A 72,089-nucleotide genomic window follows, 5' to 3' on the forward strand; every position below is an offset into this window, starting at 1 on the left:
TAAGCAGGTAGACCTGACGTCACTGTGCTCACCAATAATTTTTAGCAAGATGAAAAATATTCTGGAGTTTCTCCACTGTGAAGCAGGATGGGAAGCTGGCACAAAGGCATTTCATCTCAGACATGGTTGTTTTCTGTTCTTAGTTAATGGCTACCTGCGGCAGAACTGAACAAGCTTCTGGCATCTGCTCCAGTGGGATGCAGGGATGCGGGAACCGCATCACCTCCCTGTGCTTCAGTAGATTTTAGGGAAAGGTTGTGAACAACAGGATTTGGTCTTTGACTATTTTGTCCTCCAATTCAGCACTCAAGGAAAAGAAAACAATTATTTATCTTTCTTTCTTTTTTTTTTTTTTTTTTTTTTTCAATTCTACACATTTCCAAAGCTCTTTGTACAGTTTCTCAAAAATATCTTCACTGGTCTTCAGAGTATTTTGCCCTAATTATGTAACAACGTATTTCCTCTGTAATAAACTAAAGCAGAATAAAAAGCATTTTCATAAATTTCAGCACACTTTACATTTCATATATATTTTGATCACAAAATAAATGAAACTTAAGTGTGAGCTTAACTGCAAGTTTAAATGCATTAATCATACTTCCACATGGACTAAAGTGCTTTCTTGGACCAAGATTGTAAATAATACTTTATATTGTAAATAATACTAAAGCCATCAACAGGACTAAAGTACAAATATGAAGCAATGGGAAACCTTGGCATTTACTTGTGGTGAGTCCTACAGGAATTTTCCCTGCATAAAAATAATGCTAATTTTTGGCTCAAAGCACTTCAGTCTTTCAGTGTGTTGGTAAGCATCTCTTAAGATACCTTTTCCCTCAGGTCCAAACCACACAGGCTGAAATCAAAGGTTCTTTCTATCAAGTTAAGCAGGATTGAGGAATCTGTGTTTTACACATGGTCTGAAGATGGAAAAGCCTTGTACAGTCTCAGGACCAGCCCCAGCACTGGACTGGCACTGCCTTTCTAGTTACAGCTAGTGGCTTTTGTCCCATTCTATATGATCAGTAAACGAACTGAATATGTAGTTTGCAAGAATTTTGTTCAGTCACCACACCAGCACCAGCTGCATTGCTAGTAATAACATAGCCCGTTCTTCAGAATCAAGCAAAATAGAAAATGTAATTAATTTTATTTGAAAATTCTGTCTGAGCGCATTTGACACCCACTTCATTTCACTGCCACATCAGAAGATACACTCTGACCAACGTCACATGCCCTGAAGACACAGAAGAAAGAGAATAAATATTATTATTGGTGTTTGAATATTCAGGTTATGTAAATGTATTTATACTTGGTTTGGCTTCATCATAATAGAAAAAGCAAGCGAGACAAACTTGTATTTTTTTCTGCACACACTTTCCTTTTGGTTTTTTTTTTTTTTTTTTTTCAAATTTTGCATAGTGCATTTTGCAAGCTTTTCTTTTTAGCTATATGCCTCTAGCTATTATCTTGGAACAAAAATTCAGACATATCTAGCACAAAACCACATGAAATGGCTCATCACAATGGTGCCTCGAGGTTTCAGAATCATAGATGTTGGAAAGGACCTATTAATTTATCTTTTTTGCATATGCCCTTGCAGTCTAGTCTTTTCTATTTATTTGGAAAACCTCAGGTAAAATGGTAGCTTACAAATGAATTAATGAAAAACAGCTTCAGTTCTGTACAGACAATGAGTTGGTTTCTGGGGAAGGGAAACTCCTGTGTTTTCTTGTGCAGATACCTGATCTGATGCATTAGAATAACCATAAACCACCAGGTTGTGCTGTTGCCCTTAAGCAATATGCATCACTGCAGAGCTATGCTACTGTGCTCATCCGATGGCTATTATTCGTCTGGGAAGACCCTAAAATCCTAGAAAAACAGAAAGAAAACAAGTCCTTCAGACTCATTTTCCTTTTGATTAAACAGCTCAGCACTTTTCATAGGACTTTGGCTCACTTTGTAAACTACTGGCAGTGTTTGGTGGCCATGAAATTCGGATACAAAAATAAATAACCCATCTGCACAGGCTTAAGATGCAAATACTGCAAAGCTGACCCGAGAATTGATGTTACACTCTGCGCAATTTCCAACAAACCATCCATTAATGTTCATCACTGCACATCATTACTCTCACTTCCGCATTTCTGCCCCCCTGCATAGACCATTTCAGTTTTTCAAAACTGTATACTATTTAAAAAATCAGGAGTGTACTGAGAAGAGAGCTCAGAGGATGCCTTGAATAAGTGGAGACTGGTGAAGATGTTGGACATCATCTCTGTTTGCAGTTGGAACCTCAGTGCTGCTTGCGCTAGACTAACCCCTTGAATCTTATGAGTACCTCTGGAATGCTGGACTAACCCATAATTTTTACAGGATATCTTTTAGATTGCCCCTTTTTTTATAGTTTATACCTGAGTTATTTCTTTTTCTTGATATTTTCTAAATGGATATAATTTTTTCAGGTTCCCCATTACTCAATTTTTAAGCAAATCACCACTAACCTGAACAGATATTTTTTTCTGCAGGACTGCTGATCTCAGACAGTGGTGTGACTCAAAATTAATTTTCCACCATGTATGACAAAGATACATTAACTGCAGAGAAGTAATAACAACTTCCATAAAATAACAGATATTTTACATAGGAGGAATGTGTAAGAATGGCCATGCCGAGTCTGACCAAAGGTCAATCAACAGATGCCAGAAATGTTTGCAAAAGTAAAGTAGAAGAGCAGGCTAAACATACAATGATACATGTAAAACTTTCCAGCCAGCAAAAAACTGAGTCTCAATAGGAGGTGATGTTTTTGTATCTTATTGCCACCCAGAGGTTTTTCTTCCTTGAATTTGTCCAAGCACTTTTTGCCACCTTGTAAACATTTGGCATCTGGAACATATGGCAACAAGATCCATTGCATAAGTACATGAGCCAAGAAAAACTGTTCCTTTCAGTTCGCTTTTAAACCCACCACCTGCTAGTTGTACACAGGATAGTACAAAGACAACTTGGCTAAGATTCAAGACTGAATCCTGATACTTTCCCTCATAAAACTAGGTAATTAGATAAGACCAGGTTTAGGGGTTTGTGACACAAGAGGCAAGACCATCCCACAACACAAAACTAAACCAGGACCCCAAATCTTTAAACCTAGACAAAATAACTCAAAGTCACATTTGTAGGTGATTTAATTGAATGTTAACTTCCACGTCACAAAGCATTTGATTCCGTATTCTCTTCTTAATATTCCCAAATGTTTCAGGATACTTCCCCAGCTACCCTTCAACCTTTTGCTTGGTGCTTTTCCATGCTGTGTGCTTTCCTCTTCCATTGATGCAACACATATTGTCTTCTACCTTCCCTCAAAATACTCCAAGAAAAACAGCTTTAAGCTCTGCTCAAAAAGAAGAAGGGTAAAGGTTCCTCTTCCTTCACTCACCTCAGTGGGAATATACTGGATCAGGAATTGCTCTAACACGAGAAATGCAACTCAGGTTATTCAGCTCCCAGGGGGGACCTGGTACCACCCTGCCTTGTGGATCACACTTTAATTGCGGATGACACGCTGCACAGTTACTTTCTTTCCCAAAATAGTCCCCCAAAGAATCCAAACAGATTTTTAGCTACTGGAAATCTCAGTAGCACCCTTAGAGCCTGCTTCTGTACATCTATTTAGCTGAGATGCAAATCTGTCCCTTCAGAAAGTAATTGTATACTGAACATTTTCAGATTTCCTTCTGTCTAAATTATTGAGAAGCAACTACTACATCAAGTCCAGTGTTTTAGATGAGGTGGTAAACGTGAATATAAAATTCCAGAAGATTTACAAAGTTGTGAAGTAGGGAAAAATCGCTCCCTGTTTGGAAAGGTTAAAAATCTTGCCCCACGTGTCTGTTCAATGCCAGCAAAAAAAGTTAACAGACAATAAAAGCAAACCTAAGGAGTTCATTCAGTTGCAGTTTTAGAAGGCTTATGACACAAAGCCATCACCAAAGCCTAGTATGGAAATCTGAAAACTACAGGGTAAAAGGTAAATTCCTGCCATGGATTTAAAAACTATTCATGAGATAGAAAAAACAAAGGAGAAGAAAAAAGATCTAATTCTTGACATGCAGAGATGTTAATATAGAGTGCCCCAAGACTTGCTGCTGGGACTGATTTTTGTCACTTTAAATCGCCGGCATAATGCAAAAAGTATTAGCTTACTCAGCAAATATTCTGCACTTCTCTATTGTAATAAATACTTGTTCTTGCTTGCTTTAGATCAGGCTCCTGAGTCTGTATGCCTTAACTTGTAATAGCACCCACAAGACTATCGGGGCACTCAAAGAGGAAGCTTAATCTCGATGTGGTTACACTTCAGTAGAAATGTCCCAAGGGGAGAATCTGTGTTACTTGTGATTGCTCATAAATCAGAACAAAGACAATTTTTCTTTTAAACCATTCAGTGAGTCTGAAGCTCTGCAAGGCAGATAAAACATATTTTTCCCTTGTATATCGAAAAAATGTGGAACCATGCTGTTGCTGTGGAAATCATTGCTATTATGTCTGAATAAATGGCATGTAGCATCAAAAAGATTCTTTAAATCCCAGGTAAACTCTGTCTTAAATGTTTAAGTCATACCATGCATGTATGTAGATGTTCAGCATGGAAGTGAATGGTATACCACTCATTCTCCAGTAAATATGGCCAGCTGGAAAAAATGGTACAGTAAGATTAATGCAGATGAAGTTTCATGAATATACCAATACAGACACTAATGGATTCAGAGATGGGTGTTTAACTCTCAAAAAAAAAAAAAAAAAATCTAAACAACAACTCAGTAAAAATGTCTGTTTATTCTTCAAAAGCAGCCAGAAATGGTTAATGTGTTGCAAGCGACTGCTAGCAAAAAGATAAAGTCCAATTAAAAAGTTTGCTGTTATTTCACATCCTCTTGATTTTGAATTCAGTTTCAATCACATCACAGAAAACATGGAAAACATTCAGAAGAAGCAAACAGAAATGTCTTCTAGGCAACAAGAACTTTGAGAAGAGTAAAAGCAGTTTTACACACGGTTCTGCTCCTTTTTTGACCAGCAAAAGTCTTTCAACTGTGCAGTGTCTCAAAAGCTGAACAGCTGCCATGGTCACACTGATTAGAGAAATCTGACTCAATTATCCTGTGCAAATATATCAACATAAAAATACTAAGTACAATGAATACTCATGATTCAGAGCATAAATTGATTAACAGTCAGTTTGGCCAAAAAGTTGTCTTCATGGTGTATTTAATAGTTAGGCATAATGGCAGGAGGAGTTGGCAGAAAACAAAGCTGAACATTTAATTTCCATTGTCAGCTGATGAAGCAATGATCTCAGAAAATCAGCTGCCTTATGCCAACGCGTATTGATATATGTGACTATGTAATACTTTCATTTGCATTATGAATAATTCTGTCTAGTGTAGGCCACCTAAAATATCTCATTTTTTCTAAAAATGTGATTGGAAGTCTTCCCAGGTTACACAGTACATTTGTCCTTTTGAGAATATAGAACTGAAATCAATAATTGTATTTTATTTCAGGTTGTGTGTAGCACATGCAAAGCATTCGCATTCTATTCACAATACAAGATTAGCAGTCATGAAGTCTTGATGGTCCCTTTAGGGGAACTGATGGAAATCAACAGTTGATATCCACCTAGAAAGGAATTCAGAAAGTATCCCTGATCTTTATTGGTAATTGTAAGGATATCTACAGAATTTAACAAATTATGTTCACAATATTTTTTAAATATGTATTTTTCAGTGTCTCCTTTTCCTTTCTCTTGTTCCTAAATACATGGATTAAGGAAAAGATGAGGACACTAGTTTTTTTGTTATGTAGCATCTCAGTTTCCTTAGATTCCTCAGTGTTACTTAGCTGATAAGAACACAGTTTAATTAAGCTAGAAGGCCTACTAACCATAATAATCCCAAAAGCATCTGTTTGCTGAAGCAGGCTGATAGCTTCTGACCGCTTTTTTTCCTTCTGAACGAGTTGGTTAAGAAAAATAATTTTTTTTCACAGCAAAATTCCTTAAGTCTTCCTGCTCATCGTGTCCAGACCTCTACTGTTATAAGAAATCAGTATATATTATTTCACTCACTGCTTGATTAAGCATAATCTTGTTTCTTGCCCACTTTTCTCCTAATGGAAGAGCATTTGATGATCTCAATCACTTGTGATTAGAAACCTTACTCCCCTTTCCAGAATAAATGTATACAAAACAATTTTTATTATGAATGTTACCATTTCCTCTTATGTTTTCCACTCCTGGGTATTTCTTTATGGTTAAATTTATAAGAAGGAAACATCTGCATTAGCCGCATCATTTTTCTAAGCTAAGCCAACCTGTTTCAGTCCATCAGGCTTTTTGGGGGATAGGAAAGAAGTTACTTTCCCTTCATCATCCAAGTAAATCTTGCCCACCCTGTCCCTATTTGAAAGCATCATTCTTGACGTGGAGGGATCAGAAATACTGCAACGTTATTGGAAAGTGTATCAGTATCTTACACTTCACATCTTATTTCTATACAGCTATTACAATGGAAGTATCCTAGATTAACCAGAGCTGTCAAATTCTGCTGTTTGTCCCTGAGTGCATGACTTGGTTTGATTTGACATTACAAAACCAAATAAGCTTGCAGATAGTCTGAGATGAACACGAATGCAGGAACAGCAGAAAGTCCTCTGAGATGTAAATTCTGTTTTCTGACTACTCTGCCACATTTCCTTGGCTGCTCTGAACTGGTACAGGGCTCGCAATCTCGGGTCTAGAAGTCATCAACAACAGCAGTAAACTGTGTGCTGGTAACTGTTATTATAGTCTTATTTGAAAAAGAAACTGAATCCACAATGTTTTCAGCACTGCAGAATGATGTACTTATTTGAAAATAGAATCTGTACTTTATCTTCCCCAGCCTAAGTTCTAAAACTTCATCCTGTTTCTTTGAAGTCAGGCTGGTTGAGAGCAGGCCATCAAAAGCAACAGAGCCAAGACATAAAAAAGAAACATAAATACTTTTTTGAAGAGTAATTATTCTACACAGAAATAAAGGGCTCTGGACTGTCCGGAGTCATTCGTTCTGCCTTCCTCTCTTGGTTTACAGGAGTCCCAATGCCCGTTCTGCCCTCTGGGCTCATCAATCCCCTCTATTGTGTAGCTTTGTTTTGAGTGAGAAAAATGAGGGAAGACCATTTCTTGAATCAGAGAAATTCTGGCAACAGCAATAAAGAAGCAAAGGAAAAACAGGGCAGGTGGTGCCAAGTAGGGCTGGGATGACCTGGAGTGAGTATCAAGACCTAAATTGTCCATTATTTCTAAGTGAGGTGGTAATTCAGCACCACCCCTAGATCTACTAATGCAGCCTCTTTGCATGGCACTGAGACAGGAAGAACTGGGCACCCAGACTCTTTTTTTTCCACATTTCTGTCTGAGTTCCTTCTCACTGCAGCTTTGCAGCAGTATTCCCCTCTGCTAGGTACAAAGTAAACTGCTTTGTCTTGAAGCGGGAGGCCACTGTGTTCCTGTCCACAGCACACACCCACGCACACAAATGCGCACACACCTCGCAGTGGAAACTTCTTCAGATATTTTTTCTCTTCAGAAAGCTGCTTTGTGCAATTCCATATTGACTGAAAGGATTTTCAAGGGAAAACACATCCAAATTAAAATCAGTCACTTTAAAAACATAGAAGGAAAATTGCTGTGTAACAGTCATACTTCTACCAGAGAAAAACAGGTATAGAAAGGGAAGGAAAGCCTAAGGGTTTTACAACTGGGAAAGCCCGGGAACTTTATTTTTCAGAATTCTTAGACATGCAATGATTTATTGTTATTGCTCACTAAAACAAGTACGTTAGAGTAGAAGTGCAGAGATGTTTATGCAAAGATTGAAAACACAAGGAGCTCAGGGAGCCTGGAGCAGTCTGAGAGGCCAGTCTGACATCTCCAGGATCCAAGGACCTGAACACAAACGCTGACTGTCCAGAAGCAAATCTATAAAATGAGATTAATCCCAGGAGGAAGAACGCAAAGATTTAACTAACCACTACTGCAGGATCACACGTGTTAATCAGCTTAGTTACCTACAGCATCGGCCTCACCATTCTCTCAGCTAATGATTAACTTCATCTGTGCCACAGCCCCTCTCTTATTGCCACCGATGGCCTTGGGGTCAGCTGGGAGAGGAAAGGAGGGGAGAAGGGAAGAAGCTGAGCACAACGTGTGTTATGAGGAAGCCGAAGAAGAAATAGCCACTCCTCAGTGCTCAGTTTCAAGCAGCGAGCTGTCAGGCACGTTACATTAATAACTGTAATTTGTAACTGCGAAAGCTCCAGGATATCAGCAGTGCCTTGATGAGCTGTGACCAAGGATTAGCTGCAAACAGCTTCCTCACGCAGGAGGAGCTTCCCCAGCCCAGAAAGCACACAGCCTCCCCAGCAGAAGCGAACAGCTTTGGAAAGGCACCATCAAGCGATGGTAAACTTCAGGGTCTGAGTTTTGCTAATCTCATGGCACGACTGCAGTGCAAAGAAAACTACATTTGAAGTATAAACCTTATTGCCAACAGTTATGTGGCAGTGGAGTAGCAGGAAATCAGTTCAGAAGTGTTTGCTCAATTTCTTCTGTTTATAACATGCTTTGCACAAAAGACATCTGACAGCATTATCAGCTAGAGAGAAATAGCTGCAAACTGCAGTGTAAATTTAAGTGCATTTATTATGGCTGGATTTTTGATGATTGGAAAATTCCCAGGGGGATCTAGGAGGTGCAAGCAACTGACATTTAAAACATTTTAATTCCACCTTGATGTCCGGCTAACGCTTTAAGAGAAAAGAGTACATGCAGTTTCATTCCACACTGATGCATGATTTTATCTCATTCAGTTTACTCAACCTAATGCTAATTCTCACTCCAATATTACTGTGCAATTTTAAGGCTGACATTTATGTCTTTGACCATGACAGATTTAGATGATCTCTTTTCCTCCTCTGCAGCACTGCTAATTCCTATAGCAGTCCCCTTTGCACAGGGGTGACCCCGCATAAGCTGGGTGTGAACCATCTCCTTGCATTTGCCTTTACATGTGTCTGGACGTATTGTAGAGTTACTCAGTGTCCACCCAGTGTGACACGGAGGTGTCTATATGCCCTTTTTGTGGTTGTCTAAAACGAGATTATTTAGTAGTAAAATATAATAGCAAAGTATTGCAATATATTTAACTGCCTATTCATTCTCCTAGAGCACATTTTCCATTTTCAACAGCAAAGAGTATAGAAAGGACCAACAACATGCCACTTTTAGCCATCAGCAATTAGTTAATTCTCTTTTAGGTTTCCCACAGAGGAGGACCCCCAGTTTCCTGCTTAACATCATTGTTTGTCCATCCTCTGTGTGCAGCTCAAAGCATAGAGCTGGGTATATCTTCAGTCTCTTCCAGGCTCTGTTCACTTTCTCAGAACCATGCTTTGGGATTTTCATGGCTGGCTGCAGTTTGGAACACCCTGAAGCTGTTTTGGTGTGGTGCCAAGGGAAATCTCCGCAGGACCTGCAGCCGCCTAGGGGACAGTCCTGAGTTCAGGACCAAAGGACACCAACAGCACCCAGAACCCCCTGAACACGGAGCCGTAAGGTCCACCCGGTGCATCGTTTGCATGCTAAAATATCAGACCCACATCAAAATGTCAGACCCATGACCTTGGCAACAAATTAACAGCGAAAGGGGGGGGGGGGGGGGGCAAGCAGCAATATTTATTTACTCAAACCTCCTGTCTGATCAAATTACCACTTCCACCTCACCCACTTTTAACTCTCTTTTACCTGAAAAGGAAGCCGAAAAGACCAACCTCAAACGCTGATTTTTCCCGTCTTGCTGCTTCTTTCTTTCAATAAAAGAGCTTTCTCAGGCTAAGAACTGACTACCAAGTAGCCAAACTACTTATATCCACATTTCTGGTTTACCCACTGTCAGATAAGCATTAGGTTAAGGAGCCAGGAACATCACATGACTCCAAGGATAGGCTACTTTTTATATGTAAATAATGTACTGAAGTAACACTTTGGCAAACAACTGAAGGAAACGCACACATTTCTGCTCCGCTTTGTTTGCACATCTGCATTTCCCACTTCGCTGAGACCTTTGCCTATTATAGCATATTTTTGTAGTTGTTAATAGGACTGGAGTTTTTTTGGTTGTTTTGAAATCCTTTCCAAGATCCAAAACAAGTACATGTAGATTTAATTTTTTTTTCTTTAACTTTTTGCAGTTTTAATTCACAGGGTCGATTTGTCATTTGAATGGAATGTGCTAGAATCCGCATTGCTTTTATTAGAAATAAAGAAGCATTAAAATCTAGTGTAACATTGGGGTAGCCACCCAACACATTTATTCAGTTTTCATATCTGGTATTACTTGTCTGTATGGGTGTGGGATGTCATTTCAGTGCTCAGGACTCAGAAAGGGCTCTGCAGTCTGGTCAGCTAGCTGCTGTGGTGTTGAATTACTTTCTTTTCCACTTCCAATTTTCTGATGAAAAAGGAAACAGTTGGTTTTAGGTTTTTTAAAAATAGTATTTTCTGTGAGTATTTTAATTGAATAAAACCCCCAAATTTTACTCCAGAAATAAAATGTCTGAAAAATAATTCAAGTTGAAGAGACTCCACCATTCAGTTCTCAGCAAATCTGAAACATTGTCACTCATGTCACTGGATTGTACCCTCACTCCTGTATGTATTTACCATCTGCATTATAAACTCTAAAGTCTGAGCCATTTATGTCCTGAGTTTTGGCCATCTAAAACACCCCAAGGAAGTTAAGCTGGAGGTAACATTTGACTTGCTCCACATGATCACTCCCAGGTTAAATAGCACATTGCCATTATGCTCTTAAATCCATGAAAGTGAAACATTAAACAACTTAAAAGGTTCAAAGGTGACCATGTCCTAAGCTGTAGAGAGAGGCTGGAGCCGCTCTTCATTCCGTGGTAAAGTACAAACAGGTGTTTGCAACAGAAGTAGGCAGAGCCACACCAGCACCGTGTTTAGCTAATTAGGCTAATGATTAACTGGTAACACCAGAAATTGTGGCAGGTCACAGCCTTTGAAAGAGAGGGTGCTGGGACCTCGGTGGGGTTTTCCAGGTACCGTTAACTGTTTTTTTAGTTTTAGGTTTGTGCTGCTAGGTATTTATTGATGTCTGTTGTTCTGGGACTCTTCATGTAGCTTAGTTAAAGCAGACAGGCCTTTCCCCCTGTAGCAAGCTTGTGCCTTGCTGTACCAAGCAGAGCTGTGTCCTAAGCATAGTGTTTCTCTACTCACGCTCTGACTGTGCCCACACATGATGTTTTCTGCTCAAGAATGATCCTATTCATTACCAGCACATCCAATCTGGATTTTTTTCTTTAAAGGTATGTATATTTAAGATGTAAAAATACAGATGCATTTTTAGCTTTGAGTCATATTGTGCTGAAAAGAGCTAAGGGACACCAAAGGAGTGTCCCGTCAGCAGAGACCTGGGTGAAGCTGATGAGTGGAGGTGGCATGAGGTTGCTAAGCAAAGAGATGAGCGTGCTCTCAGAGGAAAGCTGGACCAGAAAAATGGTTTTTAGGTTGAGAAACTCAACCAGACTGGAGTTTCTGAGTTGGGGGTTCTGTTTATTTCTACAGTATTGAAGAAAACATGGCTTGGTTTATGCAATCTGTAAATAAATATTATTGCACCTAAGAAATACTTCACTAATGCGAACAGTGTATTATATTTGTATTACTTTATAGAAGCAGACTGCTGGGATGCTTATTCTGAGTGAAAAATGTTCACTGAAATGATATTTCACCTATGGGTATTAGGCTTATTCTATATACATTAAGATAGTTCTGGCTTTCAGTATTATAATTTGGAAATATAATCTAAACACACTTCACAAGACTTTACTGACACTTTTGATCCTTGACCTGTTTATATTGTAACTATTAATAAGCTTAATTCTGAGAACTGTGTTCATGTTTTGTTTTTACACGAGATATTTTGGCATGATAAAATGATGCCTATTACAAGTCAAGGTTGTTTTTGCTCAACCAAAACAGCCACATTAATTCTAAATTCAGTATAAACAAGAAACAGAATAAATGTTTTCCAAGTAGAAGAACAAACCTGGCAAGAAATAAAACATATTCATGCTTTTAAGTGCATAATGCAACTGTGCAGAAATACAGAATTTTGGTTTTAGAGAACGTCAGAACATATTACAGTCTAGGGTTTATGTATTTTTTCCATTTTATTTTGAGTTAATCCTTCATTTTAACCAGACTTAATTATAATTTGTGCATATATTGAAGCCTGAATTTTACTGGAGTCTGAATTGGCACTGATTCTGAATGCCTTTTCAGACAAGTGCAAATCAGAGCAGTCAATGACTGAATTTACCTGAGCTTAAACTACAGGCACAGAAACCCCCCACTACTAACTTAATCTGACTCACATAATAGCAAAACTCCATTGATGTCAACAATACTATCATAGTTTGTGTAAGGATCAGAAGATTTATCGGTTTTAATAACTTACTATTAGATGATTTTTCACATCAGTGATTCCCTGACTTCAAGTCAAGAAAGTCATCTCCTAAATTATACTTGGATAAACCAAATACGTTCAGTTTCATAACTTTCTCCCTATAAAATAGGTTTTCCAGACATCCTACCATCTTTTTTCTGAACATTTCCAATTTTCATTATAAATTTGGAAATTAGGCTGCAGAATTAAACAGATTGTTCCAATAATTGCCTTGTCAATGCTGCATGGACATATGCCACCACTTCCCTGCTTTTTCTTCTTCCTGTCCTGCTTATGCCTTCAGGTGTTGTATCCTTGCTCTCTCTTGCGGAATTGTACTAATATTTTATATTCAGCTTGTTATCTATGATCCTTGTTTCTGCAGTGCAGGATATGTCGATTTTCTAAGCATAGATACATGACACTGCAGATGTACAAAACATGTTTGTCTATATTTTAATGTATTTACATTTAGACATAGCAAATCTTCCCTAGTATTTCTTTAATCCACAATTCATTTTACATTATTATCAAATCAAGACAGGCTCTTGTCAGAAATGGCCAGAAGCTGTTTTTCAATGTGTATGGTAAAACACATAGTTTAGTAGTGTAAAGTCTAAAAATAGTGTTTTAATGTTGCCTAAGTCTACTGCTGATCATTAAAAATGGTACTAGTGTGAGTGAAGTCCTATACTTTAATGCCTACTGAAATATGACATGGTATAGATCGTCTGCTAGTGTAAATAGTCATGCTGAAATCGAAATGAATGAACTTGTGATCATTTGTACCAAGTAAGAACTGATATTTCCTAAGTTTACAAATATTTATCTGTATTTTAAATTGCCTCTTTCACACTGAAAGAAAAAACCATCCTTATCTGTCATCTAAAATATGTCTTTGCTTCATACATTTGGTAGAGAGTTGGGAACCAAAATACAGAGGGTGGAAAATGGCAGAAATTGCTGAATAGAAATAGCTATCTTCCGTATCATGAACTGTGTTATGGAATAAAAGTCAGCTTTTTACATTTTCTCTTTGCTATATATTTTTGAGTTGAACTCTGCTGTGTGAATGAGTGGGCACATGCAAGTATACAAATTTATTAATGATCTTCAGTGTTATCAATAATTTTAGAAACTAAAGACCTAAGAAAAGAATGTGGTCAGAGAATAAATACCTTTCAAAAGAAGTCTTACATCACCTATAGACAATATTTCTAGTAGAAGATGGAGTAACCTAAGACAAATCATAGTAAAAAACTTCCTCTGCTAACAAATCTTTGGGTTACTGATACAAATATGACCATTTCCGCTGACAGTAAAGTGTTGTTTGCCTCTAAGCAGAGCAAACCAGTTAAAGATATTGACATGAATACTAGATTTGAGAAAAGACTATAATCCTAATGGAGAGGGGTGAAAGTAGAAGATTACATGATCAAAAGATATGAAGAGTGTTGATTCATTATTAAGAACAATTTATCCTATGCTATTTCTGCATCTCCTGATGTAGGCTTTAAGACATATGGAACTTGCACAGGAAGAGGTTGGAAGAAGATACTAGTCATTTTAAAATAGATATATTTCATAACATCGTGGGGAATAGAAAAGATTACTTTCTGCATTTCAATAGCTGGCATTCAATCTGATTTTTAAAAACCCCAAACCATGCGACTTTATCTCTTCTATTATTCAACAGTTTAATATGCTGCATTTCTTGATATTTACATCAAATGTCTTTCATCCCTTATAATATATTCCCCTTACTTGTTAAAATTGTACTTCCATTGTATTGGGTTTGTGTGGCAAGGTTTTGGTAGCAGGGGAGCTACAGGGGTGGCTTCTGTGAGAAGCTGCCAGAAGCTTCCCCATGTCCGATGGGGCCAACGCCAGCCGGCTCCAAGATGGACCCACCCCTGGCCAAGGCCGAGCCCATCAGCGACAGTGGTAGCGCCTCTGGGATAAGGTATTTAAGAAGGGGGAAAAAAAGCTGTGCAACAGAAAACATCAGCCATAGAGAGGAGTGAGAACATGTGAGAGCAACAACTCTGCAGCCACCAAGGCCAGAGAAGAAGGGGGGCAGGAGGTGCTCCAGGCCCGGAGCAGAGATTCCCCTGCAGCCCGTGGTGCAGCCCATGGTGAGGCAGCTGTGCTCTGCACCCAGGGAGGCCCACGGGGGAGCAGAGACCCACCTGCAGCCCGGGGAGGATCCCACACCAGAGCAGGGGGATGTGCCCGAAGGAGGCTGTGACCCCGTGGGAAGCCCACACTGGAGCAGGCTCCTGGCAGGACCTGTGGCCCCATGGAGAGAGGAGCCCGTGCTGGAGCAGGTTTGCTGGCAGCACTTATAACCCTGTGGGGGACCCACGCTGGAGCAGCCTGTTCCTGAAGGGCTGCACCCCGTGGGAGGGACCCACACTGGAGAAGCTCGTGAAGAGCTGCAGCCTGTGGGAAGGACTCACATTGGAGAAGTTCATGGAGGACTGTCTGCTGTGGGAAGGAGCCCACACTGGAGCAGGGGAAGAGTGTGAGGAGGAAGGAGCAGCAGAGACAACAGGTGATGAACTGACCACAACCCCCATTCCCTGTTCCCCTGTGGGGAGGAGGGAGAGAAACGGGGAGTGAAGTTGAGCCTGGGAAGAAGGGAGGGGTGGAAGGAAGATGTTTTAAGATCCTATTTTATTTCTCATTATCCTACTCTGATTTGATTGGTAATAAATTAAACTAATTTCCCTAAGTCAAGTCTGTTTTGCCAGTGACAGTAATTGGTGAGTGATCTCTTCCTGTCCTTATCTCAACCTTTTCATTGTATTTTCTCTCCCCTGCCCAGCTGAGGAGCGGAGTGATGGAGCAGTTTTGGTGGGCACCTGGTGTCCAGTCAGGGTCAACACACCACATCCATATAACAAAGTGAATAATTATTATCCTTTCTATAAGCTTATGTCCTCAGACGCTTGAAAGCTGTTACTGTGTTCCTGCTTATTCCTTATTTGGCCAAATCATAACTGCTTAATTATCTTCATTTTTCTTCCCACTTCAGTTCTCACAAGAAAACATTTTTTTTATTCTCTCTTCTGATTTCCTTCCAAATTAACAACCTTCTGGGAGAGCATTTCTAATAGTTGCATGCAATGGCAACAAGAAGGTTGCAGAAAATTTTGCTTTCTGGCTGCCATCCATGTCCAAAATCTTTTGAAGTCCGTGGCTGAACTTCCACTGGACACAAAGGGCACTGGATCATACACTTGAATTTTATTTTTTTATAATTCTTGTAATATCCTCCAACTCTCTTATCCATTACTACTGTTCTAGTTCATACATTGCTTATTCTAATGGTTCATCTTCTGATTGGCTATGTTTTATGTTGGCTTTTTGTTTGCAGTAAAATATTTTTACTCCCTTGAGGAATCTATTTTGCAATGCTTCATCCGTGTTTCTTATCAGTCCCTTTTTATTTCACTCTCCTTATTGACATTTCAGATCTTCTAGAATGAGCATAATCTGTGCATTTCATTAAGATCTTATTTATGTCTTTTTTTCTAAATCATTAATGAAGATATAAAGTAAACCCAGACTAACAAACAGTATGTGTTACCCCACTGGACATTTCCAACCATCTTGCTACACAGCTGTTTATCGTAATTTTTTTCATTTGTCTTTTAGCCAATATTCAATCCACGCACAATTGTCTCCAGCCAAGCTGACTTGAATTAATTTTTCAATTAAGATTTCATGAGACAGTGTCAAATGCTTTACTAAAATCCAAATATCTGTCAACTCCTATACTGATTTTTTTCTTTTTATTTTTCTTTACACCCCCCCCCCCCCCCCCCCTTCTGTTTAAACCTCATTCCTTCACTTCACACAAAGACATCAACAACTGTTGCATGTGTGGCACGCTTTAAAATTGTGCTTGCCAACAGGTAGCCTTGAATTGCCTGTTTGTCTAAGGACCATTTAGCTCAGCATTTGCAGACCTTGGAAGAGACACATCTCTATCCTTGGCTCTCTGCAGAGTGACTGGTGCAAGCTGAAGGAGTTACAGGGTTGTTCTAACTAAATCCACTCTCAGACTCATAAGTCGCTCCATTATTTTAGTTTACACAGCTTGAAAATACCCTTTGTCCATTTCTCATCATCATACAAAAAGCAGCAGATAAATTTGTAATTGCATTCACTTATTTTTATGCCAGTGAGGGAAATTTCTTTCCACTACAGCCATCATCTGGTGTTCACGGTGTACCCCAGCCAGCAAATGGAGGCTTGTTAAATCTAGGGTGCTGCTCCCCAAAGGGTCTAAGGATTTGAGTTTTGAAAATCTCATTCCTGCATATCAACTGGTATTTCTATTGCTTTCAGAGGGACTAATCATGTGGTGGAGTGCTGCTTATTGTTAATTAAAAAAGTCTAACCTGGACATTTTAGAGCTACTCTGTGTTTCTCTCACTGAGGGGAGCTAAGGAAAAGATGGTAGCCCATTGTATTTACATATTATTTAACATTTAGTTAATTCCTTTCATTCACTGAGAACATTAATGAAAGTAATTGTTCTTGGCTATATTAATGCACTGTCTGGAATCCTCAGTCATTACAAAGGAAGTTTTATGTGATGAGAGAGACAGCAGCTTTCTTTGAACCAGAATGTATCATTCATTTCTAAGACAAAAGTAAATTTCCAGCCACTATGATGGCTTTTAAATGAATTAATGGTGACTAATTACAAGGTGTTTCTTCCTTGATTCTAGAAGAATGTTACCAGTAAAACATTTTATAATTATTCAAACTTCTGCCCATGTAAGGGAACTGATAAGCAAGTTTCTGAACAATTAAAATGCCTTCTCCTTCCATGAGAAAAATACAGGAGGACCATCAATGCCCACTTTTGCAGTAATCAGAGACTTCAATTAATTGCTGAAGGATTATGTGTGTCTTTTAAAAAGCCACCTCTGAATCTATGAAAGATTTAAAGAGGCCTTTGAATAATGAAGAAAACCACTGAAATTAAAGAAACCCAATGTTATTTATTTTATGACAAACATTTTAGGACTTGACAACAGTTGCAGTGTTCCCCTAATTTTTGCTATAAAAGGGAGGTAAAACAACAGTTTATTGTAGCAATACTTCATACTGCCCTACTTCTGTAAATTGTCTTTATGCTCTAGGGTAAGGATGGAACATTCATGTTTTTAAATTGGATACAAAAGCAGTTTCTGTGCTGTGGCTGCTGTAGCATAAATTGCTACACAGAGACTACCAGATATATCTAAGCATACTGATGCTCAGCAAATTGTGAACATTTTTTTGCCTTGCTTTACCTGCAATGCTTATCATTTGTGCTCCTTTTAAATGCTTTCTAATGTTTGGAAGGTATAACGTAGACCTTGAAAATGTTTCCTACTCGTAGGAGGTTGCATAATTCTCCTTGAAACAGACCCAAAACTCTCTGAGCTGTCCTAAAGTTTTAAAATGTTTTAGCATAACTAATTTATAATATAAATTGGCTGACCAGTGTGAACCTGGATCTTACGCTGCAATTTTTTATGAGGACATAATGTTCTACCCACAATAATGGAGAGAAAATAGTACTTATTAAACTTTCATTTGAGAGCAGCAGTGGGTCACGCACCATGTCACGGAGGTGCTGCGCTCTCCAGACCCCACAGGAGAGGGACAAAAGGGTGGCCTTGCCTTGTAAGGTCTTGGACAGGTAATAATAGGTTGATCTATTTGACATGCAGCTAGGTGATGTGATGGCCTCACAGGCACCCAGTGGGAGCAGCATCAGTGTCTGGAAAAAGGTCCTGGGACTGCTCGGAAAGCAGCTGAACATTTTGCAGGTGGTAGGAGGCTGTTCATATCTGTTCAATATTCCAGATGGCATCTGTAATAATTACATTTAGTGAGACGGCTAGGAAGGGAACTGTGCCATTAAGAAGCCCTTGCGAAAGCCATTTGAACCAACTGCTGTATTTCGCAGACAAGTACATAATGTGATACTGAGCAATTAGACATTGAATTAGCAATTAGATATTGAATCGAGTAGATCTCTGATGTAGATACCAACTGTCTCTAGAAAATCCCTCCTTGCTTGTACTTTCATTACACTTTCTTTGTTGTTCATTACAGAATAGACTTTTACATTCTCTGCAGGAAGGAAAATACATTTTAAGGCTATTAAGCGTTAATGATCAGATTGTAAGGTCCTATTACTTTTTTATTTATTTATTTCAAGATATTCAGTGCATGAGAGCAAAGTGAGCAGCACAACTTCTACAGCAGTATCTTTGAGAAGTTTGGATGAGATTAGCAGGAGGCTATTTGCAAGAATAGACATGTAGGTTTGCATTCACAAAGGGTAGGAAGGCCAGTTGTTAACTGCAAGATTAGCAATGCAATCATCTGATATTTTAAATAATATGAGAGATCTGAAACATGAAAACAAATTAAGTCTTGCTATGGATGAGAAAACATTACCTGAAAATATGTATGTATTTAGAGCTTAGCTAGAGCAACAGATGCTGTGTCTGAAAAAAGATATTTACAAAGATGTACAAAGCTGCCTCTGCATCTTATCTCCAAATTGTTATAAAACTCACAATAATTACAAATTAATTTTTAAGATAAGAAATGTGTACACACACAAATAAGCAATGTGAAACATTTTTTTCTTGTTTCTGAAATTAACAAATATATTGAGATTTAATTGGCAACGGTTTGTAAGAAGAATAATTTTGAAAGTAATATAACATGTTGTTGTTTTAGTGCCTGGGTACTCTTTTTTTTTTTTTATTTCAAACTGATGTTATGAAACCTTAAATTTGTTATAATAGGAAAAATGGCAGTTTTCTTTATTGCTGTTCTCTTGCCTTAGAAAAAACCTGACAAACATGTCTATCATCCTGTTCAGTTCAGAAGACACAGCAAAATCTGAATGCAGTGGAAACTCATTATATTTTTTGAGGTAGCAAACAAAGTTTCCATATCTCCAGACTAACACCTAGTTTAAACGTAAATATTAAATTTACAGCAAATGTTCAGATTACTGTCTGGATTTTAAGCAACTGCACTTCTTGAGTTCTTTGAAGTCAACTGCTATTTCAGCCCACTGGGTAGAATTGGGTATGTACATTATCTGTAGCATTATGTTCCATTTTCCTTGCTTTCCAAGCCATCTCCAGCTGTTCTTCCTAGGTATTAACCTTTGTTTTTGTCAACTCCAGTATTTGCCATTTTTCTAACTGGCCTATAAGACGGAAGTGAGGAGGCAGTCAAGGTTGATGCTAAATGCAATTAGCTGTCTTCTAAACAGGACCTGATTTTTTTTTAACCTATATTTTTAAAATCATATTTTGCTCTGCATAAAAAATGTGGTTGTCACTGATATTAATAGTGTTCAAAAAATTATTTCGAACAAGACTGAAAGTCTTCAAATATAAGTATAGAGTCATTATATACTGTTAATAAGTGAATTGTCTCTCTTTTAGAAAAGACAGAGGAAGAGCACTTTTTCTGACCTACAATGGATTGAACCTCAGGGCTGGGTCTGAAGAGGAGGTTGCTGTGGCAGATGCAGCTTTTATCATTCTTGCAAAGGGTAAGGGCATACAGGAGAGAAAGGATGAGGAGGTGGGATACCTACAAATCAGGCTTTAAACATACCATCCTTAAAAAAAAAAACCAACCCAAAACTATTTCTAAACTAAAGAAAGAAATAGGTCTCATCAAGTTATTCTTCCTCTATATTTAAATATCTTATGATATTCTTTATAAAATAACTTCCCTAAGCTTCCAAAGAAGGCTGACAATACTATATTTTCGTAAGTCTTAAAACTCCTTTCAGAGTCCATTTATTTCTAATGTTATCAAAAATATGTGAATGATGAACAGCACCATCAGTACATTAATCTTTCCCAACAGAGTAGAACTGCAAACATCAGTACCTCATGCCTTCTTTGTGTTAAGAAACTTTGGTCCAAAATATTATATAAATGGTGTCCTGCAGCAGGTTTTGTTTGTGTTTGTTGGGTGTTTTTTTTTATATTAGAATGATTTCCCCTCTATTGAATACATTGTAGAAAAACATGTTCACACAGAACAAACTGCATACTCCACTCATCTAGAAGACGGTAACAATAGGGTAGAAGATATTGTTAGTTTGACTCTTTATCTTTGTTCAGAATTTCACTAGCTAGGTGTCCTCATATCTGAAGATCAGGTATCAAATATATGCTGTTATCTAATCTTGGCTGCTTTGGGTGGATAAAATGGACACAATGCAGAGAAGAAAGGCTTCATTTACAAAAAAATCCTGGCTAGGCGATGCTATATCATCCACACTTATCACAAGAGGCATTTTTTCACAAAGCTTGTTGTGAAGAGAAAGAAGTTTTATACTTATAAATTTTATTCAGATGCAGGTTCCCTGAGAGATTAAGTGAATATAAAAAATGTAGGAATTTCTGTTCATAAAATGATGATTCTTATCTATTTGTCCCTAACATAACAGTAATTCCCAGAGATTCAGACAATATATTAAAGCTCATTCTTGAGCTATAAAAAGTTAGTTTCCAAGTTCTGGATGACATCTAGATTGTAAGGTGTCCCATGAAACTGGCAAAATCAGAATTCTCCCTTCTGGACTTCAACTGGAGGCAAAGTATTTTCTGATCTCTCTGCAGAATGGGAACCAAATACTGAAGTAGATTTGGTCTCCATAGTTCACAGGAAGATGAATTCTACATTTTCATGATAGTGGAAGGTACACAGGTGATGCTCAGACTGTACCTGGGTATTAATCAACTGAGTGCAGAGAGGTGGTGAATCTCTGTGAAGTTTGTCTCCTTCATTCATATGTTGTAGGCAGCTATAAACTTCCTATGCTGTTTTATTTGATGCTTTCTAAATAATATCTAAGAAGCAGTTATCCCATAAAGAGGTAATTTTATGTTTTACTTTAAGAGTGCATCATTTTATCTTTCTGTTTTGACATTGGTTTATATATTATGCCAAAAATAGAAAAATCTGTATTGAAAGAACAGCAACATTGCACACAAAAGCACTCATTTCAATCATTCCTTAGCTTGTAAGGTTACCCATGGGATTTTAAATTGCCTCACATGGTTTTTTGCTCTTTGACATTACCTTTCATTGCAATATAATATGCTATTTTTTCCACTGTATCCTGCCACCTTCAGTTGATATGATTCTTGCTACTCTAACAAACATAGTCATTAAATTTGCATCTAATATTTGCTTTTTAGTGTATGAATTGCCATTATTTATTGCATATTCTTCAAAACAAGGTTGTTATTCCTAAGTAGATGGGGAAAAAATATTTCTTATTACATGAGTTAATTCTAGGTGCTGCCCTTGAGGTGTCATGGTGTCATCTTTTGTCCAAATGAAAGCTCTGTTGACTTGTAGCATGCCTGCTTAAGCATCCGCAGCACAAGTTTGGGTTTGTCCCTCCAGCAAAAAAGGAACATCTTTGAGAGGTTTTTTTGTCAACATAAAATACATGCTCTTTCACACACACACACACACACACAGAGAGAACAGTTTCCTAACCTGGGGCACTTGGATCTCTCCTTAGCAGTACGTGCAGAGCTGCCCAAACACAGCCAGCTTGGGGTAGCTGGACATATGAGGAACTACAAATTAGATGTTTCTCTCTCAGTCTGCAAGCAATATAACCTGATGAGCAGTCACAGGATCTCTACTGGATAAGGCTCTGACATGGAAAGGAGGAGTCCAAACCCTGCTTTACAAGTTAAAGCACACAGGATATGGAAAAAAGTTTAATCCCTCCCTTTATCTTCCTTATAACCAGATCCCTGCTTCCCCATTTAATACTCAAGCTACCAGCCTGTAACTTGCAAGAGGGAGCAGGGGAAAAAACAAAAGTAAAGCATGACTTGACAGGAGGCAGGAAAGAGGGAAGGATGTGTGCTTTGCTGACAATTTAACATTAGGAAACCTAAGTGGAAAGCCGTTATCTTGTCTGTGAACCTGCCGTGGAGGGTGATGTGAATTGGCAGACAGATCACAGCTATTTGCTAAACAAATAAGAACACTAAAACTCAGGAGTAAGTTGCCTGGTTCTTGCAGTGGGGCATGTTGCAATGTCTAAGTATCTTTTACTTCTCTACTCCAGTTGTCTCTAATTTGCCCTTTCTGTAATTTTGTGAAGGTTTGTTTCATCTTGTATCTCTACAGATATTTTCCCTGTGGTTTTTTTGAAAATGTCTTTGAAGTTTTGATAATTATACCTCTGCAAAGCAGTGTTGCCGCCTCCCTTCTCCCTCTCTCCTTTCTGTCTTCACCTCCACCTCCCCTCCCTCCTTTCATCAGCTGCAGATTTCCACTTGTCTCCATTCACTCCTACTCTTCCCCACTTTTGTCACTCTTTGTTCCTGTTCATCATCTTTATTCTTGATCCCTCCCAGGTTTACTAGTCCTGTATCTCCCTTTGACTCCCATCAGGAATTTCCCATGCACTTAGGGTGACGAGGAGGACCAGGAAGAGCCCCTTGTTTTGTTTTGTGCCTCTTAATGCCTGCCAACAAGAAATTACTATTCCAGGAAAAATCCTGATCAAATGCTGCAGTAGAGTGATCGTTTTAAGTATTGTGTCCAGCTCTAGGGCCCCCAACATAACAAGGACATGGACCTGCTTGGGTAGGTCTGGAGGAGGCCACAAAGATGCTCAGGGGGCTGGAGCACCTCCCCTGTGAGGACAGGCTGAGACAGTTGGGGGGGTTCAGCTGGAGAAGAGAAGGCTCTGGGGAGACCTTAGAGCGGCCTCCCAAGACTGAAAGGGGCTACAGGAAAGGGGGGAGGGACTCTTGATCAGGGGGGTAGGGTAATGGTTTTAAACTGACAGAGGGCAGATTTAGATGAGATCTAAGGAAGAAATTCTTCCCTGTGAGGGTGGTGAGGCCCTGGCACAGGTTGCCCAGAGAAGCTGTGGCTGCCCCCTCCCTGGAAGGGTTCAAGGCCAGGTTGGACGGGGCTTTGGGCAACCTGGGCTAGTGGAAGGTGTCCCTGTCCAGGGCAGGGGGTGGGACTGGATGAGCTTTAAGGTCCCTTCCAACCCAAACCATCCTGTGATTCTATGATCCTAAGCAGTATAACTAGCAAATAGGAGGTGAGAGAGGGGACAGCATCGAGAGGGGGAAATGAAATGTCAGATGAATTAGCATCTTGTCTAGATTTCTAACAAGCATCTATGTGCACACTGGGATTTTAGAAGCTTGTTAGGGAACCAAATTTGTATTTGGGAGATATTTTTTGAGGGTTTCCCTACATTAAAAAGAATGGTATTACCTTAAAAAATCCCATGCTAGCTTCCCATGCCCAGAAATACTAACTTAAGTCTTAGATTTAGCAATTAGCATCATTCCTGACTAATGTTGCATTACTGCAACATGACTAACTTCATTCCCTGCGCTGTAGTGCTACATGGCTTCTGGTCAGGAACATAGTTCAGCTGAAATTGGCTCTAAGAAGTACTGAATCATGCAGTTCAGGTATCTTTTTATCTATATGTCTGTATCCACATCTATATTTGCAACTCATTCCAATGCATAGAAGTAGTGTTTCTTCATAAAACAGCATTGACAACAGTTTCCCCTTTAACTCACAAATGTTTGAGGTATTTTAGAAACCAGATGCTCCCCTCTGCCCCCCAAGTTTCAGCCTGACTTAGAAAATCCCCCTTAATGATTTGGTTTGCAACATTAAAAACAGATGAAAGTGAGCCCTTCCAGTAAAAAGTTCCAGGCAAACACATCTGCAAGTAACCCATAAGAGGAAATGATAAAGTGCTTTTGGATGCTGTGCTACTGTCCAGTGTTTTATTACTACATGTCATCTTAGATATTTTTCCTGTACTTAGTGTTGCAATTAATAAAAATCCTTATATAAAGGTAACTAGGTGTCAGCTTCATTTCCAGTTGAGACTGTCTGTTGATTAAAAACTACTTTACGGTGACATTAAGCTGCAAAGAACAAGTCAAAAAAAGCATAAGCCCAAGACACGCTCTGTCAGTCCCCATAGATTTAAATTTAATTAAATGAGAAAACTGCAGGACTCTTTTGTTCACACTGAAGATTCCCAAAGCTATCCCATGAATGCTATTCAGTTATTGCAAGGCATGAGCTCAGCTTGGAATATTGTTTTATCATTAATGCTGCCAGTCATTCCCCATTAGGTCTAGTATCTAAAATGCTGTGCTGCTGCAATGAAAATAAAAGGCCTTGGCCTCATATTAAATGTGTCCTGAGGATGCAGCCTATGTAATCACACCAGTTTATCCATTTATTAACACGATAAGCCAGTTGTTTCAGATGTGAAATTCAACACTGAAGTGGTGCTATTTTGAGAGGTGTCGACCACCTGCTCCTGGATGCAACTGATACTTTGATTTCATAACACCTAAAAAGTGGTGTTATCTCCCTTTAAAGCCAGACCTCCATGGCATGCCCTGGACCCATGGCCCTGTAAAGCAATGCCCTGTGTCAGCCCAATCTTCCCCTTATGCTGCTGTCTGCATTCCCCAAGCAACATGGAAAAATGCTACATGTACTCCCAGTAAATCTGATATTTTTCCCACAAAGTATGAGAAACAACCAAACGTTGCTTCCTAACCCCTGCAAATAATTTGCTGTCCTTTGAAGTATGGAATTATTCATCTGACATTTTATCTTGTCTATCTACCAGCACCATCAAGTCAAATATAACATCTTCAAGCCCAGTTTTCAATTTTTTGAATGTTAACTTTAATATTTGTAGGTTTTCTGTTCTCAAAGGTAAATTAGGAAATAAATGAGCCCAGAGACAAAGCTGAGAATATACTATATGATAGCACGTACAGAGATGAACATGAAAATGTCATCAACATCATTGCCAGATATGTTCTTATTAATATTTTTTCAGAAAACTGATTTATAGTGGTGGGGAGAGAAATAAAAAGAGGCCGAAGAGATGAGAAGAGAGCAAAGATAGGGGACTCAGAGCTATACAAACATACATCTCCAGTGCCTCTTACTTGCTTAAAAAAAATGGCATTGTTGCCTTCATAATTGCTGAATTTTTTAAACTGGCCTGGTCTGTGTGTGAGGAGCTGTACTTTCCAGCAAACACTGTGACTTTTTGAGAATAAAGGCCAAACCATGTGTTCATGAATTTTAATGTAAACAAAATCAGCTTTTTTTCCAGTTTTTAAGATCTCTCTTTACTTTGTTGTGTGGGGTGAGGGGCAGAGAAGCAAAATGGCCAAAGGGTAAGCTGCAGCATGCTGGTACATATGTTTTCATCTCCTGCTGAATCTTATCCTCCATGCTCTAAAGAGATCACATTTACCACAAAGAGACCTGAGAGACTGAGACCAAATAAGTACCTGGAGCACAGCTTTTCCAAAACACCACTAATAGAAAAAGAATATGAAATGAGATTAGCCCTTCTGCCTCTTCACGGGTTTCTCTGCATTTGCTGAAGTATATGCTTCTACTGCACCAATAATCATTAATAATATTAACTTTCAAAGCATTTTGCACTTACTATTCTTAATTCCAATGAAGTAGCTAAACATTTCTGTCTCTGTTTTGTTACTTAGGAAGAAGCACAGAGAAGGCAGAGCTCTCTCCGTGCTCTGCAGCAATGTATTGACAGACCTTTGGCTAAAGCGTGGTAGCTCCAGCTCCATACCAATTAGCCTCAGCAAATATTCAGGCCAAGGTGACCTGTCAGAGGAGTTCAAAAATCAGTCTTGCGGAGTTACCTCTGCAGAAGGTAACAACCATATTTTCTTACGTCTTTTCTGTCCTGTAGATTCCTCAGTCGCAGAAGTGAACGTGTTCCCAGCACAGTTATTTTCAAGGAGAGCTGATTTTGCAGGGTGCCTCCCAGCCCCAAATTTTTACTTTTGAAGATCTGCTGCTAACTAATGATGCTGATGCACCAAAAATGCCATATGCCATTTCTGAACTGACACCTGTCCTGCACATAATTTTGAGCATCTCATATGGTAATGCCAAAGAGACATTCAGGCTTTTAATCTCCGCCATCCATCTCTCTCTCAATCCTACTTAAACATAGCATCTCTTCTAGTTAGATATTCCTGTACATACATCTCTATATAGCTACAGCAACATCCAGAGATACGCTCTGGGAATTAAAAATGCAGACTCTATGAATATTTTTGGGAAGGAGCATAACTCCTATTACTCCATAACTTCACTTTGAAATCTGCAAGACAAGAAGTACCTTCAATTTATTTTATCACTGTAATTTAAGGGTACATATATTTTTCTTATTTAAAGCCAAAAGTCTGGATGAATAACTACACTTTAAGGTATATTCGCTCTAAAATAGAAGGAAGCATGTAGCTGGTTTTGATACCTGAAGTATAATGATACTGAAACTTTTAAATTCTAATAAACACTATACTTTCTTGTAATACATTGAAATAATGTTACTATTATGGAAAACTGTGTTCATGTCACTAAAAGTGACTGTATTAGTTTGACCTCTGAGCTGAAAATGCTCATTTCAGCCTGAATTCTCCAACAAATGACACTACTGTGACAACAGCTGTAAGTCCTTTTCACAGTCTTCCACCTACATCACTTCAGATATTATTTTGGTCCATGTTCCACCAACTGAAATATGCCTAACTCCAGAATAACGCTGCCTTAGCTGAGCTTCCCACTGAAATTAAGTTTTTGTTTACAGCCACGCGTTGCCTTGTACAGCACTTGCTCACTCTGCGGCATCTACCGTGTATGTGCTGGAAAAGCCACTCAAATGATTTGTAACAAGTTCAGCTGAATGTGTCTCTGCCAAGGATGAAGCTACACCACACAGCACTGTGGAACGAATTGAGGCTCTCAGCGAAGCAAAATGCAGCAGCACTGTTTGATTACTCTTCTGCAAAAGGACCACTCGAGAGCACAAATCTCTCTCCACTGGCATGACTCAGTACCAGCACAACAGGACCATTTCTTACAGTTTCTTTTTCCATCACCGTTTGAAATTTCTGTGCTGTGCCTTCATAGCTAAAAGTTAAGATTATGCCCACACACTCCTAACTTTTGTCCATCATCTTCCTTTCAATACAGTAATATGTATTTTTGTTACCAAATCTAATACAGGCAAAAATCATTCTCCACTGTTTTTTGTCCAAGCTCAGCCAGGTTTGCTCTCAGGGGAATGCCAGGCACACATACAAGAAGGAGGTGGTAGATGCCAAAATGTTCAGGCCTTATGGGGACACCAGGGGCGAGGAGGCACAGGAGTTCTGGTGCAGTTGGGATGCAGCATCTGCATCCTGCAGTGCTCTTCAAGGAATGGTTTGTATTGTGTGGCTGCTCAGGTGTGAAAGCTCAGCGTAGGAGGAACCCAGTTTTGGGGTATTTTAGAGCTTGCTAGATATTTAAAGTTTCAGACCTGAAATATCAAAGTGACTTTATTTTTTTTTTTTTTTTTCTAAACAGGCTTGAAAGAGTGAATTTCAATTCCCATCCCTCTCCTCTTCCACGGAGGGGATTATTTTAGTTCTGTGAAGCTGATATGTTTAAAGTTATGTGTGCGTGTTATCTATTGTATTGCACATTTATATTCTGTTCATCAGAAAGGTTATACAGAATATAAATAAGTCTAATGATAAAAAGACATTGTAAAACAAACAAACATAGAGCACCTGCTTTTAAATTACTTTTGCTCTTCATTCCTGACACAAATAATGGTCAAAACAAAATGCTCTTGCATAAATCATTTCCATTTCAATGAATCAGCAGTTGCCGAAGGGAAAATATTTACATCTTTGCTTGTTCTATCAGCTTCTAGATAGCAAATATCGTCTCAAAACAACAACTAAGCAAAAATCTTTTGGGAAGCTACAAAATGATAAAGATTTTCTTGGCCAAGAGAGAAAACTGGAGGGATGAGATACTTGAACTCTAACATCTCTCAGTTAGTGTGGAAGCACGGCAGCAGAGTAATGCTGAATTGACAAAAATTACTTCCATTCAGTTCAGCAATCCAAACTATGATGGTTCCAATTAAGCAAAAGAGAAAATGTAGAAAATTGGATGAAAAAAATTGACAAAAAATACTGATTAGCTCAACTGAATAGGCCAGGATGAAAAGGCTCAACTACACGAGGGCAGAATAGAAAGTTGAACATATATTTGGAAATGACAAGAACTATGGAATAAAATAAGAGGTGGTTATATTTATTTTGGTTTTCACTGTTTTATCTTAACTTAAAATGTTTTGATTACAAAGTCTAGGAAAGATTACCAGCAAGAGGTTCCATTTTACATGTCAATTATTTAGTTCCTTTATAGGAAAAAAAAAAAACAGCAAAAAAACCCACAACCAAAACCTGGCCTTTGATCTCTCATTTTCCCTATTGAGAAACTGTATAATCATTTTATAAAATGGAGCAACTGTTCATTTATCCCTTCATTATATCAGCTGATTTACTGTGCCAAAAGAGTGATGGAACCACAAGTTGAAATGCAGTGTAAATTAGGAAAGTGGTCTGTAGTACAAATTCCTTTGAGTATGTTGCTGAAACAGTCTGGCAACAGCCACCCAAGATATTCTGTCATGTTAGAACAGCCTAATCTGCTTCAGTATTGAATGTCTTTTCTGTTTGCTCTTCGCTTCATTGACGCAGTTACTACCCAACAGAAAGTGGCATGAGACCTCCAGGAAGGGATGATGTGACTCAAGATGTGGTCTCAGCACTCCTTTAGCCTCAATAGTCCTTTTGAAGGAAGAAGGGAAACAAAAATGAGGGAACATCTTGCTGGATCTATCAATCCATCTCTAGTACATCTAAAAAACCCCCCATTTTGTTAGAAATTAGCTAGTGGTATTTCAAAATGATCTTCATCCAGCTGCCATTAATACTGCATTCCTGTTATCTGCTATGGAATTTAATGCAAATTAGCTAGTAGTATTTCAAAATGATCTTCATCCAGCTGCCATTAATACTGCATTCCTGTTATCTGCTATGGTTTTAATGCAAATATGCTGCTTGAAAATAAGTGTAAGGAACCAAAAGAAGACTTCCATTGAAAATGCTGATCCCTCTCTGCCCCTGCTTTTCCCCATGTGTTTTTGTATTGATCTTTTTTTTTCTTATCAACATTTTGGGAATATGAGCCAGTGTTCAGCCACAGTATGTTGTATCACAGTTTGTGCAATGAATAAAATCCAGGCATAAAAATAAGAGTTATGAACAGATGCATATATTATTGTAACAACAATAACTAGCTCCTTTCTGGCACTGTTTACCCATTGAACAAATCGTTCTTTGTGGAGAAACTTATAATTATTTTCAATTTTACTGCAAGGTCTTGACCAAATCTTGATCTTAATCTTATACTTTTGTGGATTAGACCTTCTTGAGTACCAAAATCGGACCAGCTTTACTGAAAAGTATCTACTGGATATATAAATTCAAATTATGTTAAGGGCATTTCTTTATTAAGTTTACTAGAGTCCAGTGAGAAAAGTTTTTAATAGGACTGCTTAGGAAATAGTTTGTTCTGTTTTCAATTAACATCTCAAAACATCAGCCTCATATTAACTTTTCAGCTAAAAAATTCTGGGTTTTATACTAAAACATTCCAACCGATCATCTTAATCAGTTGCGTTGATTGCTAATTTTGTGTTCCCCTTGCAAATGTTTCACAGCCTTGGAGCTTCAGAACAGAACACGTAGCCTGGTCTTCTGAAGGACATAGTGACAGAAACACAGAAGTGAAAGTTTATTCTTGTTTTATTCTCAAGCATCTAGGTTTCTATTTTTATTTAAATTTCATTTTCCACACTTTTTATTGTACGTTATTGATTTTGTTTGATACCATAATTTTTCATTTCTGCAGAATTTCTGGCTGATGTGGTGCAAGACATTTGATGCATCTAGCTTGCAGATATTTATTGGCACTTGCATTGGAAATGAGAGTCTGAACTGGTTTCTGTGGCAGGAGTAGCATTTTTATTAGTTTATTTAATCTGCCAAAGAGGTAGGTGCGCTCTGTTTGCTGCCATTTTGCCACCCTTATTCCCTGAGTATGTTTCAACGGAGGTAAGGTAAGCAAGAGGTCTAAGGGGATCAATAACCTCACACCCACAGACTCGCATCTCTAGATTGTTGTTCAAAAGCTGGATTTTGACCAAAACCATGACAGCTGTTTGGTTATTTATACAAACTGAATTGGTGGCCTCCATCCAGTTGCTAGTACAAGTAGGCATCTGCATCCTAATATTTAGATTAAATTAGTACCTTTATCTGGAAATCTTGGCCAAGCTGTCAGGATTGAATGTCATGGAGATTTGTCTCAGGAACCTCACCAGTGCCCTGCTAGTGCTTACCCAGGTCTTGCTGGGCTTCATGGATAACTTTCCAAGTATTTCTAAGATGTGGGCTGCACATCTTCCAAAAATCTTTCCATCTGTCTTTTATAGAGAAAAGTATGATAGTGATCAGAGCCTTCACGCTGGTCCAGGGACCAAAACATCAGCTTCTTGCTTTACAACTCACTTAGCTTTTTTGTGCCTTAATACCCTAGCTCTAAAATTCAGAAGAGATAGTAACACTGAGGATAACGTTAGTATCCCACTACACTGACACATATGCGGTGTTTCTCAATTTTTTGCACCTCGAAAATCCCCTCTGATTTCACAGGCTGGTGTATTGCATAGGAGACCATTTCACCTGGCAGCATCACAATTCACCTGGCATGCCTCAAAAGCAGTGACCCCACAAATGTCTCTGTTGGCACTTTCTCTTAATTCTCAAACTACAACATTATTTTCCATACCATGTGCAAGAATCCACACCAAATTTTATTTAATTAAACATTTATAGCATACTAATTTAACGATGCTGTTGTAGCAACGCTCTTGGCAATGATCCAGTTCCCTCATTGGAATAAACTGCGCAGCCTTCGGCTTCATAGTTTATTCACTTGGGGACTGTGTTACTGCCTCATAAAACAGTGCGATAGTACTATTATCACTTAATTATACAGCAAGCTTTTTCAGACTTCGGTGTCTGCCTTCCTACATCAGCCACAGCATATTTCTCTGAACCCCAGAATGTGCAGGAAATATAAATTGGTCTGTTCGAACATGCATAAATATATCTCAGAAAGCTGTTTTGTCAGTACTTGGAAAATTATCAATATATTATACTCAAATGTGATAAATTACTACTTTAGAACGAACCAATGAAGATATTCCCAATAGAACTAATTCTAACAGGTAATTCTGAGTCATCACCTGTAATTCCTTACATAAAAAAACCCAGCAACAGAAATGGGCTACTTATCTGGGTAATGAGTATTCACTGAGAAAAAAAGAGAGAAAGAAATGCTGAAACTTAAACTACATATTCATTATCACTAATTAGTGATATCTGCAATAGGTATTTTTGGAGGTAATTTCAATAATAAAAATATCTAAACGTGACACATAGCCACAATTTATTCCAGGAGATCAAGTTCTTAATAGTTTTTCTATTTGATGACTAACAGACTTTTTCTCTGTATTGAGACACTTATTAAAGTGAGGAAATATTGCTAAAAAAAGAAGCAAATACAAAAACTAAATCAAAATAATAACATTTCCTAAAAGCCGCTTATTTTAGGTAAATTTAAGCCACAATTTCACACAAATTCAAGTGTAAAGCATAGGATTGCTCATTTTATACCTTATTTCTATACTAGTTGCCATTTATTAAATATAATCACTTATGCTTTTTTTATTTTTAAATCTTCATACTGATTTAATTAATGCCCAGAATAAATTTTGAGTTAGGTTTATAGTAAATGAAAGTCTATTTTCAAAGGCTATTACAATGTAAGTACATTAGGTAATCCATATCTGTCTCCAGATTGACAAAACTGTTAGAAATGCTGAATGCTTAATTTCCCTTGAAACAGGTTTTGAAATGAGAACATTTGACTTATGTGACTAAACAAAGATTCACACACTTACGTTTAAAAGTTTTAGCTGAAGTGACTTGTCCAACTGTCTCAGTTGACCTCATTCAACCCATCAGTTCTTTCAGGTCACTCCTTTTTTGTTCACTATTCACCATGTAAATCGATCAGCCCCAGATAGTCATGTCTCATCTCCCAGTGTAGCATGACCAGCTGAATACAGCCAGCTCAAAGGCTCTCCTCCTTTTGAAAGTTTTTCTTAGAAATGGTATATACAGGGTGACATTGGGACAACTCTTTAAAGCAGCACCTTGCTCTTTTTGGAGGTTTTCTGAACATCAGCATCCCAAATATGAAAGACCACAAATATGTGAGAAATGGAAATATTGTGCTGATTCTGTAATTCAAGGCTTTGCAATTCTTTCTGTTGATATTAATATGTTTATATTAAAATGAATATCTAATTGTAAAACCTAGTGGTTTAGATTCCATCATTTTTCATGTGAAAAGGAGCAAGAAACTTCATTGCTTCTTCTAGAACTGTTATATGGCTATACTTTATAGGCTTTTTCTTTTATAACTACTTATTCAAAAGCTCAAAACATAAAATAAATTTTAATTTGTTATGTAGGAGAGAATAAAGTTATATATATTCCTTGGTATATCTAAAATTACTTCAATTCATGACTAATGACTTTTCTAACTATTACAACAGTAAATTAAAGCGATTTAAGCATACCATACCATATCTATAGCATGACAATAATACTTCATAATAGTTCGTAAATACCTTTGAAAGGTTTGAAGGATTTTACTTAGTCCTATTCTCAGATAGTGGAGCACATCGGGGTAAACATCCATTGTGTTTCTTTTTAATTGGCACTTTTAAGACCTCTACATATGTGACAGTGAGATAAAATGGGACATCCACTCCAGATATGACTGTTCGTTGGCAAAAAAATATTTATTTGAACATACGGTCCTTTATTTTTAATTTGATTTTAAAGTATTTACTTGTATATCCCCCACAAAAATCATGACCAAGACTTTACCAATGTAAACATTCTAATTATGAATGACAATGGGTTAAAAGTCATCTTGAAGAAAATGTAAAACAAAAAGTATTTTATATGGTCCTTTTTATCCAGAATACATAGAAAGCTCTTGCTGCAGCTTAAGTCATGCTTTTGTTTTTCTCAACCACTTACCAAATAATTGCATTATTTATATTGTATTAACTTCTCTAACGATGTGCACACCAGATACAAGTAATATTTAGGACATAAAATAATGCTGTTTATGTGCCATTAGGTGTCTACTTAGCATTTAAATACTGTCTTCAAGTGGATTTTTTAAAAAATAAACACTGATTTTTTTTGAACATTAGAAATGCAGATCTTTTCTTGGCTAGCAGGAGATTAAGTGGTGGTGTCACACCAAAGACAATGAAAATGAAGTTCTCTTGCCCCTGCTGATAGGAAAGGAATGTGACATTTATGTGATTTGTATCTCTGTGAGTAGACACACACTCCTGAGATAGTTTAAGAACTGAGCTTCAATAAAACTTGAACAATTAATACCTTATAAATCATAATCTTTCTCTTCTACAAATTTCTGTCATTCAGATTCCAGTTTTCTTATTCACTCACAGATAAAAATTAAAGAGAAAATACAGGGACTCACTGCTGGAATGTGTGACTTAGCCAGGAATAACTGCAAAGCAAAGCTCCCATCTGTTTCCATCACAGTCGATGGCAGAGTCCCCGTCCCTGCACCAAACCTGGATGAATGCTGTCAGGCTCCTGGCAACTGCGGATCCAGCTCCTGAAAAAATCATTGAAAGGAAATCCCCAAAGTTAATCCATAGTTATGGATGTCTCAGAGAATGTCTCATTTCCGAATTTGTTTTACTTCTTCTTATCTTTGTATGACCATGCAATATAACCATCCTTTTTATATAGCCGGTAGTAACAAGTGGTTATTTTGTGTAGAATGAAATATTTATGACCCCTTCTGCATGATGCAGGGTAGAGGAGTACAGGCGGCTGTGTCAGCAGGGATGGCAAAAGAAGTGACTATAAAATGTTTCCATACAGTAAATTCTGGCATACAGAGGAGCTGCAGGCCACTAACGAAGGAGCACGGTGCACAGCATGTCACACATGCAGCACTGTGATACACCAAAGTCTCTCAGCCCTGGTCTGTTAAGTAGGGAAAAGATACAGCCTCATCTGTGTCCTGCTATGAAATGTAGGGCAAGAGGCTTTGAAGGTAACTGCTGATACTGTAGCCAGCTGCTTTTTTCACAACAGAAAATGTAAAAATAAAAATAAAAATGCTGAACTACAAACTTCAGCAAAGGAGTAAAGTTCAGCTGCTGCATATTCATAGCCCATGTCTGAGTAAGCCTTCCTCCATTGACACATACCCTTCCTGCATACCAAATGCTAATGCATATTTATATATTCATAAAGCATACCCAATATTTCAGCATTCACAATTATTTACTACGCACAGGTATGCAGTCAAAATTCTGGTGGCATCTAATTTCCCTTACTGTAAATTCATCTCCAGACCATATTATTATACTCTGTGCACCTGCAGAATCATAAGGTATTTCACCACTGAGGATTTTATCTTCAATTATTCCTCAGCCTCCATATTGCTGTTCTTACAGCATTATGCAATACACAGCCAAATTTATCTCCAGGTACATATTATCTAAGCTTATATGCCTATAAGCATAAATAGCTTATCATAATGCTAATTCTGGTATTAGGATATAGGCAGGAAACACAGCTCAAAAGATGCAAGGAGGCTTTGTTGGGTTTTGTGTTTGTTTTAAACCAGCAAACAGTACGGGTTCTTTTCTGAAGAACTCTGAAGGTGAGTTACTGGGCCTCAGATAAGTCAGTGCCAATAGCACACTTGGCAGAAATTACAAAATATCTCCTAAATTAATCTTTCTTCAAAAACGGCCATTTAGTTGGGAGTGAAATGGCCCACTGCTCACGACTGTGATATTTTTTTTACTTTTTCTCTTTTACCCTTTCCAGCACTAAATATAGAAACATGAATGCATGAAGTGCCAAATTTTTACACTTTATTTAAAGAAATCAAGGGGTATAAAAATTACTAAAAGCTATTCTTTTTTGCAGTCCTGACAATTGAGTTCTCATCGCACATCACTCACAGTACTAGTCTAATTTTAAAAATCAAAGCTGTAAAAATAAACATTGTTCTATTCTTTGAATGTTAACCTGCACATCTGGATCCATATCTAACAAACTGCCATAAATAAGTATGGCTTCTTTTCATCAGTGGGATGAATAAATCATGCTTCCTAGATTGAATTAATATCCTAAGCAAATTCTAATTTGATTATTTGTTCTCACGATGAAAAAATTTGAAGGCATTTATTGCCATCTACAACAGGAGGATCTCGTCTTCCTTCTGTTTCTGAGAATTTATTTGAGAGAAATTCAGGCTGTAAAACAAGATATCCAATGGCAAAGAAGTAAACTGAACTATTTCAGGTTTCAGATCAGACTGGCAATGGCATTGCTGTACTGTAGAAATGCGCTTGTTTCATTTTAGAGAGGCACACACATTTCTGATGAGAAAATTCAGCAATTACTTTTAGACAAAAAGTCACAAAGGGAAAATAGAAGATGCTCAATAAGTAAATATGTAGATATACATGGAGACGGAGGAATCTAATCTCAACAGAATCATGTCTGGAGGAAATACATGCTGTTAAACTGAATACTTCATACACTTCTTACCACTGAAGAGAATACATTAAAAAGATGTGTGGAAGATACATACATACCCAGATACATTAGAACATATCTTCCTTTAAGATTAAATTGAAAGTACTGATACATTCCATTGTACTTGTTGAAGTTTTGTGACAAATGCGAGACTGAAAAAAATATAATGTTAAATTACAGTTTTACAGTTTGAATATATAATCTTCTCTTCTTATCCCCTGATAGTCTAAATAACGGCTTGCTATTAATCCTATCCAGACAACAGTTAAGACTTTATCCTGTAAGCAGTCATAAGATGCTTGTATTATTTATTTCACAGTTATATATCAGATTTAATCTTCAATTCCTTGAGATAAAAAATGTTTGTTTATTATAAGCATTGGCAAACCCATTGCTGTAGAGATTCGAAGGGCTGCATGCCTTCCCTTTCATCTGTAATTGGAATGCTTGTTTGCCTTATGTTTTTGCTGGGAAATAAACATTTAGCGCTGTCTTTAAGGAATAAAATGTATACTTAATAACATGTCACTATTTAGTACTACTTTTTAAGCTCTTATTGCATAGGAATTATCATTTTGGTGGTATCTTATCTCCACAGCTCACCAGGATACTTTATTCATGAGTTAGCATTTTGTCAGGTAGCAAATGACAGTATATTTTAATAATAAATGTCGTAATATTTAAATCATGATTGTAGCACCTGGATCACATAAAATGTGTATTACAAAAGTGTTACAATGCAAGCCAGCAAAATAATCTATCTTCCAAAATGAGTGTTTAAAAGTAAACTTCACTGAAGAAAACCAGTTTGTGATCTAAGGCTATCTCTAAAGTATTTGCATTATGGTCCATTTATATAAAGACCTCACTCATGCACTTAGCTCAAACATCATCAGACTTTTTTCCTACCCACATTTCTCTAATTCCAAAGTTTTCTCTGTCCAGTGTCAGGTATTACAGCTGCTATTTTTGTTCTTTGAGCAAAGACTGTTCAAAACAAAGAAAGTTGAGTGAAAGATATCTACAAAAGCAAATACAAGCCAGACCACTGCTATAAATGTGTACTGAATAAAACAGAGCTCCTTTCATTTGCACCATGTAAGGACCTAACATTTTGTATTCTGGCAAGACATCAAAAAATTTCCTTCCTGTGAATCATCTACAACCTGCAAGAGAAACGTCTCAGAAACATGTGTCTTCTTCCAAATATTCACATCTCACTCTTATATAAATAAAGCTTCCAATAAAAGAAAAGTTATATCTTGGGGAGTAATGCATATTCAAAGTAAATATATCTCTGGAAATTACTTCAGAAAAGCAAAACCAGCCAAACAGTCACTCTATAATTTGTTGTAAGAGTTAACCTTTTATTTAGGATTATGGACTTAGACTTACTGCCATTACTCACATGAATAACTTCTCCTTAAGCGAGTAGTACGACTGCATTGCAAGGGATTTTCACTAAGTAAAAGCAGTTGGGCTGAAACCTAACTGTAAGAAACATGTTCGTTTAATTCAAAGTGTTTGTGTAGGGGAAAAATGGCCAATAAATTCCAGTTAAAGTCAATTCTGTTAAAACCTTGAATGTCTGCTATAATAAAGACTTCAGTGAAAATGAATAGTACAAATACTTCACAGGAGGATTCAAGTGCTAGGTATATTTTCAGGTAACTAGACAATCCATACCAAGATTTGAGGCAAAATGTATTTTTTCTAATCTTTCCAGAAGCCCTTTCCAACATGGGCAAGAGATGAATTCAGGCTGGTTTGCCAGGCATCCAAGCAAATTATCCTGAGCTTGATTATGCAGATTTTCTTGGACTCCAAGCAGATATTTATTCTTGCAAAAAAGTTGTATATTATATCACTTTTCAGCCTTGGCTGAACAAACATAGGAGCTTGGAAATGCAAGGGACAGGGGAACATTATTTCCATGCCATCACCTATTACTTCAGAACTTGTCCAATTTGCTGAAGGTTTCAGGGACATTTTTATCTTCAGGAAAACTTGTTTTAAAGGACTTTTATCCTATAGAATCTTTTATTTGATTTTGATAATCCTCGGGTTGGATTAGTGCTTGATGTGTGACCTAGGATGAGGTGACTCAGTCCTTGCTAGAAGTTTGCTCGACCTACAATATATAGAGAATACCCTATGGCACGAGAGTGGTCTGAAAGGGAAATGATCCTCCCCTCCATGGGTGACGACTTTCAAAACCTGTTGTTTGTGCTGGGAAATCAGGGTGTTTCTCCTTTGCAAAGCCAGTGACGCAGCCGTTGTTTCTGCAGTTTTGTTTTCTGCCATTTCTTTCCTCTGTGCAGATGGTTGAGGTTGCAGATGGACGTGGGGAGAGTCAGGCTGAGCAGGACAGCTGTTGCTTCGCATCACTCCTGCTATGATCCTGAGTGTTTGTCATTTTTATGTCAATGCCTCTTCGGTTTGTTTGGTTTGGGCTCTTTAAACACTTTGCTCATTGCAAAAACAAGGAGGAAGGGAGGGCTGGCCAGCTGGCAAATAAGGCTGAGCTCAAGAGAGAGAGGAAAGAATCAGGGCAATCATATCTCTACTGACTTTTAATATGGGGTTGGAGGTTTTGTGGTTATGTACTTAAGTAGTTAGCAATAAATCCATGCAGGAGGATGTATGTAATGCAAAATTTAAGATAACATTTTACATTTATACTCCTTCTTTTCATCTTTTGAACTGTTTACCTATTCACCAAGTACAGACTGAAGCAATCACCGAAACGATTGCAGAGGATGTGAAATCCGTGAAATCCAGGCAATATCCTTATGTTTTGTGGGAGGGAGGGCACATATTTTTACGGAGGAGGCTTTGGTGTTAGGAAGTGATATGGCTGTAATATGATTTGGTTTTTAAAACAAAGAAGGGCAGCCCTACATAACTAGTAACTCTATGGGGAATTTTTAACCAAAATTCCTAAGTGCTAAAGAATAATTTAGTGCCAAAAGAGTGTACTTGACTAAAATAACTACGTCTCAAAACTTGCTAAAATTGTAACACTTTATCTTGATTTTTTTCAGTTCCCCCAACAAGACAGTCTTTGTCTGATACTGATAAGCTGGAATTGATTCTGGGCTTGTGCAAAACAAGTGAAAGTCAATGGGAAGACTTTGGTCTGTGGTATAGGGGAAATCAAAGTATGACACAACACTAAATTCAAGGTCTGATTTTGAGACATTTACAGAGTACATAATTGACACAAATATCCTTCAATTAGTAAAGAATAAGTGAAAACAGCAAGCATATTTTGTGCTGTATTCTTTCAAGGCTGGTCTAGACTTGTAGCCCATTTATTAACCATCATGACAGCTGTGCTACGTCCGTTCTGTATGAAATTTAGATTTGCTAGTGTTTTCGCCAATCCATGTCAGTAGAGAAGTTTTTAGGGCTGAAAATTATTCTTTTAAGACTGGATTTCTGTTATGTTTACTCTTGTGAAAAAAATAAAATCATTTTACTCTGGACTATGTTACATCAGCTTCCTGCCCAGGCTTACTACTTTCTTGGAGTCCCCAAAAACATGAGTCCTGAGTTTTAAAGGCAGCTTCTCATTTGCATTCACAATTAACTACAGGCACAAATATTCAGCAAGCTGCCTGCCTGCCTTTAATGATCAGGCACAGTAAATAGATAGCTAACACCTGTTTTTCTTTGCTCACATTTAACAGTGGCTAAAAAAAATAGTTCACTGCGGTAATAAACCCATATGTACAGATCAGAATCAGGTTTTGCCTCCTTTTCATGGTCAATAACAGGGGTTTTGGGGTTTTTTTTTTTGGCAATCAGCACCACTGATCTCAATGGGACCGGCTGCTAAAGAGAGTGCTAATACTTGTAGGGGAGTAAGATTCAAGAAGGCAACCCTGTGTGAATAATAACCTAAGCACCCATTTAACTTTAAGCACTTCTTTATGGGCCTAGAAGTTAATAGCTTTACACATTTGGCCAAAGTTAAGCATATGCTTAATGCATCCATGAATTAGAAATTAGATCTTTGAACTTCAGTTTTGCTTACACTGTGTGTTATTTTGTTGGTGGATTCATTAGAGGAAGATAGGAAAATAGCAGTCATTCAAAATGATATCTTTTTGCAATTAAATGTTACCCATACAGTATATTCAGCACATCAGCAATTAATATTTTTCTTCTTAATGTATATTTGACTGTATAACAGCCATTAAATGGAACTAAATGTACAGTTGTTTCAATTAGATTTTCTAGTGCTCTAATCCAAGCAAAACTGCTCAGAGTTAACACTAAAAAATAACACATCTTATTACTGACTTTAGACCTTATGGTCTAGACAAGTGTCCATGCAGTGGGTGGGGAACTGGCTGACAGGCCACACCCAGAGAGTGGTGGGAAATGGCTCCTTTTCATATTGGCAATCTGTCACAAGCAGTGTCCCCAGGGATCAATGTCGGGCCCAACGCTATTTAGTATCCTCATAAGTGATCTGGATGATGGGATCAAGTGTACCATGATGGAGTTTGCTGATGATACCAAACTGAGAGAGGAAGAGGTCACTCCAGAAGGGAGAGCCACCCTGCAGGAAGACCTGGACAGGCTGGAAGAGTAGGCTAACAAGAGCCTTATGAACTTCAACGAGGACAAGTGTAAGGTCTTGTACCTGGGAAAACATCATCCAGGAACTCAGCACAGGCTGGGATCTACCCAGCAGGGGAGGAGTTCTGTGGACAGGGATCTGGGGTCCTGCTGGGCAACAAGCTCAGTATGAGCAATCAGTGTGCTGCAGTGGCAAAGAAAGCCCATGGGGTGCTCGGCTGCATCAACAAGGGCATCCCCAGCAGAGATAAAGAAGTCATTATCCCACTCTGATCAGCACTTGCCAGCAATGCTCTTAAAACTGTATGAAAGGTAACTATGAAAGTAGCAGATCCTCTTCGTATTACAGAGTGCTGTAATATGGAGACATCACTGAGGCCAGTTTCTGCTTTAAAACCTGGTAAATCAGAATGACGGCCACAAAATCAGAATTTATCTCCATGAGAGTCTTGCAAGTCAAACCTAGATATTAACAGGAAGTCAGACTTCAGTTATCCTTAACTACAAACTTCCAAGTTTCTTTTCTTCTTCTATCCCTATAATAACACTCGTGTTATCTCATATTAATATTAGATATGTATTGTTATTCTAATAACTAATTATAAGACTCATAATGCTAATGATGGCAATTTAGTTTGTAATCCCATCTGTTCACTTTACCAGAGCTGTTTATTTTCTTTCCTGCTTTCAATACTCTTGATTTGTAATTAATCATGCATTTTGACTTTTTTAATTAGAGATTTGCAGGTTTTTTTTGAAAATAAAATATCAGAAGGAATAAACAGGAACTGGCATGTCACTGCAAAGAGAAAATATTTCTATGTTTTCAGTGATCAAATAATTTTAAAAAAAAGTGGGTATAAATGACTGATGGAACAGCTGAGTAACTTCTGCCGTAAAGAATAAGTTGATCCTTTGCTGTTATAAAGTATTCCTGGAGAAGCCTGAACAAATGTTTCTGCTCTTTATGCACTCAATCCTGAAGCAGTCTGCATATGCTGTACATTGCATTTTCATTTCAGCAAAATTGGCATTCGTACTTATTCACACTGCCTGATGACTTGGCCCATTCCCTTGGAGAATGGACCTGTTGAAACACTGAACAGAGAGTTATCTAGGACAGGCAAAATGTGGTGTATTGAAGAGCCTAAAGTGCTGCAATGCGCTCATATAAGGGCTCATATATTTTCTTGTCTATATTGTTTATATTGTTCTCCATAATTCTATACTCTATGACTCTCATTTGTGATAGATCTGGAAGTATTTGATCATGTGTCAGTGTTATGGGACAGCTGGATATAGGACTCTGAAGACAACATTGATATAAAAATAATTATGCTCATTTTAAAAAAAAGTCAGTCTAACATTCTCACATTCTTTTTGCTTCCTTTTCATTGGCCATATGTTGAGGTAGAGAATAAGAGTGAAGCAACTGAAGGTACACAAGAGTACAAAAGGAGAAGGGAAGGTAAAGAGCTTCCCCAAGTCCCATCTGAGTGAAGTGAAGGTTTTACTCATTTTAGCGTGAGTTTGCAACCACAATCTCAGACCTTCCTGAAGAAAATTCAGCATTTGGTTCAGCATTATGTGCTGGTCATGTATAAACACTTCTTGAAATAAACTTTTGAATAACTGTAATCTTCATTTTTATGATTTTATCCTGAATATGATAATTGTTCTAATAATTAAATTGTCATATTTTCACATAGATAAGTAGTCCAGCCAAGAAAAAATATTATTGTTTCACTATATTGATATTTCCTGCTTCTTCACGTAATATGAAGTATGCTTTCTCAGGAATGGAGGAAGAAGAGAAGCTAAAATAGAATAAATTGAAATTTTGGTACAAGACATTCATGACACCTCCACAGAAGTCAGATTTCCAGCCCTTATAACTAACAAAGTCTGTTAATTTCTTGAAAACTTACTCCCTTTCACTAGGGATCTTAAAATTCAAACATATCTATTTTTGTGATATATTTCTTGGGTTTAGTTTGACTATCCAGAAGGCAAAGGTGGCTAAAAGAAGTAGCTCTCTGATGGTGAAAGTTTCCATTGATCTCCCAGAACAATTAGGTTATGTTATTTTGGATGTATTTTGGTATCTTAGAAGAGTACTGAAATAAATTGAAGGTAAAAAAAAAATCATTCCCTAATTGCTTCATACATTAACTTAGATATTAGTTCTAAACTATAGTATAGTCTAGTAATCTTTTTCTGATACTCTGTTTGCTCTTTAACATATACTTTCCCACTTCTCAATAAGTGACAGTTTAAACACTCTCAAGCTTAATCTTGATTTAATTGAAAAAAAAAAAAAAGTAACAGGATTTTTGGGGTTGTTTGGGATTTTTTTTCTGTCTGGGCTCTTCCAGTTTGCTAAAGTTTCCACACTTTTTATAAACTGATTTATGTTACAGCCTGTGCTTTCTAAGGTGGGCAGCTATTACTGTAAGGTTCAAAACCTCAATCTGTATTTTTGTTCTGTTGAATTTTAAATGTATCAGAGTTTATCTGATTAATTGCAGTACACCTTCTACAACAGAAGACAGGAGAGGTTTGTTTTTCTAGACTCTACATGCAGCAGTCACTGTGTTACATTATTCTGAGTTTGAGTTTTGTGTGATTGTTTTTATAGTTGCTTTCTTGACAGCAGAGTGTGCACTGCTGATCATGATGCAAGAAAGTAATTACTTAAGACAAGAAAAAATGGATTCTTTCCAGTCTTTTAATTAAAAACCCAAGATATATATCCTTCCTTCAGCCAGTGCTATGATCAGAAATGTTTTCTTGTGTCTGAGAATTGGATTGAGACCTTAGTCTACATTCCTGTGTTTCAGCACAGGATCAAAGCAATAGGTTTGCTATTTGCTACAGATCTTTTATCCATGTTGCAATGTGAAACATCAAAAAGATCTCATTTGTTTTCAGCTAACACATACATAAAGAAACCAAGTCATTGTAATTACATGTGTGTAACCCAAACGGAATTCATTTGGAGTTTTGTCTGCACAAGTAAACCATACTCATATCTTCATTATTCACAGCTAATGCTCAGTCCTGTATACTGATGAGTGTTGGCTGTGAGATGTTAGACACCTTTGGGACAGATATTTTTATTTTATAAGCATTTTTTTGATATCAAATACCCAGCCCAAGTGGCTGCACTAAGAGTGGTGAAGGAAGCATGCTTTATTTATTTAGCTGCCTTCACTACAAACTTCTTTCCACAAGCCTTGTCTATCGTTTGGTTCTGTCCCTCCAACTGTCTGTGTTGCTAATCAGGATTTCCAAATGTTAAGTGTTAACACATAAAGCTGAGAGTTGAGAAATTCTGACTGTCGTCACCAAGGGATTAAACAGAGATTTATTCAGGTAAATCAGAACAAATATTACTCTATGAGGTTTAAAACAAGTCATGCATCTAAATTATCAAACTTTCCCTGCATAACAAAACCCCCTGCTTGTACATGTACTGCCCTTTTGGCCAAAGAACTTTGTTATATTTTATCCTCATTTTTTTTTAATCTATTTAAAACATGCATGGAAATGGTGTTACACATAAATTAAAAATATTATTTTAGCAAATTACCTAAAACACCAGCAATCATAGGGAGACCCCTCTTTACAAGATGCCTTCATAGCAGTCAGCCCTTGAAGGGGTTTTGCATCTCCTGGGCCACACAAGCACCGTACAGCTCCACATCAGCCTTGACTATACCCTCTGTTCAGTGATGGACAAGCAACTGGGTAGTAAGGGGCAAAGTATTTGCTGACCGATAAACTTGAGGTTTCCACAAGTACCACTGGGTGCAGGCATGTGACAATGGTCCCAGTGTGGTGAATGACTGCGTGAGCATCGGAACCACCTGGACACATGTTCACCAAACCCAGTGACTTGGCTTCCAAGAAAACAGGGGGAAAAAAGGAGGTGTAAGCACCATACTGCTGACAGATAAGCTGTCCATCTTGTATCCCATACAGTCTGCGCTTGTCTGGGTGAATTTCCTAATTTTGAAGCCTCGGTGTAAGAGGCCAGGGAATACTTTAATTGTGTGTAAGAGATGATCAGCTTTTGTCACAATTTATAACTAAGGTAACTAGTTCAGAAATACACGGCTCATTTAATTTTAAAAAGAGGGTCTAGTTTAATTATTTATGCTGTATAAGTAATGAGATTCCAACATTCTGAGAAGTCACTGAAACATTATGATATTAAATCTTTGCATAGAGACAGGAAGTGAAGGGAGAGACTCTTTTGTGTGAGTTATAAAGTGTGAGGATTAGCAAAATGTGGATTAGTGAGGGTCTGCTGCATTCAATACAGAATTTAGGGTGAATTATTTACTGTTAGTATTACTTGCTTTCAGCTTATTAAAATTAACTCTATAAGTTGGAAAATAATAGAAAATGCGTTTGATGAAAGAAATACCGATTTTTTTTTTTTTTCTGAGAATGTTACTTGAAGTTATTTAACAATTTCTGTTTACTATTATCTGCCAGTCTTGGACCAGCTGGCATCGGGGTGACGTGCTGAATCATGACAAACTCGCTCAAGTTTGTTGAAGGGGGAGCGTTGCCCAGAGCAAATGCCACCACACCGTATGCAAGGTCCCAATTTATTACCACTTGTTTACATAGCTTTGTTTTTACTTCTACATCCTACTGACCTTCAGGTTTGTCTGTTTACTGCTCACATGCTCACCATGTGCTCTGCAGGTGGTGTTCTGACCTCCTGTTTCTCATGCTCCCAACATGGTGTTTTGTAATGTTGCCTCAGTTATCCACATTCATTCTTCTAACCTCAAGGTCAGTTTACATTTTGCTAACTACCAATTCTTAATTCCCACAATTTTCTATTAATAAAGAGTAGGAAACATTCAATTGCTCATGTTCAAACCTTGAAGTATTTGAAGTAGTACCTTGGGTTTCATCATTAAATTTTTTTATATCTCTATTCAGATCTGTTTGAAATAAAACTCATGCAAGACAAATGGTGTGGGAGATAAGAAATACTTTTTGTCCTGGGCTCCTGAGCTGAGAACTCAGCACTTGGTTGACTGTGTTGACTGCACTAAAATAAACCAGAGAGACCTCTCCTGAAATAATGTGCAGTCTATTAAATGGAAAATTAGGCTTGAGTCTGACAGCTAGGCGAAAAGCGCATATCTATGCCTAGTGACAAGCAGGGAAAGTTCAGGAAAGTACTCCTGGAGGTGAACCTGCAGTGGGGATGGTGAGATCTGCTGTGTTTTGTTAGTAAAAGCACTACCAAGGTCCTTCACAATTACCAAGGAGCCATAAACCTGTATGTGATGTGACACAGTAAGGGGAAAAATGTGGGGGAAACAGGAACAGACTGCTTTGTTTTACGGGAGGCACACAAATCTGGCACCAGATACAACCAGCCAACAATTATTGTTATGCCTAAATCTTGGACTCTTTCAGCAGAATTACTGAGTCAACATATGTTCATATTTCACAGGTCCTGTTCCAGGTTTTGGTACCTTGAGCCTTTATTGCTTCCATTTAATTACAGGGTAATCACTGCTGAAGTTCATGTTCCTGTCAGTTGTTTTGCTTCTGTAGGAATATCCATCAGCAGCACAGAAATCTCAGACACTCTGCACGTCAGCTTACACCTATTTTTCATTTTGACATGGTTTATAGCAAATGTCATTATGGGATTGCATTTAAGCTGCTGGTGACAGCATGTCATTGTTCAATTAAGTTTTTAGACACCTCTTCTAATTGTATATTTCAGCACTTCTTATTCCTATGATTGCTGCTGTTTCTCACCTTCCCCGGTTGTTTAAAAGGCAGTAAAATCTCTCTCCTTACCTCAAAATATGAAGATTGTGTTGACTTTATTTTGTAAATGTGACATTAGACTTGCACTCACAAAATTTGCAGGTTGACAAGCCTGCACAATGAAAACTTTTCTCATGAATCTGAGGGACAGGGTAATTCACCCATTGTTGGAAAATTGCAGAAGTTTCTTGAAATTTCCCCACAAAATGCTGTTTTGGGAAAATTCTGATATGTATAAGGGCACATTTCAAACATTGTTATAATTATGTCCTTGACCACTCTGCTGAAATACTTATACACCATCCCAACTTCAAGGCTTTTTTTTTTTTTTTTTTTAAATAGATGTCAACTGTTAAACATTGGTAAATGGATAGATGCAGAATCCAAAATCTGTTTGAATTCTCTTGATGAATAGAGGTAGCTGACTGTTTTCAATATAACTATAAAATAAAAATGGATTTTTTTTTTTAACTATAAAAAAGAGTGGTTTGCTTCTCTGTGTGTATGTGTGGTTTTGCGGTTGGATTGTTTCTTCTTTTTCTTTAAGAAAAAGCTCAGATTTCCACAGAGTCTCTTTTGGAATGCACCAGAACAAAATATTTCAGCGTCCCAGACAAGGAAATCTTTTATTGCTGAACCTTTATGGAATGACTGTCCTTGAATTACAGTGATTGTGAGTCAGCTGGGAAAGTAAGTAAACCCTTTTATTCACATAAAGTTAGTTTCTGAATGTCCTTGAAGGGTCTTGACTTTGAAACCTATCTCTGGAGTGGTTAGACAGGACTCAGGTACTATTTTGGGGAGACTGGTGAAAACGCTGATCTCTTAAGTTTTTGCTAGATGTATGCAAGCAGTTAGACTCTTCCTTAGAACTGAAACAGATTCTGCTTCCTTGAATAAGAGAAATAAAACTAGCTGTATCTAAGAAATGTAAATCCATTATAACTAGGAATATATATTTTTCACAGCCACCATGGAAAATGTTTTTCAAACAAATAGAAAACACTTAGATTTTTTTTATTTTTCCATAAGCCAGAACTCCATTTAATGCCTAAGACAGCTTGTGTAAGTAGGATGCAACACTGGGGAACAGGGTTTGGATCTTGGATCTCTGTTTAGGACAACCTTGTCTGTAGGCAAAAGCATCATGAATTCCCTGTTTAAAGTTGATCTGCAATACTCAGCAATCTGATTTTCCTTATACTTTCACATGTGAGATAGACTTCGTAATGTCTTCCAGTCCTTGCAGTAGCACTTTACAACATTAGGTTATTTTTCCGTGCAGTGTGAAAATACTTTTTCATGACACCCTGTTTATTTTATGGGGAAAAAAGCACCTGTTCAGCACCTCTGTGAGAAATATGAATTAATGCTTCAGAGGAATGAGTTTAGATAATGTGCATCTTCAAGGCATTCTACTGTCATGAGACTTCTTGAGGCAGCAACGTAAATGAAGAGGTGCAGTGAAGCTGATATCAAACAGCTCAGCCCTCTCATTTACCTGATGAAGCCAAACAAAAACTTCACAGAGGGACTCTGAGACAGTTAATGGCACTGTTGCAATGCAGTCCTCACCAGCATGTTCAAACTGATTCATCGCTTAACATACAAAACACACAACAAAGATTTAAAGTAATACTTTCTTACCTGGTATGGTCTTTGATTACAGGACACAGCAGCAAACATCACCTGAAAAAATAATTTTGCATGTGAAATATTAAAAAAAAATAATGGCATAAAACTGCTACCAACAATATTGCAAACTGATTTAAATGCATGTGTAAACGACCTTTTTAGAAAGTAACATTTTAAGTGAAGAATTATTTACATTTCTGGAGATTTGGAAGTATTTCTAGTACTAATGGAGGAGGTAAGAACATATGATAAATCTGTGTACATCAGTGTAGATAGAATACATCTTCTAGATATTTATTCTCATCCTTTCTCATATTTTCCTTTTGCCATTCTCTTTCTGTTCTACCAACTTCCATCTCCTCCTAATTGTATTCATATCCTTTCCTTGTACTAGATAAACATTATTTCTTTTAAAATTATCATCTATTTGAATATTGTGAAGTCCTTATCTCCTTCCTTTTTTGGCATTTCTTTAACCTGAGTTATTTCTCATCTAGTATATATCATTATATCTTCAGAGCTTTTGTTGTCTCTGAGCTCATATGCACCAAGATAAGATTCAAGATCCTTTCTTCTGTTTTGTTTTGGTTTGTTTGTTTTTGTTTTTTTTTTTTTTCCTTTTACTGGTTGCTTTTTTTACTGTGGTCTTTAGGTTAGCAAAAGAAATCTTTCTGTGCAGTGGAAAGAGTCTGACTCATGCTACTGCTTCTTAATAGATAGTAATATTGCCTGTGGCCAAGATTTTCAAGATAGGTAAATTACACATCCAGCTCCCATCAACTTTCATTGGATCCTTCATGACCTTTGAAGAATATTGAGCATGCATTAATTTTTATTGTCTTGCATTTAGAGTATCTATCACTCTTACAATAGCCATCTCGGACACCAATGAAAGAAGCAATAAGCAAATATTTAAAGAAAGGTGAGTGAGAAAGGAAGAAACAGGCCAGAGATCAAGAGTGTTTCCTCCTGAGAGAGAACGTAGGAATAAAAAAGATTTAAAACATCAACAGCAGAAACTCTCATAACAGTAGAAATTATTACAGGAAGAAATCTAGCAAGAGAATAATGTTCACCTTAACACAGGCTTTGTGGGTAAATATAACAAAAGCCAATATTTCTACAAAACTGTCCAAGAAACTGAAAATGTTTTGGGGGTGGGAAATGTAAAGGTATGCAGTCTCAACAGCAGCATTTGTTAGTTGTTTGGAGATGTTAAAGGTTTTTCATTACTTCTCTAAGGCAATGTCAGGCACTTTCATGAAAGATCAGGTGTAGCTTAACAGTGTGGTGAACATGGTGGTGGAAGTCGTGAAAACTTTTGGCTGTGCTATTTAGAGGTCAGACTGGAAAGTCTTAAAGGACCCTATAGTCACAAAATCATTTTATTTGATCATTAGAATTTTACATGTATGTTTAAGAAAAATAACTTTATTAAAAAAAAGGAGAGATTTATACCTGCTTTGGCCTACACAACTCTACTAAGGAGATTAAACAAATCTAAACATATGTGAGAAACCTTCTGCACTGTCCTCATACTTATCATGTTCCTCAAGGCAAGACAGAGGAAGAAATAAGGTGACAGCTTAGGGGAAATTGTCTCTGGAAAAGATGTCATTGTCATTGGGAGAATAAATGAGGAATGACATGTAGGAGAAGAATTAGCAGAACAGCTCTTGACATTTGTTAGGAAGAAAAGAGCTCCCAGCACCTGGAGACAATGCAATGCTTCAATGCATGTAGGAACAACACAGAAACTGAAGATCTAATAACGCCCATTGACAAAGAAGGTGGGGAATTTGGGGGGAAAAAAAAGTTCTCATTGCATTAAAAAATAAATACATTTCAAATTTCACCCAGTTACATTGTGCAATTTGTTGCTACTTAAAACTGTGGTTTAGGATAAAAAGAAGGAAAGCTTCCAGTTGTAGACTAGAACAAGCTGAATATAGCTTAAGGACATTGTATCTGACAAATTGCGAAATCAGATTTGCAATATGACTTAGTTTCAAAACTCTACAGCCTTTTGCTAGATATAAAATGCTGTTTCTGTGAATCCTCCCTAAATTCCTGTTTGCTTTTTAGGGCTGCAAAGTGATGGAGAATAAGTTCAGGGCTGTGATCAGTTATCCCGCTGCTCTTCAATCTGAGACTTGTGTTACTGCTCATGGTCAGATCAGCTGCAGCAGACATTTCTAGATTATACTGGGCAGTCAGAACATAAAAAGAAATCCTATGCAGGAGCAGAAACAGGAGAAAATAATGGTACTTGACTGAAGAAAAAATAAGCCTGAAATTTGTCAGATTCAGGTGTGACTTCTGGGAAGTCACTGGTCTAAATATTCATGGAAAAAATGAGTGCTTGGTTACTTTTAAATTGAGTCCTTAATCTCTGTAGACCTCTTCTTTTCCTTACAGAAAGGGGTTTAGGAAGTATAAAATTACATATTCTTTTAAGTACTTAAAACTGTTTAGAGAAAACATTTATGCTTAGGTATAAAAGAAAAAAGTTTAGAAATATGTACTGGTTTAATTTAAAGCAAAATGAGAGAACTTTGGAGACTACAATTCATTTCATTCATGAAGGATTCACTGAGATTTATATCAGACCTCATAAAAGCTGGAACCAGTGTTCCAGCTTTCCAACAGTCAGAGCAGTAGTGACTTTTTAGTCTGGGATTTGCTTTAACTGCCTAAAGTCTCACAAAGGAAATTAAGTGCAGTCGACCAGATAGTGCATTGCATTGGTCACCACTTCTGCATTTGTATTTTAGTTGGATTTACCTTCTCACCTGCTTTAATTTGCAAATATAAAGGTTTATGACTACAAAATTCTGCAGACAACTTACATTTGTGTGTACTGATGGCAGAGTTAGAAATATAAGTCTCCAATTCATTTACACAGGTACTTGTTTCTGCATATCAAATGGTCGGATACGAAACACCATTAACAAAAGCCTTTCATATATGTATTTTGTGGATAACATTGGAACAACAGGATAAATATTTGGCCCTTACTTTACCAAAATCTACCTCAATAACAGACACTACCTCCATCTGTTTGTGGGCCTACTGATATTTTCAGAATTCAAGGGACAATCACTTATGGTTTATCCTATCTTGTGTCTCTTAGGAAGCCAGTATCGGTGTTAACTATAGACTGTGCATTTCCTTTTCTCATAAATTGGTATTTGGGTGGGATTTTTGGGGAGGGAAGAAAAGATTATAGATTTTGGCTTTTCTTCAGGTCTAGACTTTCCAGATACTCAACACAAACTCATAGGTTAAAGAGAGGGCTTTTCTCTGTGAAAAGAAGAATGTTAGAATCATTGGGAAGCAAGATGCATGGGAAAGTGGTCTGGAAGCAGAAAATTCCAGTAATCAGTTAAGATCAAGCCTCATATCCCATCAGGGCTGCAGTGGGGAGCAGAAGGGAACCCTTCCTGGACAGCACAAGTGGTTCTGGCAGAAGGCTGCTCCCAGCTGCCCTATTTCCCAGGCAAGCATATGAAAACCAAAGGGAACTCAAATATGTGTTTCCAAAATCAGTTAATAACAGAGAGTATAAAAAGCTCATGAAATTATAATTCAATGGAACATTATTTTGAGATCTCCAGAAAACACAGACATAAGTAAGCAGTTGAAATGATGTCCAATATACATGAACTTCTCAGAAGAAAAAAAAAAAACCAAACTAAAACGACAAAACAACAAATACAAAACCAACCAGATGTGGACGAAAATCTGTATATATTAGACAAGATTGCTAGTTTATGGGAAATAGCACATACAGTAAAGGCTTTGCTTTGTTTGATGATATTACCAGAGCACCACTGTGTAAATAGTCTCCAATCCATTATGTTTTACACTTATATAATTTATTAGACGTGAACTGTGATCTTTATTCTTGCAAAAGCTCTGTTCTGAATTTATGGCACTTTTGCAATCATTACTCAGACTGTATGGAATCATATATTTCTATGAATTAAACTGAGAAACAGTTTTCTAATTAGCATTACAATTGTTAATGAAATGAAAGATTACATGAGTTGCAGTGAACAGAGAGACATAATACTATCAGGCATTTGAGTCAGACATATTTAAAATATACGCTTCCTATTGTCTGAAATTCCCACTTCCAGCAGCCTCCAGAGTTTAGCAAGATCATAAAACTGGAGCAGCATTTCATGGAGTTCCTTTTAGTTAATATCACAGTATTAAATAAGATCTTTTCTGCAAGGGAAAGAAAATGATTGTTCTCTTTCCTAAGCTGACTGTGTAAAATGTTCTTCAATAAAATCCAAGAAATTAATATTCAATGATTTACAGTAAATCTCCTGAGTACAGAAGGTTTGCTCTAGACGGGAAAAGCAAACACTTATGGCGTACATTATTATGATGGCTTATGCTAATTAAATTGAAGCAGAAATGCTTAATTTATGCTTTACCATCAAGTGCAAAGGGGAATATTCTTTCTTGGTTCAAGCTTTATCTTGTTAAGAAGATTTACCTCCTTATTTCCTATAATAAAGAGCTATTTTTGAGACTATACTGAGAAAGCAGAGGCTTGCAGAGCTTTTCTGCTAGTTGCCATGACACTTTGGATCTCAACCTACAGTTCAATACAGTAGCTGCAATTAGGTTAATTAGAACATTATCTCAAAGTACATAGCTATTGTACAAAAGAAACATTCTCACTGAATATGCTGCTTAGTCACCAATAAACGATTTTTTAAAAAATTACATTCTCTAATTATAATGAATAATTTATTTCTCCTGGGGATGCTTGACATTTAAATATTGTAACAAAAAATAAATACAGGATCCATCTGATATCATCTTAGGACATTTGAAATTTTTCTGACCTTTTAGTTATTTTCTTCTATAAAATAATGAGAGAAGAATCCCTATAATAAAAGATTATACTATTTTAGCTCATTAGTTATTTCCAAATTCAAAGGTCTTAATGAAAAATCATACATACATATATATAAATGTTAACCTTGTTAAAGGAATTTTTTATTATAATATTCCCTAGCTCTGTCTGAAAAAGGTGACTAAGCTGACAGCTTTTTTTTTTTTTTTTTTTTAACTATCACAGCATCTGGAAGCTTTCCTTAAGGGGAAGGAATCAGTTGTGCCACATGCTGAACAAGCAGGATAAACAAAGCTTTCAGTCTACACAAAAAGTAACAGGTAGGTGTAGATAGACCAATAAATACAGGAAATAATGAATGAAAAAGATTAGCATGACAAGTTGGGGTGTGAGTCCATCAGTAGCCAACTTGTCTTTGTATTTCTTTTATAGTAATTACAAAAAGGAAAGCTTTAAAGGAGAAAAAAAAAAAATCAGTATTCTAAGCATTTTCTGAAAACGCAGCTCAAGCATAAAAAGGTACGAGGAGCACGTGGATGAAATGGAGCTCCACTAAAATCAAGAGGACTTTTTTCACAGATGTCAAGAGAGGCAGATGCAATCTTTGAGAGTGACCTATGTAAATTGTTGACTTTAAACTGTTGACCTTCTGAGATAAATGTTCAACTATCTAAAACTATTTTGTCCGGATGTACTCAGTGACACAACTGGCACTCAAACCATGTGTATCAGAAAAAGGGTACCTCTGGGCCACACATCATGACCACCCAAGATTTCAGACTGTCCTAGAAAACAGACCGGACCATCAGTGTATTCTGTAGTCTCTAAAACATATTGAAGTGCACTGCCCATTTCTGGAGAAGCTGTACACACTGTATAAACCTGCCGTGGGCAATGACTTAGCAGCATACATCTCATGAATGTCATAGCTGTCGCTGTGAAATATCAAATGCCAAGATTTTCATAATTTATTTCCGCATATTTGACAGGCAGGGACTTTTTGAGGACAGAACTCTAAATTTAAACATTTGTTTCTGCCTTTTTGTGTCTCAAATTTATTCCTATTCCCCACCCCATTTATCAATCATTTTCACTAATCATTACTGCCTATATTTATCTTCCATAATCACTAACCTTCTTTCCTCCACATCTTAAAGAAAGGAAAGTTGCTGTCAGACATTATGCAAACTATGAATATCTCTGAGGTGAAAAGATGGAATACCAACCCCACAGAAAATGTCTGCAAAACTCTCTTAACTTTAAGAAAAACATGTTTTGGCTGATAAGAAATGTTATCAGCCAGACACTCAGCTAAGCACATGAGCATAACTCACCTAAGAGTGAGTTATGGTGCTCTTAGCTTCTAGGACATTTGCCCAAAATCCAGGAGCACAGTTCATGTTTTAGGGGACTTCCTGACTTGGTTTTGATTTGATATTTACACCAGTTCAAGACTCTCAAGTCCATTCTTTTTTTTTTTTTTTTTTTTTCTTTCTCTATTTCTTCACTGATCTGCAAAGGATGTTTATTATTATAACCTAATTCTTTTATTCTGTGAAGCAATTAGAAGTTTGCTGACCTAGCACTTTAAGTATATCTGACATAAGTTAGAAACAAACCCAAAGATAAATACAAATGCACATAAATCTCAGCTAACACAAAATTTTCGTCTCATATAGATCAAGTGCACCACCAAATTCCAACTCGAACTTAAAGAAATTATTTTACAATATGAACAACCTTGAAGACTAACAGAGAAAACTATTTCAGACCTCAAGATTTCCACGAAAATGAGGTCTTTTGGTTTCTTCTTTTAAAGAGGGAGAAAAAGATATGAATTTTTAGCTTTCTCCAATATACCTGCATTTAAAAGAGGTCTTCAGTGGTCTTGTACTTCATGGCTATGCCATGCGACTCGTCCTAGAGCCAAACTTGATTTAAGTGGTCCACTTTAAATCCTAACGTTTCTGCGCCTTTCTTCAACCTTTTGCATTGTTCTACCTGTTCAGTACTGTTCCATGTATTTACAGGATATGTATACATGTCCTACATAATAATACAATACATAGTATTATTATTTGAGTGAATCACAGAAGAAAAATTAAAGTCAATGTCTCCTTCCTGTACTTAATCAAACAACATAACCATACCATTTGTAATCAATTCAGAGAGCCAGGAAATCTGCTGTGGTAGACAATTTCCATCTCAATCTGCAGCAGTTCATCTTCTCAGTTCTTTTCAGCTCCCCATCCTGAAAGCCAAAACAATAACAGTCGCCTAAAGTTTGAACTTAAAGTAGCATTTGGTCCTACAGCTGAAACCCTTTAAAACAAATAAACAAGGAAAAATCTCAAATTGTGCTTGTCAAAGCAGCGAAACTCACATGCGAGATAAAGATATAATGATAAAATGTGTTGATGTGGGTAGATTCACAAATATCAAAAAAAGCAAAATGTTAATTTTCCAATGTTACTGTTTGTTTCTCTTCTGTTTTCACTAAGTTTCAGTAAAATATATCTCCTCTTCTTCCAGGCAGCTATGGCTACTGCTGCCAACCGAGTTTCACATTATTGGGATGGTAACAGATTACATGGATATCTCTCTCCATCCATACTTATTTTAAGAGTCATACTACCAGAAGCAAGAAAAAAACATCCTCACCTTGTCTAATGACTTTTCTCTCTCTTCTCTCACCCTGTCACATAGTTTGTGCCCTTTCTTACCTTTTTGTTTCTGTCTAGCTAAGAGCCTGCTCACTTCACCCAAAGAGTCTCACAAACTGCAGTCCCTCAAAACCATGGCAGTAATATCTTCTGCCACTTGTGATCTGGAAACTATCAGATATTATCTTGTCTATTTAGGCTGCAAATTCTTCAATGGAGAGATTATCCATTTGTACAGTGCCTGGTGCAAATGGAAACCTGTTCCCAACTGACCTTTTGGCAAGACTGAAAAAAAGGAAAATGCACTTGTGTCTCCCTGAGACTTGGCAACATCTTTGTGAGATACAAAAGATCTTTTGATTCATTGCTCTCAACCTTCAACTGATATGTCATGCAATGTCTGTTCATAATCTCACTGATCATTCTCTAACAGGAGTTCTCTCTGCAGGTCTTCTGCTAATAATAATCCAGCACCCTCATTCCTCTGCAGAGCTACCTCCTCCCCCAGATACCCTTTCCTCATTCTGATGCACTTCTTAGGCTTAAATAGGATGAAAGGATGCAATGCTTTTCAGGATGGGAGGAACAAAAAGGAACAGAGACAGAGAAGACCTTAAAAAGCCATCATCCCTGCATCATCATCATCAGTAGCAACAAAAACAGCAGATAGCTGTGTACTGGAAGGTGGAAATCTGGTAATGCATCTTGCCTGCATGATACAGCAACCCAGTCCTTGGTTTTGCAGCATATTAGATGTCCTCTTCTCAGGCTATCAAATTGTTTATGACAAATTTCAAAGTAATTTATAAAAAATATATCATTAAGAAAAGGGAACATTCAACCCCACCAAGGAGACAATACATTTTTTACCAGAATATCAAAAGCAGTTTCCATTTTCTTACGTGAAAAAATAATTTCTCTGTATTTTATAACAATTAATCAACATCATTATCGAAATAAAAGTTTCTATCCATCACCTCTCCAAGATTTTCTGTTTCCTACAAAACTGTGTAGAGGAAGTTTCAGCTTCCTCACAGCTGTAATCTTCTACAGTGTCTTTGAAGAAGTAGGTCTCAGTGTCCTTGGGCAGGTGTCTGTGATCCCAGGTATTTGCATCCATCTATTTATGTTAAAAAACTGACAATCATGTACTCTATTTCCTTATATCTTTTTACATACATTAAATCAATATACATGCCATATATTCTTACAGAAGCAGTTCATATTTTTCTTGAGTACTCTGTCTTTAATTCACCGATGCAATGCAGCAATTGTTGATTTTTTCGTAAATTTAGTAGCAGCAAATGTTACTTCATTAGTGTATCTGCCTATGGTTTTCTTCACAATAAATTCTGCATAAAGGCTGCAGCCAGGATACACACTGTACATTATTTTTATTTATACTAGGATTCCACCCAGGAGCAGTAAAAAAGCACCAGGTTCTTCAAGCGTACAAGGATTGCCTGGCCTTTATTCCCCCTTTGTTTTGTTAGGCTCATTCACCCCCAGTCCAAGAACACTTAGAGACGAAAATGAAGTGCACTCTTTAGAGGGGGGCATGAGAACGGTTAAAACTGGAATTAGGGAGGGAGAAATACAAGGAAGGAAGCAAATTCTCAACATCAGTTCATTGCTTCATGACCTATCACTTGTTCCTTGCGAATTTTATGTGGGAACTGATTTATAGGGCAAATCAATCACTCTAGCAGAAAGAAACCTGTCCTTAAAACAGTGTGAAAGCATCTGTCTGTGACAGCGTACACGCAGCATGAATAAAGATCGAGTACAAAGTTCTTTGTTTTAGAGACTTGCCAAAGGTTTATCAAAAAAAACCCCAAACCAAAACAGAAAAAAAACCCCAGCACCCAAAACACAAAAGAAACAAACCTTAAAACATTTGCCAAAACCATTAAAAAATAAATAAATATCTAGTCATGGTAAGTCACCTCTGCCCTATGAGTACGGTTTGCTACATACTTAACATGTAAGTACTAGCGAAAGGGAAATTGGGTGGAAGCACATATTAGTGTACAAGTAGATATTTTAAGAGGTATTTCACTCTTTATTGGTCATACAGAAATACTTACAGGGCACAGTTAAGGGAAAAGCCTTAACTACGCTCTGCATTGCGTCACAGGTTACAACAGCAAAGCCTTACTTCAAGAAGTAGACCACTGAATTGAAAGAAAGGTGTCCCAGTAACACTTGCTAGCAGAGAAGCTAAGCCCTTTGCAGTGGAGGGTACACGTACCTTGCTTGCCCTGCTGGCCACAGGGGCCGATCCAGAGGCTAGTACAGCCCTACAGCCCAATGACTTGGTTCTTGATTGAGGAGGTCTTCAAGCATCAGTGACCCTCATAACTGTGATGAGTCCTTTGACCCAGATTGCCATGCCCAGCTGAAAAAACCCAGATCTAATTTGGTCCTCTGAAACAGATGAGCCTAAAATAAAACAGGAAAGACAGTATCCAATTCTAAAAACTCATAAACAGTTTTTTTCACCTAGGACTTCTAAGTTGAAAACAGGGAAGTGCCAGAGACTACATTATCCCCATATAAAGTCCTAACTACTTGTTTACCACAGACTCTAAGAGACTTAAGCATGATGATAAGGAATACCTGCAGGTGGACAGATGTACACCTGCAACTCAGACACATGCACTCAAGTATTGATGTCTTCAGGTACTAAAGCAGAGGCAGTAAATCAGTGAACACTTTGCTCTAGTAAGAGAGAAGTATTGATTTCATTATCCAAAGCATTCTCAGGGTAAGAGTCTTAATGGCTGCAATGAGCTCAGTGGGAAAGGAAAGTTTCTGAAAGCAAAGGAAACCTCTGATGATTTTAAGTACTTTAATTTTTATCCCATAAACAATTCAGATGGGATGAGCTATGTAATAGCTTTTTTATGATAATTATGTCTATTTGTTTGGTCTTTTACCAGATCGTTAAAGCTACTGAGGTTGCTGGAGAGCCAATTTTTTTCTTGAACTGTTTTAACTGTTCTTATTTGATTGCTGGAGTTTAGTGATGATAAAGATTTATAAGCAGACAAGAAAAGCTATTTTTAAAAAGCTTGCCTTGTGAATATAAACAGTCCCTCTTGAAATAATTTCAGTGACAAAGTTTTTCCTTTATTAAAAAGAGGAAAGCAACAGAGCAAGCTATATAGAAAATACGGTAACAAAAAATATTTACTTTTTTCCCATAATATTACAGGGAAAAGGAGAAATTGAGCAGAAGGAAAAGCATTTTAGTAATGAGCTCTGGCACAAGTTCAAATGTAAATGTTGCTTCATGCATTGGGACTGCAGGATCAGGTCACAGGAATGAAATCAAGAGTAACTTCATTCCACCCTAAAATTTAGCTCTGGGAACAATAATTAAATCAACTTAATTTCTTAGATGGGATTGCTGTTGTAAAACCATGGGATGGGGTGGATGGAGAAGGGTGAAGGCAGGTATAGATACATATACCTGTAAGTGCTTCTACCAGAACACAGAACTCTGAACTCAAGTTTAAAACCTCATCTCCAATACAACACAGTACAGCAAAGTCTCGTTCAAAGGACATCAAGCTCTGAGACACTTTCTAGAACAACACTTCAGTTTTACCATTTAACAGCCTGAGGAAACAAAATATGACAGAAAAATACCAATTTACTTACACGCTTACTGCCCAAAGTTTTGAATACACAATTAGTTTTAGATGGGCAGATTTTTCTAATTATAAACAGTTCTGTGTGTTTATGAATCTTAGTAGCTTTCTGTATCATGCTGAGTGCAATGACAGCATTTGCCACCTGCATTGCAATTCTCAGAAATTTAATTATAATACTATGCACATATCCCTGCAGTTTCGGCATCAGTTACTCTACCATCACATTAATATTATTTATTGTACCTGTTTAACCTTTGTATTTTTTAATAGGTTTTCAAAGTGGTTTTACATACACTGCTTTATATACTACACAGCAACATGAAATTTAGACAGAAATTTGCATAATTCTCCAAGGTGTAAACTTATCTTCCATTTAAAGCCATTAAATATCATCTATCTGTATGTCACCATCTTTTTTCAAAGTCTCAATCACATCTATATGCAATTCAGTTTTTCAGGAAGCAGAAGTTCATATAATACATTAGAGGAAATTTGTTTCATTCCATTAAAATTTTATTTACATTTTTAATACCACAGATTTTCCAGAAATGAATGTATTTTAAATATAACATATTTTAAATCAGTATTGTTAAAAAAAAGGAACACAGGTTGTTTGTGAGGCTATTTATACACAACTATTGTATATGATCAGTCATTTCTTAACTGATCTCAGAATTTCCAGGGTCCTGATATCTGGTCTGCATTGCCAGAATCACAGTGCCACTTCCCCGGAGGGGGCAGGTAGGATATGAAGATGGACAAGATACAGGTTTTATGAGGAGGTGCAACAGTCATGGAACCATTATCTCCACAGCAGAGATACAGCACAACCTACTTCACAGGACACTTTTTTCCCACCAACTTCCCCTTGCGATACTTCTATATACTTGTCTGACCTGTGTCCGATGCGTGGGCTCACTGTGCTGAGCGGTTTTGACGCAGCTCTGGATCAAAGCACAGGAAATTTGTCTTCTGCTTAAACACAAACTGTGTGATGAAAGGTAGTCCCACGCAAAATGTTCACCTGAAAAACTGCTGTTGATTTTTTTCTCTACTGTCACCATAAAATACTCAACTATCAGTCAATAAAAAAGCAAGATTTTTTTTTTTTTCCCCTGGATCTTTTTAATAAAAGCAACAGCTATTGAGAACTACAGAAAAAACAGTGTTTATGCCCACTGTGATTCAGAAAAAATATATTCAACTTCACAGCATTAATTGTCCTTGGAAAACAAAAAGGAAAAGTTTTAGTAGTAGAAAGCAAAAAAATAGCCACTGTACAAATCAAAATGAAATTCTTATTGACATTACCATTTAAGACGGTTTGGCTAGGGTCAGCATGGCCAAACTATCCTGCTGACACTGCTTCTCGTTGTGGTGCCACCAAGGCAAATTCCTGGACAATCCATACACCATGAAAGACTTCCAGCCCCTTTGATCTGGTGTTTTGGATGGCTTTAAGCCATCAGGAACAAAGGAAATTTGTTCTGCATTTGCAACTTTGGCAGGAAAGGAGTGCAGAGGCATTTGTGCGAGAGATCTTCATCCAGGTCCTATGATGAAGTTGACATACAACAGCCCTGGACACTCTTCTACAGTTTAATTTGAAAGACCACAATGCTTCCTAAAGCACTGTACCTAAAATAATAATCATACCTACAACTCCTTCTTTAATAAATCTGCTTCAAAACCAATTGCTTTCTAATTGAGTTTCTCACCACTTTTAGAGAGAATTTGAAAAAACTTGAGAAGTACATGTAAAGAAAAAAATTTAAATATATCTCGTGATTACCTCAATAATTTGAAGTGGCTAAATTCAAAAATGTAAGTTCTGAGGCATAGAATCTGTGAACTTCCACGGCTAAATTTGTTTATTTATAATTATTTATTTCTTTTACTTTTTTCAGAATTTGGCTGAAGCAACAAATACTGAATACCTGAAAGAAAGATCTACAATACGGCATAATGGTATATATCTGGGCACAGACTTTAAGTCTTCTAAAATAATTATCCCTACAGAAATTTCATTAGGTTGGAACTAATAACTGACCGAAAAAATAAGATCCAGTACTATGAAACTCATTTCACTGTTCAGGCAAGTGGGCAGCATTTGCTCACATCCTTTCATTGACCCAAAAAGCTGCACATAGAAAAAGCTCAATGGCTGCTTTCAGTTAAAAAGTGTGTGTAGAGGGGGAGTAGGAATGAATTGAAGTGGAAGAGAAGGGAGACACATAAGCAACCAAGATGTGCTCCAACCCACAGCACTTCTGCCTGTCATCCTCAGACAAAAACAAGTAAAGCTCTTGATATTTCTTGTATTAAGGTGACACCAAAAATAGCTGACGTAAACCTCGTATCACACACATGGGCAAATCAGACAAGCACATAAAATCTGAGTCTCATCAGATGTTTCATCCTATAAAGCAGCTACTGTATCTCCTTTGGCCCGGCAGCCACCGTCTCTGAGACAGCTGGAACAAGATTTTTATTTCTGTCAAAGCAATTGCAGAAGGGGTCATCAGTGCTGAAAGGGGTGATGAGACAGAGCTGCTTGAATATGCCAACATTTGCACAGGAAGGAAGGAGACTTGTGCGTTTGAGACCCAACCCCAGCACGGTCACAAAGTCCACGTAGCCAGTGGGGTCTACCACAGGTGCCACCCCTGTGAGGCCAGAATCCAGCCCCTGCTGACTCCCCCAGGGAATAAACATCTGCAAACCCCTGAATATACTAATGTCTCCTAGCCTCCTCCAAACCATAACAATTTGTGATATTTTTTAGGTGTTTTTCATGCATGAGAACAAGAAATACAGTGCTCCAGAAAAGGCTGAACTCAATGCATTTCCCCTTAATGCTGTTTTGACAGAAGAGGGCCAATGAACACAAGATATGCTGACAAAGGAATTGCTAATGATGAGAAGAAATTACACTGTTAGTTCTGCAAGATTCTTCACTTTAAAACTGTTTCTGCCAATACTAGCACATATTTCATATCTTTAATGTTCAACCTTGTTTGCCATTATAAAGCAAATATTTGTCAAGTCCCTGTACTCTCTGGAGTTTCCTTGGGCTTACAGCAGAAATTTCTCTGCTGCCTTAGACATGACATGTCAGATGGAGACTGCAGGAATTCAGAGCAGAAAATGGGAGGTCAGCTCTAGGTGGAAAAGGAAAAAGATCTGAAGAGTCTGAATCTAACTTGAGCTACCAGGTCCATTGATTGCACCATGTGATGGCAAAGGGAGGGATGTGGAGGTTTCAAGACACTTCCCAGGGTGGTTCAGTTGGTTCTTTTGGGAGATCAATTAAAAAATGACAGAAGGTGCAGCCTATTCCTTAATTTCTGTTTAGACATTTCTATCTGGCCACAGATCTGTGAATATCATGATGTGTCTTCTAACATCTCTCTGCAGTTCTCCAAAAGATCAATTCCTCAATAAATCACCTCCTATAACACTACCATAAATGGCTTCCATATTATCAGACAGTCAGTTATGATTCTAAAATATCAAACATTTATTTTGATGTATGCCTATAGCTGAAATTTTCAGGAATGAAACAAGGCAGAATTTTAAAACTGAATCAAAAATTTGGAAGCTTTCTTCCCACTCATTTTTTTTTCAAAAATTTCCAGTTGATTTTCAGACACATGATTTATTGATGTCCAGTGTACTTCTAAATTACTTTAGCAATTTCTGCTCTGGCCTTTGAAATGGCTTAAGACACCTTACAACAAATCACAGTTCAAATGCTGAATACATACTGTTTCTATTTACATAAAAGTGTTTTGACATTTTCAGAGCTTCCTCAATTGTTTTCTTACAATGAAGGCAGGGGATGGGAACCAGAGTGTACCAGCAAATTTAAGAAACAGAAGAATGAATAAGGAGAGAAAAGATGTAAAGATTTTAAAGTGTCTCTGTGTTGAAAAATTAAAAAACCCCCATAGATTTAAGCTACATCAAAAGCAAAACTTTTAAGTCTATAATTACAAAGTAGAGTTTGAAGCTAAATGAATTGCAAAAATAAGATGGCTGTGATTGTGTTTGCCAATATTCTCTGCTTTATTCCAATTAGTGATAACTTTACAATTTAACTTTTTTCTTTACACTAGTCAGTCTGAGACAATGTCAGTGTTGAGTCCATAAGCATTTTGAGAATTAATTAAAATGTCATGAAATAGTTCTTTCATTAGCATATATATGGTCATAAAAATAATTATAATTAGTTCTTAGAGGTGGAGGAGAGTTAAATTTGATTGATGGAATTAATGAAAACATGGACAGTTCCAACATACTAAATAACAGGAACTTGGAGTATTAACCATCTACTATGCAAAGTTATAATAATTACAGTCAGAGCTAAAAAGATTAGTATTCAAAAAGAATAACATACCTTAGAGCCTAAAATACCCATTGCAAATTATGAATGTATTTTCAAATGTTTATATCATTCTCGGAAGAAAAATATAATTTTGATTAACTTCCAAAGTCTTCTAGATTAATAGGTATTTGCAGTCTTAAAGAGTACAATCAATCCCTCTAATCTTGTTATCAGATGCTAAACAGCTGGGTGACCTGATTTAAGTGTTATGATTTTAAGGAAGTAATAACGTATAATAGTTTCCAAATGCCTGCTAAGAATTTGCAAGCTGTATAATACACCAAAAGATATGCAAATAAATGACATTAAAAGAAACATTATAATTAGCATTGGAATGCATATAAACTGCTTGTGCAGCCATAAGCAACCTAATCTTATTTCAGTTGTGTTGCTTTTAATTTATTCTGTCTTTTAAAGACCTGCAACGCAGTAATGATATTCTTAGAAGCCCAGGTGTACCCACTCTGCAAATGGGTAAATTGTTAAGCTGAATAAAAACCTTTTAATTCAGTATTTGAGACCCTCCAAAGCAAACTGACCACAATTGGCATGAATGATAAAATGAAATTAACATGCAAGTTGTACATTCACAATATTTATTCTTCTTCTCCAGACACTCACTTAATGTAGAAAGAAAACTCAAAACCAGGGCTGAGTGGCATTAAACTCCTCTGGGGGGTCAAGGCTGAGAGCAGACCCCTCAGTGATGTGGAAGTGGTCAAAGCAAAACTCAGCTCCTGCTTGAGCAATCACCTGGTGCCATTTGCAGATCCCTTTGGCCTGGCTTCTCAGCTCCTGGAAGGCATTAGCTGTTTTTTCTACATGATTCTTCAATCTGCTGTTCCTACCTAAGGTCCTGCAGCTCAAACGCAGACCAAGATGCCCAACACTTGCTCTGTTATTTGGTGGCCATCCAAGCAAATGGACCAAGGCTCCAGTTCTTCTGCCTACCAAGGATTATGATGGCAGCCTCCCTACAGCTCACCTCTCAAACACTGATTTTTAAAATAAAGGCAGGACATGAAAGCTTGCTGGTGACAGCATAGCAGAAGACTGAAAGAAAGCATGGGCCAAGCCCAGGGGAAGAATAAATCCAGCTAAAGCCCAAAGTCAGGCAGTTTTATGTCCTGATGACCATTTTAAAAGTTCCTGATGCCTTTTTAAAGATAAGATCATTAAAGACACAGGCAGAAGCCTCAGATGAAACAGAGCAGGAAAAAAGGAAGTTGAGATAGATGAAGAATAATTTTGAGAGCATAAAACTAACAAAGGTAAAACTCTAGTCTATCAGATAGGTATTTTTTGTTTCTACCTTTGCTCATAAAGAAAAGCCATACTACCCCCTGCCCTCACTCTGCTTTCCATCATGGATGACCACAGACTAAAGCTGACTGGACCTGCCCCAGGGGCTTGTTTAGCCTCCTTGGAGTTATTCTGTAGAAAGAGCAAGGCTTAATAACTTATCATGCAGAAACAATTATTTTTTTAAACATTTCATTGTTTTGTCATTTACACACAGCACTACAATAAGATGGCACTAGCTGAAATGTTATGTCCATGCCACTGCCCAAGACAGAGTGGATGAAATAATTTTGCTCTGTCTTGAGTCTGTCCCTGCTGGAAAAGCTCGATCTCCCATCAGCAGGACAAGGAGGATTCAGCTCTGTTACAACTTATTTTCTGCATCTACTGATGTTTTCCTTAATTTACCCCTGCTCTCAGCAGGTGGGTCCAAGCTTCCTAAACACTATTATAAAAATTTAAAAAATTATCTCCCTATCCTAATAGGCAGAGCCTCCCTAGTACCTAGAACACATGTTATGTTTCGTTGCAGACTGTCCACAATAAAAAATGACCTGCAAGTTCTTCAGGCCATCACAGCTGCAACCAGGAGACAAGAAGCACAGAAGAGATGCTTTAACTGGTATTAGCTGTTCTACCCATGTCCATGTACCACTCTATTGTATGTTATTTCCAGATGGCAGGTTGATGATTTTTTTTTTAAAGCAACTGCCAAGTTTGTGAGGAATTATTTTGCAGAAGCATTAACTGCATGTAAAGGTCTTTTCTTTTTTTATAAGACATTTCTAATCTCACATCCCCCCTCTAATCACAGAAACAGTTTAGACTAAAAAAAGGCACTACATGGTAGGAAGAAGCAGGAGGGAGTGGGCACACACAGCTGTGCATGCTGCTGCCAGAGAGTTTGTTTTCCATTCTTGTATTGATAGAGATGCTCTGACAATTGTTGTGCCAGATTCTCACAAATGCCATGTTTTGCAAACTGCTAAATTAAAGAGTGAAGATCTTGGTTTTTAAGCATTATGTTTTAAAGATTTTTTTTTTTTTTTCCTCCCCCTAAGGGAGCATATGGTGAAAGGGTGACACATCTAAAATGGTCTTACTGATAGCTGGTACCCAGGAAAGGATTACTCTATTAAGAAGAGTAATTGCTACTTGGTGTAGCCACCTGGTATTTTTGATCAATAGGTAGAAGCTTCCACCAAACAGTGGAAATAACTGTAGTCTCTCATTGAAAGGGAATATAATTTGCTCTTTTCATTCTGCTTGAACAGAAACTACTACCACTGACTCTCAGCCACCCCTAGCAATCCAAGTGCCCCTTTTCTTGAGCCATGGTCCTCACACTGGCAGTTATAGGGATGAAAATTTACTTTCTCCCTCTGAGACTTAGTTTATAATCCCTTGTATATAAACCACACATGCTTCAGTAGGACTGAATTTTCTTCAGCACTGTAACAGAATAAAAGAATAAAATGAACCTGGAATAGAGCACTGCTATTTCTAAATTAAACAGCAGCAAGAAGACAATCATAGGGTCCTAAATTCTATTCTAGGGTTCATTTTGACTGGAGCTTTACTTGATTAAATAAGTAGTCTGTAATCTAAGGGCGTGCTTAGTCACTCATTTGCAACCCCATTGCAAAGGATGATCAAAGAATTCCTCTTTATACAAAAAATGTCTTTGCAGCACATTACTGTCCCTAATCCTGATCTTCACATCTGTCTCATGGCTTGCAGCAGGGCAGGACTGCTCTTCAGCACAGGAAAATATGTGGCTGGCTGGCAGCTTCTGTTTCCTGCATGCCACCCTGCCCTTTACAGGGGGACTCATAGCTTGTATTAATTTAATTCTCTGTCTTTCTGCATTTATATGGCCAGTGTTTTAAACCTAAGAGTTCCTACCCTTCAAACAATTGTACTCCCATTGTGAGTTGAGAATAGGTCTTTCATCAATTATTCACTGCTCTGAAGATGTAAGAACTATCTCAAGGCAAATTTGTGTTTCTTCTCACTTCTCAGAAGTAGATATTGGAAGACATGTGCGCCTCAGCAGAGAGCATATGGGAGCCATGTTCACTTTTAGGGGAAAAAAGCAACCCACCTCTAGTATACATTCATTGCATATTTGAATGAGGACCTCCAGTTCAACAGTATTCCACACTTATAAACAGGGATATTTAAAGACACTGACATTTTTCAAATAGAAACGTCAAAATTATTTTATATTAACTTCACCATCATTTTTTTATTCTTAGGCACATTTAACCATTCTCCATAGAGGGTCCCTACCTCCAAAATTAAGAAAACAAAAATGTAGGGATAGCAATGAACTCTTCTTTTTTTTTAAATGCACACTTTACATTTCTTTCTCTTTTGTTTTCCCCTAACATCATCTTGATTGCAATTGCTAAACCAATGACATTAAAGAAGTTGTCACATGATTTTGTTTTCAAATTAAATATTCCTATCATGGAATGAGGTAAATTACTTGACTGGGGCACAGAAAATAATGCATTTGTTAACATGCCATGAGTTGCATTTTTCAAATCTCTCAACCCTCCTACAATAATTTTTCCTAACATCACCACTGATAAACCTTTCACTATGTCAAAAGAAAAATTAGGTTAACTTTAAGCTCTTCCAATAATCCTAACCAATGCTGCGATCCTACTGTTTATCTCTGAAAGTATTTGCCATGAAATAAGAACAGTAAGGCTCACAAAAACTTGAGTAGAACTATGTTTCTTGATTTTAGAAAATTAGGTTTTTTTCCTCTTTCTCTTTGCTTCTCTCTATATCCCAGGGAAAACAAACCCAACAACAACAAAAACCTGGAAATGGTCCTTATAAGCATAGCTTATTGAGATTTCTACATGCATCTTTTCACAGAAAATATAATCATTAAAAACTAGCACTAACCAAGAAAAAGTAAAGGTCTAAGAAGATTATGAATAAAGGCTATTGATGGCTTTGTTTTTAATGAGACTGATGATTTTTTTTAAGTGTTTATATTCTTACCTGTATTTTCACTCAGATTTAATGTAACCTAAGTTATTTTCTAAGTTCTGTTACACAGGACGAAACCTCATATCTCCTGCCAGTTTAGAAATATGCAGGTGCTTGCATCTTTTGGAGCCTTTGTGAATATTGTACAACTTTCAAGTCTAACCTACTTTTCCTTCTTTTTTTTTTTTTTTTCCTAGACACATTCTCTGGTCCCTTATGAATGTTGCAAAAGATTCACAGATTCTAACTGCTGCATAAAGCGTCAAAAATTAACATCTCCAAGAATGTCACTGAGATGTGCGGAGATTCCCCCCTACTCCCGCTCCAGTAAACTAGACTTTGATGGGACAGGCTTTAAAAGGAATTTTTAAGCCTCTTAAAACCTATAGGAAAAAATAATGCAAATTATGAAGTTCCTGTGAACAGTCACCTGCTCTCCCATGAATCAAAACATGTTGGAACAGACTGGAAAATCCTGCTTTATATCACATTAAGATTATGCTCTGCATCCCTGAAGTACTATGTTTCCCAAATGGCAGAGTGTAGGAATTCCCTGGACACTACTTTTTTTTTTTTTTTCTTCTTTTCCCCTGTCCCTGAAACAACCAAGCAAATAAGCCCATAAATAAAACATACAGTACCTCAGTGGGTGGAAATGCAGACTGGCTTTGAAACACACAGTAGTTTATTGACTCAAAGCACATAATGTTATTGCTGCTAGGAGGCAGCAGCTTCTTCTGATGTCCCAAGGATCAGGGCTGTCCTCCAGTCACACCTTCTAATGCAGCTGAATTAAAAAATCTTGTAGTATGTAATTAAAAAATAGCCTAGAATACATTTCAAGTCTTGAAGGAGAACACAGCAAAATTATAGCTCTGTTATAGAATTTGATTGGGTGAGTTATGAAAGCCACAAAGAGGAAGCTATTCGCACTGAATTCTGCAGAGGTTTAGCATGTGCATCTTATAATTGCATCTGTCCAGTCATAAGAATAAAAATAATCCTTTGAAATGAAGGAATGAATCTGTTAGCAAAATCTGGCCATAAAATCTACTTTGGTTATAAAAACACAAAGAATATTCCTGTCCAAAGATCTAGTGACAACTGAGAGTGAAAAAATCCATTCGTAGTCTCAGAGTACAGGACATTTAATTAACAGAGGCTGCTGTTCACAGAAGATGTACAGAAAACTGCATGGTCTTGGCTTCAGTACACAAAGCTATTATATTATCAAAGATTCGTTTCTTAAAAGTGTATTACTTTCAGCTAAAAGAAGTCTAAAGTGGTCCATCATACAATACATGTATGACAGGTGACTTCATAGCATTAGTAGAGAAAATAACATGCTTTTTTGGCTCTAACAAATACAACACGTCCTGCTCATGACCACTCCGAATGTGACAAATCATTAACTTCAGCACTTCCACTGAATTCACTGAATATTTTGCCTCCAAAGGCATGTATTTCTTTTAAAATGTAACCAGTAGGTAAGGCACAACTCCATACTTTACTAAAATTTTCCATTCTTCCTCCACTGCTTCTCCCAAGATGTGCAACGTGCTCCCCATACACATAACCAAGGCTTATGCTGTACCAGCCTGCAAAATATGGTACTTGTAGACCTACAGAGTGTGTAACTCTTTAGGAAATCTTGACCATAATGTTATCTACCCTCTGAAGGGCTGAGCCATTTCACCTGTTAGGGTGGGCAAAGGGTACAAGTTGCCTCTGCTCTGTTGTTCCGCACAGCTGCAGGACAGAAGGGCTGGAGAGGACCACCCTGCCTGCCCCATATTTTGCAGGGCATGTGCCATGAGCTCTGTACTGGACAACTTTGCCATAGCTGTAGCAGGAATGAATGAAATAGAAGCCTCTTATCATCTAAAGATATCTCTATTCTGTGACTGTTTCATTATACAAACTTTATAGTAAAGTAAAAGTTTAGGAATGAAATATAAAGCTTTTTCCTTTGAAAAATTAAAAATATTGCTACTTATTTTTCTTTATTGGGCAGAGGGGAAAAAATTGTTTTCCTAGACTAAAATGTAAGTAGATGGGAGAGCTGTAATTTTCTGCTGTAGTGGAAACACTGGGACCTTAATCTTGGCGCTTTTATAACTATTAAGAACTTAGATCTGAGTAATAAGCCCTTGAACATTATTAGCATTTTCCTAACATCTTAAAAGAGAGGGTTGACTCATTTGTTTTGGCTATAATACTCAACTGGTGAAGCAAACACTTTTCCCTCCTTTCTATACAAAAAGAAATGATAAATTTCTAGTTTCATAACAGCGCTTCCTTGTTATTAACTCACCCAGATACCTGATAGTGCAATAAAATATTGATACATAGAAGAAAAAAAAAAAAAAACAAACACAAAACTACAGGTTATGACACATACAGTCTATGCTAAAATATAAGTAGCCTTCTTTTATGGGCCACTGCTCTGGGATATATATTTTTACTCAGCATCTTTGATTATGCTGCCACCAGCAGCTTTCAAGACATAAAAAGGCAAATGACAGGTGCTGTCAGTGACTCGAACAAAAGCTGTGGAAATTCACTGAGCATGTAATACGGTAGATTTTAGCAAAGCTAAAAACCCACAGTAGCTTTGACTAACTTGATCTTTCAGAAAGCTATTTGAGGAAGAGAGTCACAAAATAATGAATCGGATGTAGCGTTACATAACGAAGAACTCCCCGGGGTCTTGTCTGCTGCCTTATCTCATAAATTGTAATGATTTTCATGTTAGATCAAAGAACAGCATAAAACAAAATAGAGATGAAAACAACTATTCATTGCCCTCAAGTGTATATCTTTTGTTTTAAGACACACATAAGCAGCACTGTGGAAGGTATTTCTCTCTTTACACAAATCATTGCTCTGTAATCTTGCCTGTGACAGCATGAAAAAGTCCATTGTTGGAAACATACACCTCTTAGGCTAGTTTCAGCTAAGTTTCTCTCAAGTTAGCCAGGTGGAGATGATATTCCCTTTTGTTTTTTGAGGGGTAAAAAAAAAAAAAAGTAAAGAAAGGAAGATTGTCTCCACAATAAAAGCAACAGAAAAAAATACATCTTGGGATTTGAAAAGAAAAGCATTGCTGTTGGTAGAGTTCGCAGAAGATAGAAGGGGCGGGCACACATTAAATTGCACATTGCAGCAAGAACGATGTCTGCTGCCATGGACTCGGCTGCGTTATATCCTGCGAGTGCAACGGCATGCTCTTCTATAGTCACCAGAAAGAGCCTTGGGTTGGGGAGAACACCATGGAACAAGGACACATGGAAAGTGTTTCCCCTCTCAGGGGTTAGGACATCAGAAGAAAGGTATGGAAAGTAGAAAAATAATTACGACACAACCGTGGACGACAGGACAGTTGAGTACCACCATCCATGGCTCACCAGATCTGGAGTATTCGGGCTCCCGTTAGGCTCAGGAAACAGGAATTTCTGAAAAATAATTTATATATAAGGACTGTTACATCATGAACATGCTATCAATTTCTAAGCAAACATATTTTTCAGCAGAGATCAATCCTGCCAGAATTCAAATATTGGTAAATTGTTAAGGTTGAAAAGGGCAGTAGTACTTAATTTAACAAGTTACAGTAAGTAGGAATGCAAATAGATCTAAGCCCTGTTCTACAATTTCCAAGCAGTGTAGAAGACAACACTGAAACCAGGTATATTTAAAAGGAATTTTTAAAAGTGCAAAAGTCTAGAATGTTTCTTTTCACTAACACCATAATCGTGTATTTACGACAATGGAACAATTAGATTTAATTTCCACACAGGAATACAGTGACATGGAGAGGTGATTTTGAAGAATTATCTACTAAAAG

General features: G+C 37.4%; 1 long non-coding RNA gene across 1 annotated transcript; it reads left to right on the top strand.

The window, feature by feature from the left end:
* The first annotated feature begins 11,291 nt into the window (after nt 1–11,291).
* LOC141947399 (uncharacterized) lies at nt 11,292–28,812 on the top strand. Its single transcript, XR_012630103.1, has 4 exons — nt 11,292–11,436; nt 20,060–20,169; nt 26,192–26,367; nt 27,310–28,812. It is a non-coding gene; the product is annotated as an uncharacterized LOC141947399 (long non-coding RNA).
* Nucleotides 28,813–72,089: the final 43,277 nt, after the last annotated feature.

The sequence above is a fragment of the Strix uralensis genome, chromosome 9, assembly GCF_047716275.1.
Source record: "Strix uralensis isolate ZFMK-TIS-50842 chromosome 9, bStrUra1, whole genome shotgun sequence".
Classification (NCBI taxonomy): Eukaryota; Metazoa; Chordata; class Aves; order Strigiformes; family Strigidae; genus Strix; species Strix uralensis.